The 60,285-nt window shown below is 39.3% G+C and overlaps 1 protein-coding gene across 1 annotated transcript; it reads right to left on the bottom strand.

Annotated features, from left to right (window-relative positions):
• Positions 1–37,788: 37,788 nt before the first annotated feature.
• On the bottom strand, positions 37,789–52,739 carry LBR (lamin B receptor). The gene is made up of 14 exons (XM_066178181.1): positions 52,609–52,739; positions 48,214–48,394; positions 46,516–46,710; positions 45,100–45,183; positions 44,513–44,690; positions 44,140–44,333; positions 43,332–43,386; positions 41,924–42,118; positions 41,205–41,308; positions 40,642–40,767; positions 40,376–40,544; positions 39,178–39,258; positions 38,949–39,071; positions 37,789–38,043 (listed from the first exon to the last, which is right to left on the bottom strand). The coding sequence occupies exons 2-14, from the start codon at positions 48,376–48,378 to the stop codon at positions 37,883–37,885; spliced, it is 1,830 nt and encodes a 609-aa protein (XP_066034278.1). The 5' UTR covers positions 48,379–48,394; positions 52,609–52,739; the 3' UTR covers positions 37,789–37,882.
• Positions 52,740–60,285: the final 7,546 nt, after the last annotated feature.

Genomic DNA, 60,285 nt, shown 5'->3' with positions numbered 1-60,285 from the left:
TGGGCAAACTTGCCAGGAAAACAATACACTCAGGAACTAGTGATGATTATAATGAATTGCCTAAAAAGCACAGCTACCAAGGAAAGATTTTCTAGCCGCTTTATTTTGAGCATGAACATACACACAACACTGCCCAGATACTTCATGATTAATTAATGTTTTGTGAGTCTGAAGCTCCTTAATTAGACCAACCATTTGATATTGCATTCAACGATTTAGGATGTAATTTATTTTAGAAATGCCCATAGTAATTATCAAGACTGGAAAAGAGGCAGCCCAGACAAGATTTAACTAAAAAATTGTCAGCAAAAGAAATTAGATGAACACTCAGTGTTCCTGGGAAATGAGAAAAGTGAGTCCCTGATCACTCTCTCACTGGGTGATTTTATGCAGAACTGGTCTGTCATGCTGTTTCAAGGATTACTTTGTGATATTAAAACCCCCCTTTCCTTGTCCTCTATATGGCTTCAAATGGTGAAATCCTTTAAGAATATACCTGTAATATTAGTGAGGACCTGTCAGATTTCTACATAAAAACAACTGTACTTTAGACAGTGACCTTTACATGCATCTTCTAGAGGAAGCAGCTATAAATAATTAACTATCTAATAAGAATTTACTCAATACATTAATTATAATTAACTTCCGGGTTTTTTTAAGCAGGTTGTCTTAGGTTATGTGATCCAAGGTTCCTCTCTATGGCACAACTAAGCACAGAAGCACCATGGCAGATGGGGGAAGCCCAAATAACTCAGGGGTTATTGCCTGGGAGTGTGTGACACATCACAGACACTAAACTCCATTTCTGACTTTTGTCCTGAGGGAGGGCAGTCTGTCCTGTGTTTTGTGTGTGTGCATTTCAGTGCCAGCAACTGAGGTGGGGACCATGGGTCACAGCAGGGGCCCATTGTCTTTGTGTCCAGATGGGATGGGGGTTCATCGCTCCTGTCTGGGTGCTTGTGCCACCTGTGATCACCAGCAGCTCTCAAGCAGGACCAGGGGCTTGGGAGCCAGGCACTGAGGTCGCTGTGAGTCTGGGTCGTGTGCTCGGGAGGTCAGCATCACAAGGTGGCTACTGCAGGGCCCAGGAGCTCCAAGCCAGCTCCTAGCGAGAGCCTGGGATGTGGGGCAGACTGACACCAGTTTGTAGGTCTGTTTTTCTGTGTGGGGGGAAATTGGGGCTGAAAGGATCCAAGGGTGATCTGCTGGGGCCATGATGTTCATGCATGTTTATATTTTCCACTAATGGACCTTCCTCCTGCTCATCCAGACAGGGGAACAGGCCGTTGGTGCTACCCCATGCATGCAGGAATGGTTCTGTCTGAGAGAACCTGTGTGGGGTTTATTTATCATCACCTTGCATGAGAAAAGTCACTGGTACCTCCTAGTTACTCTTAAGGTGAACTTTCCTGTCCATCATCTCCACTGAGTACTGTGGGGGAGAGGAACCACAGCTGAGGGAAATATGTGGATAATAAAAGCAAGATACCCTTGGAACCTTCTCTTTGGATCCTTCCCTTTTCCTATGGATGATCTATGCCAACAGCAGCAACCTTTTACTGGATTGCAAATACACAGTTTGCTCTATGGATATAAGAATTATTCATGATACTGCCTTCAGCTCGAGTCTTCCAGCCCAGAGAAAAGAGGACATTGATGGGCATGAATAATCAATCAGTGGTATATATCTTTGTCAGCTCAATATTTTTTCAGCAATCTGGAAATGAAAATGAGAAAAAAATTTCTATGAGCATGTTTGTGTTTATGCATTAATGGCTGACAGTTTTAATTATTATTTAATATTTCTATGCAAGGCACCAGGCATTTAGTCATCTGATTGCCCAGACTCTTCCTCAGCATTGCATCAGGTTTATGAATAACCTGTAATGACAGATGGCAAAGGGCATTTTCTGACAGCTATTGATTTCCTGGAGTTGCTGAGAGATAGAGGCAAATAGGTCCCTAACCATCCATGGAAGGATTACTATACTGGCTCCTCAAAAAAAAAAAAAAAAAAAAAAAAAAAAAAAAAAAATCCTGGGATAAAACTTATCAAATTTTCCTCTTCTCCTGAATATTTTTCCTAGTTTCACTCTTTCAGAACTCCTTGAAGCTCTGTAGAATGAAGGCTGTCTGCTTTTATTTGCTGTTTTAAACCTGTTTCAGTAATAAAGAAAGCCATCGTCAGCTCTGGACCAACAACATCTTCCCAATATGTTGGCGAAATTCTTTCCCATTAAGAATTTCAGCATATTACATGGAACACATTCATTTTCTGAAACAAAAGTCCCAAGAGATAGACCAGGGACCTGACTGCAGATTTGTTGCCGATATGTGCTCCTTTCTTCTGTCTCTTTCAAAAATTGCAACACAGAACATTTTAGTGGAGTCCAACACTAGTAACTTGTCTAGCAAAGTATGTGAAATCCATGCTTTTAAAGAAAATAAAACTCATCTTTCTTCTTTTATTAATGCTGTTTGAAGTATATCCTGAGACTTCCCTTTGTGTGTTCTAGATTAGCCCTGCAGATCAGTAGCGATTCAGTTTCAGGTCTGCAGAGCTGATGCAGATCAGCAGTTGTGGGTATCTCTTAAACAAAAATCAGAAGACAAAATGCATCCTGCACAAGGCAAGGCCATCAACGGCCATCAACAGCCATCAGAGTTTACTTTGAAAGAATTGGGATTCTCTGGCTTTTAGGGCAAAACTCAGCTCTCATAAAATGGAAGATTTTAATAAAAATTTTTAACATCACTAAGTGATGCTTATTTGAAAATCACAGTCTACAAGGCGCTTTTTTCCACCCTTTTTTTTCTTCTTAATTTTTTTTTTTCTTTTAGTAAGAAGTACCATATTATGTGCTAATTGTTGCTAATCTCTGCGTAATGTTTAGGCAGCCTTCCAGTTCTCAGCAGGAAATGGTCTGCCAGCCGAGCTGACCACAAGGTTGACAAGGCTGCCCAATTCTGAGGGCATTTTCTGTGCTGCTGATACCTGCAAACTGATAAAGAAATTAATTTATATGAATTTCACACTGACATACTGAAATTTGACTAAAGCTTTAATAAAGGAATGATAATGGCACTTAGTTAAAATGAAAAAGAGTGCAGAACAGTACTGCCAAACTTCCATAAGGACAAATATTTTGATCAGGGAACAGTCTGATCTGCTGTCTTGTGAGTTCCGATGCAGCATGTTTAGAGTTTTGTTCACAAGTCTCTGTATCACTGCCACCCTCTTTTTGCCCTAGCAGCAGACACAGGCTGTAATGCACTTCCTACAGGAGCAGGAAAGATCAATACACAATTCATGAAGTTTCTCTTCCAGGCCAGAATTTCATTGCACAAAAGGAAGGACAGAGGGAGCACTGGTTATGTAAAAAATACATAGCAAAAAAGTCACTCCCTTTCTTACCTTCTTTTTTCTCCTGGTACTTATTTGCCTTAACTTCTTCCTCCTGGTACATGCACATTTAGCAGCCTGTTATTTTGTAGGGTGATTTCAAGTCTTTGACCAAAAAAAAAAGCAGTTTTCCTGACATGCCAGCAGTCTGAGGCAGATGTCACAGCTCCCTCAGCATTCTCAATCTGGCTCTTTCAGAGACTTTCAGCCCCAAAGCTGTCCCTGAACTTCCGTGTTTTTGTTCAGGGACTAATCAGAAAGAACAGGAACAGCAGCCAGGAATCTGGGAATCTTCTTCCAGGAAGATTGGAGAAAGTGAGAGAGGAGCTGATAACAGAGCAGTGTCTACCTACTGCCTAGATAACAGTAAACAGTTATTATCTAGATATCAATAAAATTACTGATTATCTGGCAGAGACCACAGTCACTTCCTTGCACCTATCTGGGACAAATTTGTCCCACAGGAGTTCACAGATGCAAGAAACAACATGGCCCAGAATAGACAAGCAAGTCCTCATCTCCATCGTGAGACTGTCACATTGAGAAATTCAGATCTGGAATTCTTGGAGGAAGTATAAATTGGCCAAATGTTAACATGATCCTATAAATTCCATTTTTTTGCACTAGAATAAAGCTTGATATTTGCATGTTTACCCTTTCCTGGGTCAAGACTGAACAGCTTTTTTTGCTTCATTTTTTTAACTAATCTATTCTCAACCTCAGACATAGCACTGCACAACTGGTCTGCTGTCATCTTTCTTAGCCCAGTAGATCAGTAGAATCTTCCTCAGTAATAGCCCTCATTCATTAGGAATTATATTTTCTGTGTAATAACATGTAATCCAATATGAAAAGTTATCCCAAAATATAAGACAACTGCAGATCTGTCTGGAAAGAACTGTGATATTTAACAATTATCTTCTATTTGAGTCCATGAATGGAGACTTTATCTTCAAAGATGTAGGTTGGTTTTGGGAGTAGGAGCTAACTGTTCCATAAACCCTTTCTTCACAGTCTCACAGTTAGAGTTCTTAGAGAAACTTGTCAGAAAAATCTAAAAAAAGGAGTGGAGAACGAGACTGTAAAAGTGGATGGTACAGTTCTGTGCTAAAAAGAACTTTGCTTTCTGAAAAGAGGTGAGAGAGCAAAACACAAGTACAAAGTAAGTTGTACTGAAACTAATGAAAACTGTCAGTTCCTAAACTGTGCTTTAATATCCCTAATCACTCCCCAGAAACACTTCCATCTTCAATTTCCATGCTTGGATTCCTCCTCTCAGCTCCCTCTCAAGTCACCTGTTAATTAACCAAGACTATTGTATTGCAAGTATTGTGATGCAAGTCAGAGTGCAGGTCCTTGCTGGTCAAATTCTTTATGGTATATAGGATGCAGACCATTCTCATGGCTCAGAACAGATAAAAATTGAGATTCTATTACTCAAACCCTCATTTTTCACAAGCTGTGAAGTTCACACCTACAGCTTTCATAGAAGTTTAGGTGCAAGGGATCAATTAGTTCAAAATTCATTAAGTAGAAACTTCAAACATTTAAATAAAGAATTTAGATTAAAATACCCTGTGTGTGGTTTTAATTCAATCTAAAAAAATTCAGGACTTGAGGTGTCCTGTAAGAAAGCACCAACAATGGCAGGTTTGTAGTTGGATTTTAAGCAAAACCACTTTTCTTCTAAATTCCCATATTTTGTTCCTGAGTATCAAATACTTCCTGCAGGAAAAGGCCTCACAATGAAAGGCAGCCTTTGAAGTTTTCCTTACAAGGTTTCTAGGAAGAAGACTTTCACTCCCACAACTGTACAAGCATTAAATGTATAATCAAAATGTACTCATATAACACTTTCCCAGGCAGAAGCCAGCCTAAAAAAATTTTAAATGCCCTATATAAAAATACCGTAAAGCTAGGATTATTCTATGTACACGAAAGTCATCCAACTAAAGGGTGCCTGCCTACACTTAGGGCTAGCATGAAATTTTCAGTCTTACAAAACATCCCAATTTCCTCAAAGCCTCATTGGCAAAAAAGAAAGTTATGCAAAAAACTACTTTAAAGTTGAAGAGAGTCTCCAAAGGCTCCTATATTCTACTACAATATTTTGGAGCTTGGAGCACTCTTACACGGCCTCAAACCTCTCAGTGGTGCTGCATTTCCAACAGCTACAGCTGCCCAGGCCCAGAGATCTGCCCAGAATCTGCTGCACATGCAGCACTTTGTTTAACTTATGAGTGCATGAGCTAACCTGGCCTCCAGAACAAGCAGAATTCTGGCCACAATTTTTTAAGATCTGATTTTGGACTTCTGGGCACCTGGATTTAGAAAGGATTCAGGAACATACATGCTTTTGTGTTTAACTTTACTTGCACATTATATGGTTATAACAGTAAACTCTTAGTCAGACTTTTAGTATAATGGAACTACTACTAGGAGGATATCCTTCCTCCTAACACTAAAAAAACAATTACTGAATTAAATCTGCAGCAGTGTCTCCCCACTATGCCCTCAGTGTGAGCTGCATCCTTGAGATCAGCACGCCTCATTAGAAATCAGGTGGTGTTTGGATATTTGCTTCTGCAGCATTGCAAATTAAAAGTAGTTGACAAATTAAAAACAGTTAATTGTGCACTAAGTGGCAAATTAAGCATTTATCTGCTTTGAAAAAATTAATACTGGGAAACTGTAAAGGCAAGTGCACTTACTGCAATAAGCAATTTAGATAAAAGAGTACACATTTTTGTAAGAAGGTCAATAAGAAAAAACCAAGAATTTCTGAGTGTTTTAATCCTTATATTTTATATACACTATCTATGGAAAGTATGAAGGAGTCTGAAAAGACATTTTCAGGATTTTTTAAAATCTTAAATCCAGACAAAAATAGTCATCTAAAAAATGCAGTTCAGCAAGACCACTGTAATTTTTAACTACCAAAATATTAATACAGAGGAAAATGCACTGAAAACCAAGAAAGAACAGAGGTTTTCAATCCTGATTTGCAAGTATCACTGAGATATCAGATTTGCTTAGTTTCTCTGTTTAGATCCCCCTTTTCCATTTCCTTAACATGCTTCAAAATCACAGCATCATCAAAGCCCACCCAGCCACGATAACAGATAACTTGGTAAAACTGTCAAGTATTATAAACTCCGTTATGAACAATAAATATATATAAAATTAAATAAAAGCAGATCAAAATAGGTTACTGCAAATCAGCATCTACAAAAGTAGGGGTAGGATCTGGCTGAGTATATGCTATCTCACTGCAAATCCCAGCCTGTTCTGTACCCACCACTTGTAAATGCTGCTCTCTGCTGACATCTGGTTAAAAGTGTCAAGGAGGAGCTGCACCTTCCTACCTCTGATTTGGCCTTCGTGGTGGGCAAACGACAAACAATAGGAGGAAGTGGTTTGACAGGATTTCCAGCTCCATCATCTTCATTTAACAGGTTACAAGCTTCCAGCCCATGCCTCATAAAATTAAATACTCTCACTTCCCACTAAAAAGGGAGCTGGTGTCCCAAAACTTCTCTTTAGGGGAGGGGAAAAAAAAAAAAAGAAAAAAAAAAAAAAAGAAAAAAAAAGTTTATTTGCATTCCATTCTAAATCTTAGGTGCTACTGAAGGCAAAAACTTAAATTTGGAATGGATCACTGAAATTGTGTTGCATATTACATTTTCAGTAATGCTAAAAAAGTACACAGAATAAATGCTGCTTGAAGTGTTAGTTGCTATTGTATATTATGTAAAAAGCAAGCATGTGATATAAAGAAAATAGAGGCGAACAGCTTGGCTTGCTCCACATTCAAATTGCAAAAGGTTTATCATTGGCTAGAGTGTCTTTTGTCTGGGATTTGAAATTCAGTGTTCTAAGTCAACAAGCCAGGTTTTCTCATTCCTGTGAGAGTTAAGGAAACAAGAGCTGAATATAATTTTATGAGGCTGCAAACTTGGCTGATCCCTTGAGCTCAGTTTCCTTATCCTATTTCTCTAGGATCCACAATTAGGGCACTTGAAATTAGGAAATGGAAGGAGAGAGGACTTGTCTTCTCCCAGTGGCTGGGATATCTTCCAAACCCACAGACTCTTCTTTAGATCCAGGTGTATCCACAGTGGCAGCAGGTCCCTGTGCTCACTGGATTAAAGATGAAGTGCAAGGTATGCAAGCATGACCATACCTTAAATTTCACCCTGTGCTGAAGAGGTTTGCTAAATCCTGATGTAGCATTAATGTGGAAGTTTAGTTTTGCTGAATCCTGATCTGGCATTAATGTGGAAGTTTACCCTGTTTCTGAAGGGTTGGTAGCATTACTTTTTGTGACACCATGAGAACATCCTGTTTTGAGAAGTGGCACATTCTCTTCCTGTAGTATTCCTTCATAAACTAAGTTTCTAACACTCTGAAGCGGTTTCTGCAGGGAAGTGCTTTGAGAATTGGCTGTTGACACAGCTGAAAACAATGTTGACCCTTCAAACCTCTCCTTGATCCATTCACATCCTGAGAGACCAACAGTGCTTCTCTTTTCTCACTGCTTCTTGCCACTCAAACAGGAGCTAATATTGCCACAATCAACACCCTTTCAGACATCACCTGCATGTTCTTCTCTCTGTTTAGTACAGACCAGATGGTTCAAACCAACCCAACAACCAACTGTGCCCCAGAACTGATCAGGGCAGAGTTAGCTCATCTGTGGAAGTGTCAAGCTCCAAGTGAGAAGTTAATGAACTCTTTTCCCACACCAGCCAGATCCAAAAATACTTCAATCATGCCTCGAGGGGGCATATGCACTAATAATTCTATATAGGTAAAACATTTTCTTGATAGAGAAGCAGCTCTAGTGGCAGTAGGCATGCAGAAGTAATTAGTACCTCTAACAGTGATACCTCACATCTCTGCTAAGAATCAGCTATTACAGATCTGGACAGATTTCTTCAAGCTACACCCCAAGCTCATCCTGTTAAAGCCTGAGCTGTGACATCATTGGGAAATACAGAGGGTATGACTCTGACTCACTCATTTCATTAGCTTTTAGAGCATAGCAAGATGGGGGAGTTAAATAGGAAGGAAAAGAGAAGACTGAAGACACCATTAATTTTTCTTGACTAAAAACATCACTGAAAACTGTCTACTGTTTAGGCACAAGGATCAAAACTGACTAGTCAAAGTCTAAAAAAATAATCAATATTTTATTAAGGACTTAACTGACCAAATATTGTAAGGAATCATTATAAGAAATCCAGCCAATGGTCAATCAAAATGCTTCATTTTTGAAATTGCCAGCAAGAAAAATACAGAGAAACTAATATAATGCAGGTCTGCTTGAAAAATGCATGATTTGTTAGTCTCTACCTGTATTGTAAATACCTTGGTATGTGCAGGTCAAAATTTAAAAATAAGCATAATCAAAACATGCACATTTGGTGCTGTAATGAAGTAGGACACGACTTCAAAGGCATCAAATTATTATCTCCTAGATTCATGAGGCACCAAAATCTGACTGGAGGGTGGTCATTGCAGCACTGAAACCTTGCAGTTGAGAGGTAAATGTTAATTTTTGGTGAAAATTGTTCCATAGCAATGCTGAGTAAAGCCAAGAGTAAATGAGTTCATTAACTTATTTCAAAAATGTCTGTAGTGTGTCTCTCCCTTGTGGGAAGACACTTCAAGCCACAGGAACTTCAAGATGCCATTAATAAAGCAAAAACTTAGTTGAAATAATCAGATGTTACCACCCCCTCACCTAAGTGATAATCCACCAAAGTGGATTTTTTAAAGGTGAAACTATTTGGTACTTCAGTATCTTGAAGTCAATCTGTTGATAAGTTTTCTTGAGTCCCAAGTGTATTCAGTTTATAACCTTCAAGTTGTTTCTTATTAATCCTCATATTTTTTCATAATTAAAAGGACATAATGTACTTTAATAAATGTAGGGCTATTTTATCAGAACTGCCAGACTGTCAGAAATCTGAAAAGGAAAATAAAGCTTTGCTCAGGACTAACTTGTCCATGCTTCATTTGACCATACATGGCTTTCCCTGAAGATGCAAATGGTGACTAAGCCTTTATTTGTTAATCTGAAATTCTTACAATCAAATAAAATATGATTTCTTTAAACACATTAATATAAATAAATCTGGCTTGGTGAATCAGTTGCAAGTGCCATACTAAGAAAATGGAATCTCAAGAGACATAACAAATAATTAAATCCTCGCAGGAAACTCATCTGTTTTCCCACTTACCCACAGGAGATTTACATGCGGAGCTTGTATTGAAGCTACTTGTAATTAACATTAAGCACTTACAAGAACACAGATAACTGGAATGCTAGGGGGAAAAAAAAAAGGCATATTTTAGATCTGCAGATTTTTATGCTTATAAAAGTTTTGGGTTTATGAAACACGTACAAAGGATGACTCCTGAGAGCTGAGACTTTCAATATTATCCTATTATTCTAGGACAGGTTCAACTGAAGAATGTCCCACTTTAACCCAAGAACAAAATATTCTATGATAAGTGCTATTATGAATCCAGATGCAGTTTGAGAAGCAGTTCTGATAAAGTCTGTTGTCTTCAGTAGATAAATTAGTCTGGTTAGTACCTATAACCAGGAACACACCATGTGGCTTTGAGATGATCTTCCAATGTTTCACCTTCTTTTGTTACATGTGACTGTACTGACACAATGTTTTGTAGATTTATGCAGGGTAATTTCCTCTGTGTGGGAAATTTGTGCTGAGGTAAATCACGTTTCTGCAAAACTGATTGAAGGATCACATGCTCCTAAGCAAGTAAAGCCAACAAACTCCAAATGAACACATGCACAGTTTCCTAAGGTAATGTATTGCATTAGGGGACATGAAGTAATGTCTCTAAAAGAATTTTGACCCTGGAACATTGCAAATCTAATCTGAGGGCACTCTGGACTGGCTGGGGAATGTCAAGAGGAATGACAGTTTTCTGGTATGACTCATAAGTTTAAATATATTTAAATAAAAGTCTTGAAAACTTTAAACAGTGCATTCAGTGCATTTAACCAAAAAAACTAGAACACACTTAGCAGCAAAGCTGTTAGATCCACTTGAATCCTACAGATTTTCATTGATTTTTTTTGTATTGTGCTCACATGAGGGAATATCTGTAACTCATGAATGTCTCACTGTCAGCAATCCCAAGAATAACACAGTTAAGTATCTGTGGATTTTCATGAGTTATGAGCCAGCTATTAAGGAACTGGTGGAGCAAAATTTTCCTCACCATTAAAAAATGAAGTAATTTCTAAAATCCTATTTATTTTTGAAGCAAAACCAGTACCCCTCCAAAGAAAAACTGTGTTTTACCTAATTAAAGTGGTGATGAAGTACCAACGTATGTCCCTGTACAACAAAGGCTGTGCAAGCCGTAGGCCTGGCTTCTGAGGCCATTCTTAAACTCAAGCCCCAGTGCCTCTCTTCTCCAGTGGGGAAGAGATTTCTTGAAGAAGCCTTTGTGACCGGTTGTTGCAGAGGTTTTGGCAATAACAATGTCTACTGATTTTCAGGAAAAAGTGATAGACAACAGTATTTTCCTGCAGCCGCTGAGGTTCTCCCAGCCCAAGCACCCCTTGGGTTTGCTGAATGGCTGCTCCTCTGTACCTTCAAATCTTGCTGAATCTTCACGTGCCAAACCTGTGCCACCTGAGTGTCATGTTCTCTGGCTTTGCTTTTTTCCAAGTGGCTCTTTTCCTGTCAGAAGTGCAGCCTGGTATGGCGTGCTGGAGTGCTTTCACAATAATGACAGCGACACTGCTCAGGCTGCATTAACTTGACTGCTTCATGGATGTGGCACAGAGATTGTTCCCCAGCAGATCCTCTGTTACACAGCAAAATGAAGTCTTCTCTTCCCACGGAGAAGACTAAAGACTCATATGTCATGATCTGTTTGGAGGTCTCAAATCTGCAGGACAAGATACTCTGTAAATTAAACTTTTCTCATCAGCTTGCTGGGAAAGAAAAACACAAAAAAGAAAGACTCCATCCCCTTTGCACATGAATTCACCACTTAGTTCGACCCCTCTCTAAGTGACAAGTTCTTTAATTCATAGCTCTCAGCCCATGGTCTGTAACTCATGCGCCATTGAGCAAAAGTTACCTACCAAGTGTGAGAGTGCTCATCCTTCCTCTCTCCTCCATCAGACTGTGGGCATCCCTTGCATCCCACTGGGATGCACAAAAGTCTGGCTGCTGTTGGAGCTGTTTCAAAAGCTTTTTGAAATGTGGGCTGACACGTTTCTGCTGCTCTGAGTGGAAGTTAATCACTTCCACTGCCATGAGTTAGGGGGCTCTGATGAGACTGCCCAAAGTCAGTGTGCGAGGAGGACGGATAGATGTATTGCTGGCTGCAGGGGACAGTGGCTGTATAAGGACCTTCAGCCTTTCCTGGTGTGGTAAACTGTCAGAATTCTACAGTCAACTTTAAGTTGGTGAAGAATTGAGGAGAATGGTTGAGGGAAACTTGAACTGAGATCCTCCCTTATCTTGCAAGGGCTTGAGCAAAGGCTGAGGACTGCAGAATGTCTGGAATGTGAGGCACAGAAGAGCACCTGCACACCTGTACCAGCCCCTTCACTGTGTGTACCGAGCCTTGTTGTAAATCTGGTCCCATACCATTTTTAGGTACAGCCTTGCTATAAGTGCAAAGAGATGTGTTCCAAAACGTCTGCAATAAAATATCTACTATTTGTTTTGGCCAAACAGCAAATAGTTAATTCAAAATAATTAATTAGTCCTTAGTATCCAGTCTTCCCTCATTCTGCCATGAAAGATAAAGAAGATTTCTGCTAAAGTACATCTACCCATTGCCACTTTACTGTATTCTTGCCAGTCAGACTCCAGTCCATAATTTGGAAATCATGCTACTTTAGTTTGTCATTTTAATCTCCTTTCACACAGGTGTGAACATTCTCTTTGGATAATTGAACTCTATTTTCTTACCCCCTTGTTGATTTTGTTCCCAGATGCTGTTTGCCTACCTGCAACATCTGGCAGAGGTTCAAAACAAGGTTTTTTGGAATTTGCTGCCAGAAGGTGTTAAGGTGACCACCCTCTGGGTGTAGCAGCTGTAAGCTTGTTCAAAATTAAACAAAAACTCCATTGGTAGACAAAATAAAACAGTGATATTATTTTTTTTTTGCCACCACTGAGGGCATCAGTATTCATGCTTTTAGTCTTTGATAATGAAGGTTTGGAAATGGTTGACAAATTCTTTTTGAAAGTGATTGCTATTTTTTTTCTTGATTCTTTCACTAGTTTTCTGCAGGCCATAATTTAGGAGAAATGGAATTAAGACTGGTGCCAAAATGGCTATGTGAAAGACAACTGCCTTATAAGCTACTCAATTTTGATTTATTTTCCGATTTCATGTAAGGAAATGAAAAATAAATTGAAATTAACCAATTACAGTAATAATTTTTCAATACGTCTATGTGATAAAATGCCATCTTATTACTGTGTTGACTCTTGCACAGGCGTTCAAGAATTTAAAGAATTACAGAATCCAAATATTACTCAAAAGTTTTTTGTTCTTATGTCTAAATCACTAAAGGAATTAACCATCTTCATTTTTTCTTTCAATATTTTTTGTTTCTTCTTATTTATTTCACCTCAGGAAAAGTAAGACTATCTCTGAACTATCTTCCTACTGTTTTCCTATGCACTGAATTTTAGGAGGTAAATGAGTTCTTTCATTTTTTCTCCTTCTTGCTATAAAGACTGTGTGAAATAGCTAGTACTGCTCAAATTATATAGAATGCATTCCAGAAAATTATGTAGTGATAAACAGAAGGAAATATTTAGTGTTGATTTTATCACAGTCTTTTGGCTGTTTTGGGAACCTCAGTAACAACTTGGTAGCTGAAGTTTAACCTTTTGCTTAGATAAATATACAACATTATTCTCCTACACATTCATTTCAGGGTTTTTTTCATCATTTTTAAGAGGGAGATGCTTCTTTCTGGTTGAATCTGGTTTGAATTTCACACATATTTGAAACTGTACTTTATGTTTGCCAGTTCCACACTCCACTTCTTAAAAATTAACCAAAGAGATCACGATCTTGTTTCATTACATTGCTCCACAAAGTTCTGGGAACATTTGTTGTTACTGAATATGTGTATATATGTGTCAGTTAGAGAATTAATGATTGCTGTGATGGGAATGTTTAGAAGACAGATAAGCCAATTTTAAAAGTTAAAAGAAATTTTATTTGACTCTCATTCTTTAACTACACACTTTATGCTAATGCTTAGTTCATATTCACCTCAGTCAAGTCACTGCCCTCTGGATGTGACTGTCCAAGAAACACCTCGTTCACCCAACAGCCCACCCATCAAATCCATCTCTCTGCAGTTTAAGGAAAAGGATGTTGTGGGGAGCTGAGTCAAAGGCCTTACAGGAGTCCAAAGAGATGGATTCTCAGTCTCTTTCTTGTCCACTGATGTGGCCAGCACAGGGATGTTTGTGGTTACATTTTTCATGCATCTGTCCAGTGGAGGGAATGGTTTAGAAGGCAGGAACTGGCCAAATAGACCTGCACCTGTCTCCCAACAGCCCAAGTGCTGTTACTGAGCTGTTGTGACAGCAGGTGTGACAGCCTGCAACATCCACATGCCTAAATAATGGTTTCTGCTACTCCTGGGATGAAAAAATACTTTCTAGTCTGGAAAATCAAAGTTAGAGGAAGCAAGATGAACAAAACCAAGTCAGTTTGAATGTAGCTTTTTCCTGGAAAAAGAATTAAAGATTGCTTGATCTTCTACTGTACACTTTACACATTTTTATCTTATTTTCCTTTATAAATCAACAAAGACCATCATACAAATGCCAGAGTACCTGTTGTTAACAGCATGGAAGACTTACTCTGATAAATTTTTACAGTCCTGTCATCTTGTTGTGTAGGAGCCTAGAATTTTAATATGGGGAAACCTGAGCTTTATTTTGATATTTGCCTAATGTCAAACACATAGATTTTGTTTTATGGCTAGAGATTTTTGCTGTAAACAAAACAAAAATTGTAATTAATACAGTGTTCCATTGTAAAATGAGTGCGGTTGCACTAAATCCAGAATGAATATGGGCTGAATGAGAAGATGGAATAAAGTATGTTGAGATAAGTTAACAAGATCCCATCGCACTTCAGCTGTTCATTCTCCTTAGGACCATCCTTTAGTAGCATGAAAATAATATTTGTATCATGTAGGTTTGATGATGAAAAAGACACTTAACTTTTCACAAGAGGTTGCTTCCCCCTTCACTGGAAATGTCTGCTATAGCTGGGATCATTCTGATAGATGTTTATTTAGTCCTTGTGTTAGGAAGAGATTTCTTTCTGTGGATTTGGGTTGTGCTGAAAGGAAATGGGTTAGATCTTTCACTTGTATCTAGGGAAAATCTAGGACTGGGAAAGGCTGCTGGACGTTCTCTTCCACTTGAACAGAGAAGAGGAAAAGGCATAAACCGTCACACTCTGTCTGCCTGATTTTAAAGTTACTGAAATAGGAAAAGTATTTGAGTAAACAGAGTTTTTAATTGCATAAAGTCTGAAACCTGACATTTATCGAATGTATCAATAAAAGTAATAGACGATGCATCAGCTTTTGAAAAAAATATTTTTTTGTATTTGCTTGGCATTAGCCAGAGCCATTTTTATTAATTCATGCATAAATGCTTAGCAGGTACAAAGTGTTTTCCCTAATAACAGATTTTTTGTAGGTGGCAAGTCCAAAAAAATTTAGTTGGGGCACTTTAAATGATCTGACTGCAGAATATTTTTAGTATGCTCAATCTAAATCAGACTTGCCTTTTGGAATGTTTTAATGTCCTGAAATCAGACGACCTTAGATGTTAACCCTTGGATAACTTATGCATAAAGGAAAGCAATTTTAAAGGGTTTTTGTTGTACTTGTTCAAATTCTTCATATTTCTTAAATGTCATGTTGAGGTGAGCTCTTTGAAGTTAACTCATGCAATAAATAACGTTTGGTTGTGCTAATCCTCATTTTAAAGTCATTAACAAGAATACTTTAAACTCAGGTAGTGAAAGGCAAATACATTTGAAATGGATGTTGTCTGTTTACTGTCTTCTCTCTTCTACACCAAGGTGCACACACAAATCATAACCCCAAAAAGAGTGTTTTGATTTGGAGACCATGTAATGACTTTGTTATTAAAAAACAAAAAGTTGTGGTCTTAACCCATTTATATTTTTATGGTGTGAATTCCGCCACAGAACCTGAGCTGAAGATTTTGTTACCAGAACATCTCCTGAGGGAAAAACCTTCCTCTGGATATCCCAGTGCTGCTACCAAAGGCATTAAACCCAGCACTGCTCCTCATCATCTTAGTCCCTCCTGCTACTAAGTGTGAAATATTTTAATAGTGTTATTTTAAAGCAATTATCTGTAAAACACAGGAATTTCTGGTATTGTTTCAGTTGTCCTAAATTCTCAGCTTTTGGATTACTCATGGTTCCAATTATTTATGCCATCGAGCAAGTGGTTATATTAATACAGACAAAATTGTCTGAGATTTACATAAATTATTTTCAAAGAGTAGAGAGAGTCTAAAGGAATCTTATGTAAATTAAAAAGAAAACAAATATTGCAGGAAAGACCAAACACTTAGCAGCTAACTGGTCTTGCTAGGGTAGAATATAAGACTGTGCCTCTTGGAAAAACTTCTGTATTTAATTGCTTAAGGATTTTCATAAGCATTAAAAAACTGTCCTTCACTTTAAAAAAATATTACTAAAACCTTTAGACAACCAAGTGGATCAGGGATGTCAAAGCAAAGCAGCACTGATGTTCCAGCTGTCTCCTTTGCTGCCTTTTCTATTCAAGGTCTGTAAATCTTCAATGGCCTGACTGATGTGAAGGGCAGCTCACCAAGGACCCATTAGCAGCTAAAAGCCACTAGGACATCCTTTGGTATCTCAGAGCTCTCTTCCCTCTGACTGCTCTTCTTGGAAAACGTGGGGAGAGTGTTTTCAGCCATGATAATTCCACTGCTTGACTTACCAGAGTGCTGTTATTTATAGAGCCTGCTCCAGTTCATAATCGGCCGTATCCAGATCATAATTGGTCACTGTGCCCCTGTGGTGCCACGATCAGCCACATTCTGCTCCATGTCAGGACTTACTTGTGAGCATCAGCATTTGTTCTCGTTTACGGAATCAGTGCTAAACTCTGTTTTGCTGACCATGTGTTTTCCTCCCTCGTCAGCCATGAGGGATTGATCTAGAAGAAACATAATTCAGATGAATAAACACAAGGAAACTCGGGTATTTCTATTAAACAGCATTTCATAGTAGTCTGCCTACTTGCAAAGATATTATCAGAACATCTGATGAAAAAAAAACTTTAACCAGCAGATATTATTCTCACTTCTGATCTGGTTGATCAGGTCGTCTGTTAATGGGAACTTAACTAGAAAAACTCACATTACTATGACAAGACCCCTTTTTCAGAAATAGAAGACAGCTGCTTCCAGATGTCAGACAGAGCTTGACAAATGGAACAATGTCCTACAAGTAAAAATAAAAATTGAAAGAGTCAAAGGAGTTCTTTAGGAAAAAAAACCCCACCTGCTACTAAAAAAACTATTAAGTAGAAATAGAAATATTAAATTGTTTTCTTCCAAACAAGACATGATTTTATCAATTGACATTCTCCTAAGTTTTCCTTTAAAAATTTCTGTAATATTGAAATAATATTGAAGGGGAAATTAAGATTTTTTATTACAGAGAAAGTCAACTTCTGTCAAAAATAGTACTGGAGGAAGCCCTGCACGTGGAAACTAAGATCTTCTGGCATTTCTGTTGTTCAGATCTTTCTGACATCATTTTTCTGAAAAGCCAGCAAAGATGAAATAGCCAAAGTACCTCCATTTTGAAATTCATAGGAACGTTGTGTACTTTTAAATAGAGTTTAAGACCTCTGAATATTTCTACTAAGGCTAAATTAAAAATAACACCATCTGCAGCCTTACTAGAGGCAATTCTTTTACCACTCGAACAAGAATCGTATCAGGAAAGAAAGATAAGGTTTTTTTACAAGTTATCTCCTTCTCTGTTTACTGCTCCATTATACCAACATTCTTGTAACTTCAGTGCAGTTAATTTGGTCATTGAGGTAGATGAGTGGCATGGATTTTCCTGTGTCACTTCTTTTTTGGGTATAGCATTTCAGGAACAGTCATTCAGCTGCTCTGCCTCCTCCACTTCCATCGTCATTCTTTGTTCTCGTTTAGAACATTCTCAGTCTCGAGTATAACAGTTCCACTTATTTTGAATTTTGAAATTGTGATTTGCTCCTAGGGGTGGTTTTTTAAGATGTGTGAATTAGGTATGTGCTACCCCTGCTTACTATGACTTTCTAGACAGGGTTTTTTTTAAAAAAACTCATTCCACCTACAGTGAAATATTTAAAATATTTTGAATCCCTTGTGTAAACACAGTGATCTCGTGATATAGCTTCAGCAACAGACTTCTGTGCAGCCCATGCCAACCACCCTTATTTCCTGGTGAAGGAACTGATCAGGGGAGGAAGAAAACCTGATTTTCACATGGTCTGCTGAAGGTTCAGAAACATTCACAGCACAGCCAGTACCCTGAAGGTTGCTCCAGACCAAAATGTTCATTTTATATGGAGAAGATGTGCAAAAAGAGAATAGGAGGTTCTGTAAGGGAAAAGATACTTACTGCAGAATAACTGCAATCCCTTGACAAAATTCCCCAAGAGGCCAGGCTGGAGTTTTTGCTGTGTGAACCTTCTCCATCTGATTTGAGGAGCTCTACAGGAACCCATGTCACGGTTCTTTACTCTGGAAGCTGTAATGAAAAAGGGTGAAAACTGTGTCTGAACCCATGACCAGATTGGGAGCTAGTTGTAAGAACAGACCTATTCTACCAAAACATTGCATGTGTCACAAGATTAAGAAATGCATCTCAAGTGTTGATGGTGCCTGAACTGCAGATGTTGATTTCAGAAAGTTTATATTTAAGCCCCAGAAGTCTGTGTGCTCCTGCAAAAAGTGAAGCAATATCAGTCCTGAAAAGTTAACATTATAATAACAAAATATCAAGGGAAACCCCAAGAGGGAAGCAATACTGAAAATGTTGATACCATAAATCAAGAATTTTCAGGCAGACTTTGAAATAGTTTAAAATGATTGCACAGAATAACAAGCAGGGGAAAGTGCAAGAAAACACATCTGTGTGCTCTTTAAAGCATTTTGCCTCTCTGACAACTCTGCTTCTCAGAGCTGAAGTAGTTTAGAGTGTGGTAAAGTAATTACTGGAAATCGAGTTGCTTATTGTATCTCATCTTACATATGTCTGTGCACCCTTCAAGAACACTGCAATTGGATGTAGAATACATTAACGTGGTCCTTACCCAAAAAAAAGTCCTAAAAATATTTAGTAGACAATTGGCTGCAGTTAACAGACATTTTTAATGTACAGAATAAAACTTACAGCTTTTTCTACTTGCAATGTTAAAACTGCAGATGGCAACTCCTCTGTCTCTTCATAGTTGAACAGCACGAGCAGAATCCTTCAGCAGACAGTTTATATTATTATCCCAGCAAAACTGAATAATTGCAACCATCAAAATCAACACTACAAAAGGAAGCGACTTCAGAAGATTTCCAGAATGTCCTAGGTAAGTGTATAAATGCTCTGCTATAAGTTGTAGGAATGGCTACTGAAGAGCATATCCACATGATCAAAGTTGAAAGCTTTAACTATCAGAAGGCCACCTTCTGTGTTTTGACAGTCTTCCATTTGTCCGTGAATAATAAAGTTGAAGAAATGATTTCACATCTCTTTCAGCTGAGTGGATTTATATCTGGTAAGATATAAGCACTGATGGAGATAAATGAGAATATGTCATGTGATTGTATTTCGTATTTAAAATTCAGCGATACTTTGAAATCAAACGCTGTTTCTTGACAGCGATGTCATTAGACATTTTCAATGTGTGCTTGGCACTCTGAACTGTGTGCTGTGAAAGGTTCTGTCTCGAAGAGGTTTGCATTATAGCCTGTATCAAATTCACAATGTGAACATGCAAAGTGTCTAATCTGTCAAGACTTTTTATTGGGATTGTCTGTGATGGGCACACTGGTGCTTCGCTTTCTTTTCTCTTTAACACATGAGAAATAAGACAGGGTCATTCCAGATCCTTTCAGTTACAGAGTCCTGACCTATCATTTCATGTCTAAGTTTTTCAGCACATGTGACTAAAAACCTTCTTTAAGTACTGCATCATTTCTGAGCCATCCAGCGCAGATACAGAACTCCCCAGAGTGATCCCACCATTATTTCTGTGAAGGATTCCAGAACCAGCTGCCTAGCAAAACCATCTAAAGGCTTCATTTTGGAATCATCCTCCATGCAAAAGTACATCTTCAAGGCAATTATGGCCATTAAATTTTTTTGAAGCTGGTGCATCTGCATTTCCTGCTCTTCTCCACCTCATGTAATCTCAGAATAACTGATATATTTGTGGTTCTGCATGTGTTAAAACTAAAATGACACAGTAACTGCCTTATTTCTTACCCTGTGCATTCCTCAAGAGAAGATGGCCTATGGATCCCCGTTCTAAGATGCTTCAAGGAGAAATCCCAGGGAGAGTGAGCAAATGCAAGAGAGATAAACACTGCATTCCATTTCCCACTTTCATTATCACCACAAATTCCCACAGCGTTCCATAAATTTATCTTTCAGAGTGCCTCACTTTCCCTGTCATTGCCCGGGATTTCTGCTTGCTTGCTTGTTTTCCCTCCAAGTTTGGGTTTTGCATTGCATCTTTTTTGCTCGTTTCATAGCAAACGTACATAAAGATTTAAACGCTGTGGAAACTTTATTTCTGCCCTGGGTGATGCTCTGAGGGATGAGAGTTGTATGGACAATGCTCTCAGGCACATGGTGGGATTCTTGTGGAGTCCTGTGCAGGGCCAGCAGCTGGACTCTATGATCTTTGTGGGTCACTTCTAACTCAGCATATTCTGTGAAATTGGATGTTATTCTTCTTGATGCAAACTTCAAATTTACAAAAAAAAAATAAAATCAAGGGTTTATTGTAACTTTCCAATGTAATAGCTTACTACATCATAGAAGGAATGAATTCTTCAAGAATAAGAGTGCACCTTTTCAAATTTGACCTATACCATTAAATTTTTGCCTCTTTCTAAAGACTTTTTAATGAAATCTGAGTACAACATAACATGTTGCTTTGCAGTTGTAGGTGGGCTTTGAAATATCACTGTATAATTAACTGTACCATTGCTTTAATCTTAGAAATTGGTACATGCAAGACTGCAAGTAGAGCAATTACTGTTGTCTGTAGTTGCCCAGCCCAAGTAGAGAAGCTAATGGAGTTTTGCAATCCAGTTTTGGAACCTGTGTCCATATGAAATCAATAACTCATTATATTCTTAGCTGTGCTTCTTTGAGAGAACATACTGGGGTTAGCAAATAACTATGCACATTTTCAGATTGCAGTATCTTCTCAGTAGAATCCAATGGATGTTAACATCAAAATTAGGCTTTTCTTTGTTTTAATTAGTTTACATAGACTCAGCTTACTGCCAACCTCAATATTGTTGTATTTAAATTTCTGCCATTAAGGTGTATTAACATATGTTAACAAAGGAAAAGCTGTGCATTAGAGGCATGAGATGAGATAAGAAAAGACATGATCAAAATCTTTTTTCTGTGTGTTGTTTTTGGTTTTGGTGGGGTTTTTAAAAATCTTTTTCCTTAAAAGAAGAGAAAAGTTTAAGTAGTTTTTTTGGGGGGTTGGGATTCCTGGGGTTTTTTTCCAGAAAGATGGGTATCAGAATTTTTTTTCCTGACAAGGTCGGTTTAGAGAAGACTCCAGACGACAGTGTAGGTCTGAAAATTAAGGCATTTATATGTTATTTGAGACCTGTGTTTTGAAATAATTCTTTTGCTTGATCTGTTGCATTTTAAAACGAAGCCATTTCTGTTTCTAATTAGCAATATTTTTCACTAAATCTACCTGATTTTTTGGATGCAGATATGATGTTGTCATATCCATGATCTAAGTTAGTAAAAAGAAAAGCATCTGGTTTTGAGGATTTTTTAAATTTTTTTTCTGTTGGTTGGCTGAGGTTTGGTTTTTTTTCTGAAACAGCATTGGAAGGGAGTTCTATGTGCTCTTACCTGACTAATTTCAGAATTGTTTCAAGACACTGATTTCAATAAAATAGAAGAAAAAGCTCATATTGGATGTTCTTTCAATACCACCTTAATTAATATTGGCAATCGGTTTTCAGACTTCACTTGGTATAATATTGCTTTGGCCTTACAGGTGGAGGGAAGACTACAAATTGATTGATTTTAAGAAAATGTTTTGGTACTTTTACATAAAAGAGTTGTTTTTGTTTTTGTTTTTTTTTAAATCGGATGCTGAGCTTGCTTTGCACACAAAGTTTTGGGATATTTGCTGCTTATAGTTTAATAGGGTCACTTAAGAAACAAAACCAAATTCCAGGTTTATGCAGAATTATGAAACAGAGTTTTTAAAGTAAATAAAGTAACATGTATTTGTTTGAATTTTACATTAAGAAACAATGCTAGAAATACCACATCATTATTTCTTTTTAGTTAGGTTGTCCATGCATGCATTGCCATATAAATGTACATCAATTCCAGCCCCATTGATGGCTGTGATTAGGAAAGGATTTGCACAAGAGTGAATGGAAGAAAGATGAGCAGTGTGTGACATCCTGAGGACATCCTAGAAGTGACCTTGTGGGGAGAATCTGCAAGCACTTGCCAAAAGTTAATCAGAAGGGGTATCTGTGTTTGTCTGTGTATATATAAATGTATAAATCACAATTTGTTCCAACGTACAGATTCTGCTTGAGATACTCCTGTAATGGAATGAGCCCAATTTCCCAAGTGAGCTGTTCAGTGTTCAAGTCCTGCATAACATTATGTTGACTTGTTAACTGCATTAGCTGTAGAAATTTCACAGATTGATCAATTCAAATCTGTTTTCAACTATCACATGGGACAATTTTGGAGGTTGCTCTTCCAAATAAAAAGTTAATCTAATAAATTAGCCTATTGTGCCACCAAAGATCTATTGCATTTCTTTTATTTATTAGAGTGGAATCAATATTTCATCATCAGAAAGCTGCAGGTATTTGCAATGTTGTACATTTTTAGGCATAGATGCAGACAGTGCTAGTACCTAAGCATCTGAACTTCTTCTTTCTTACACAAAATGGAGGTAGAAACATTTCTTCATTTTATGAGGAATGCTAAGACTGCCTGTGAGGTTTTATTTGTTTTCTTGCTGGATGTCAGCGTTGAGACTTGAGAGTTTATTTTCATTATGGTCCCTTGATGCCTTGAGAAGGCTGGCCTGGAACAGAGACTAGACAGAGCTAAGAGAATAAAGTAGGTATTTATTAAAAGGCCTTAAAGGATCCACCTTGGGCAGGACAAGAGCCTGGCCAGGGCTACACCCAAGGTGGACCTGAAATGGTCACGAGGTTTCAGACTTCTATAAGTTTTGGTCCATTTGCATATTGGGGTTATTTGTCCAGTTATAGCTTCAGGTTATGAAGTTCCATTCTCCTTGTTCTCTCCCCTCAGCCTTCCACTGTTTATGCTTTTTAGGGCCTGAAACTTGTACCCATTGTCCTTGCTCCCCAGCTGCAAAAGGATTTGTTTTGCCTACCTACCCTGTGAAGAGAGCTCACTAACACTTAGTATGAGGCTCAGAGCTATACCCCTAGGCTGTACAGACTCTGAAAAACATGAAAGCTAGAACATAAGGCATCACCCTAATAATTTAATTATCAGCCTCCCCAAAGTTTGCTGTATCTTTTGGGACCCCAGAATTCCAGGATCTGTAGTCATGATCTAGATAATCTTGTTCTGCCCCAGCAGATCACTTTTGCCAAGGCTTGTAGAAACAAAATTCAAAGAAAAGGTTTCTGACTGCACTATTTCAACCACAGGGGAATTTCTCAGCCTTGTATGAGTTCAGGAGCTTAAATCCTTTGCTTGCCCAGGCCATCCAGTCTGCTGTAAAGGACTGGAATGAGAATAAGAAGCTCCTTTAGTATTTTCACTTGAAAACTTCAGCACACGGCAGCACTTTCCAGCTTACTACTGTGTCCAAGGAAACCTCTAGAAAGGGCGCAGAATTTTGAGCTGGTAGCTCATGCCATAGAAAGAAAACCTTGAAATGCCTGACCATGAGAAGTGGGAACATCTGCCATGACTTTTCCTGATGATAATCTTTTGCTATGATGCTCATCATGGGAACTCAAACACAGACGTGAGAACTGTGTTTCAGAATTACCAATTCTTGCACTTAATTTTTGAAAATCAAATTGTTAAAGTGATGCATATGGAGGGGAAAAAAATCAGGCTACTATTAAAGAACGCAAAGAAGCTTTTATTTGCATCTTGCCCATTTGCAGAATGATTCTTTGGCCATGCAGTTTTGTGTGTATGATGACTTGACAGAAACTCGCTACAGCTCACTCAAGGCGTGTGTGAAGAGGAAACATTGTCTAACTATAATAAACAACTCAAATGCAAAGATTAATAGAATTCACTTTGTTATGGTTTGGTTTGTTTGGGGTTTTTTTCTATACATTCTATTCACAGGCCAGAATTAACAGTCCTAATTACACGATATAACCTTTTCTACCTCCAGCTGCTGGGGGGTTTTTGCCATTTGACAGCTCTAGCCCACAAGAGGATGGGAAATACTTCTGGCAAGAATGCTGAAATTAGGCATTCCGAAAAATTAGACTTTGCAACTGGCTCTTCTAAATAATATTTGCATATTCTGAATTGTACATAGAATGCTCAATAACAACATGGCTAAGCGGGACATAACAAAACGTCTCTGTCTTCAGGTTACAGGGTCCATTGTGGCTGCAGGTGGCCCAGTGGTGTTTGAGAATGGCAGAAAAGGGAGTTTTCTCAGGTCTGTGCAGTGTGGGGCAGCTCTGGCAGCACCTGAGAACACCTTTGACAGAAGGCTTGGCCCAAATCTGGACTACCCAGCAGCAAAAAGGACAACAGAGCTCCTGATGCCAAGTCATCCATGCCTTGGTCCCTCTTGTGCTCACAATCATCTGGCAGGAGGCTGCCTGCTGGTGTTCTCTGGCTTAGGAAATAGCATTCCTCTTCCAGAAGAGGATGATTTTAGCACTTCTGGGAAGCATAAAGCTGACTGTCTCATAAACTGCATCCCAAATTTGACAGGTTATCTATTGAGCTCTATGCCAAATGATTGGATGGCAGATATTGGATCTACGTGAAAATAACTGATATTTTCCTGTTTCTTGTGCTTTCCCCTCATTGTGATTAATAATTGCAGTGAGGGAAATGTCACAGTCACACGAGAAGAACTCAGGCAACCAAGCACAGTGGGTTTAGTCCTTTGATTTCTTAAGCTCAGATTCACATGTTATCAAAAGCTTTTTGCCAGATCTGAATTTAATGTCATGACATTTTAAGGTTTTATCATTGATCTCCAGAGACAGCTCTCCTGGCTTTCTGCTCAGCCTCCCTTTCAGGCAGTGATAAATGCTGATTATGGTCTCTTGTGTCTTGGGGGTTCATTCCTTCCTAATTATATCCAGAGAAACCATCTGGATTTCACCTCCCTTCAAGTAATCAATATGTCAGCCAGGGTCAATGCTGTGTTGGGCAAAAGGGTGTCAAGGTTTGTGTTTGTATAAAGAGTTCCAAGACCTCCCTCTAATTTATTGTGCCTTTATGATATTTGGTATCACCTATATATAGAATGAATATATGAAATATGAGAAATAGTATTATGAAGAGTGATACTTAGAGTAGAGAAAATTATTACTAATAGATGGAGTTCTTCAAGATACACTTACACTGCATCCCTGCTTAGAATACTTTCGTGAAAATAAGATATTTTTAAAATTATATGTCAACGTGCTTCTGCCTGAAGAACAGATCATACAATCTTCTAAGGCCCCTTTCACCTACTACAGTTTTTGAGAATGGTTACGCCCTTCCTGTCTGTGATTATGGTATTAAAATTACTCATTTCCAAGTCTTGGACAGACTTGATTTAATGGTTCAATAGCTCCCTTTTTCTTTTCTTTTTTTCAGATGTATTCAAACACTGTGTCTAAAATTGAGAACATTTATTATAAAGTGTGTTATAAAACTTACTTTTAGTAAAACCAGAAAGTTAGAAGGAAACAAGTATTATTTCAGCAAATATGTTAATGGACTTTGTCTGACTCCAACAGCAAACTTTTATAGACAATAATGAAGAAAAGCTGAAAAGGTCTGTTTGTGACTGAAATATCACATATACTAAATTTAAAGCTTGAATTCTCTTGTCAAGCAGGAAACCCAGCAGAAGGATTTAATTTACTTTTAAAAAGCTTTTTCTGACAAGTGCACTTTAAAATTAAAATCCTGAAACTGTTAAAATGCAGGGGTTTTGCTTTTGACAGAGACAAATATGACATCTTCATTTTATGATGTGTCTCATCTCTCTTAGGACATGACATTCAATTAAAAGCAGCATTAGAAAAAAATGGTTTTCAGTAAAAGAAGGCATTCTTTGCGAAACTGTGGTTTTCTGTATATTCTTTGGGCTATCAAATAGGTGATTGGTAGAAGTCATTTTTAGTAAAAAAGAATGATTTATAATTTACTTGTAATACCAATAAGACTGTTAAGTTATAGACAGATGCTGCTGCTTGTGAGCTATGTGTGTCTATAACGTGTATTTGTGATATACATGTGTGAATTTTTACAATAGGTTAATATTTTAAAGGTAAAGGGCAGACAAAACACTGAAACTCTAAGAGTTATCAAATGCTAGTGTCAAGTAAATTTCTGACTTAATGGGATTTTCAGGTTTTTGTGATTTCCCATTTCACTCTGACAAACATGCAGGGTTTTTTTAAAATTTAATAGTCTCTTCTTCCACCATAATTTTACACTTGCAGATTTCTGGGATTACATTGCAGGGTTGAGCAAAACTGTAGCCAAATTCATGAAGAAAAAAAGACAAAACTGTCATCCCAGAAATAGCGCTGGACAACATGGTCACCCAAGGACATATTTCAGTGTTGCAGCTCTTGTCCTGCTTTTTCTTTACTGTGTAATGATGCAGCAATTTTTATGTTTATCCCCTATAAAAATCAACCAATATGCCCTGAGGGACAATTAAATGACTAAATCTAGTCTTGCTCCTATTTTTTCTTCCATTTACTGGTTGAAACTACAGAGTAAATGTTAATGCAGTGACTTTGAGTAACTGGTGTCTGTTTACTTGTATTTGTTCAAGGTCTTTTTGGAATCTTTAACAATAAGCATTTACTTAAAAGCATAGCCTTATGTATATTTTTACACAGACTGTAAATATATTCAAAGATACAATGAAAAATACTCAGTCTTTTCCACTAATAGTACCAAATAGTGAAGGATGGGAGCCCTTTAGTGTTAAAAGCCTGTTAAAAGCTCCACAGAATTTTTACACAGACTTAACATTTTGCTTCAAAGAAGTTTGGAAAGTGACAAAACTTTTTGTATAACCACAAAAAATTTGCAGACATTTTTTCTCTGTCTCAGAAGGAGATTGTGAAGGCTCTGATGGAGGTGTTGGACAGACTAAGCAAGCAGTATACATTTCAATGGCATCTGGTAATTTCAGTTGAGTCAATCTAGTTTCCATTCACGATTCACCTTCTAGGTAGCCTTGCTATTTAAAGATTGCAAAGTGTGCTGGGAGATAACAAAGGTGAAGCCCAGATGTAGCTGAAAGATTTTCTTTAAGGCCCTAAGCCACATATGGAGGCTCAAGAGCATCTCTGGAGTTCCTGGATCTCTGCTTATATTTTCCAGAAGCTTCAGAATTGGATTCTGCATCCAGAAAACCAATCCTGTTTGACCTGAAGACTAATCATAACGCATGGGTTTGATGCATTTTGAATTTCAGTAGCATGACTGCAAAATTATTTACCCTCCTAACACTGATTTAATGCTTCATACTCCATTTGGCTCCTAATATTCCAAAAACACCACCCAATTACTATATATTTTTATAAAACTATGTAAAATGTATTGAAAAGTCGTAATGTATGTTAGTTTATTGTGATGAAATATTTGAATATTATTAACATCTTTTTTCCTGTTTTATTAATTCAGAGGGGAAAAATCTGGAAAAGTGTCCTGATGAGTTGCAGTATCTATCAGGAAAGCTTCCTATCTATTTGCATTTACTTTGGCACCTACGGGTGTTTTGGGATCAGAGGACAAGTATGAAGATGATTTTCTGCTTTGCATAAACACTCTGCAAGAAATGATGGCCAAAAAAACCCACCAAGAATAACTTTTAGTTTCAATAATCTTGTGCATTACATATTTGAAGAACTATGCCCTTCATATTTTAATATATGAAACATACTACATGTCACTCATCAGTATTATTGTGTTTCTGCTATGCTATTCCTTTTTTCTAAGATGAAAAAACTGCAATTAATATGCACAATTGGTTCTTAAAGGCTTCTATCTGAACATGATTTTGTACATTTAACAAGAAAATCCAATATGTAATTCTCTATTTTCAAATCCAGTGGCAGATCATCTTCCACAAACCACATCTGTCATTATAAGGATGAGACACTGTCATATTCAAATTAATAGCATGATTAAGAAAAGGTAGAGAATTGGGTTATATCAGCGATGGTTTCTACTTTGATGAGTATTTTTTTATGCTTGATGAACATCCTTTACAAAGCAGTAGATTATTAAATTCTAAGAACTTTTCTCCAAGTTGCACTTAACAACTCATGTAGTTCAGTATGTCCAAATGAAAAATAGTGGGGCTAGAATCTTTGAAAAACACTTGGATTCTAAATCAGATTTTCAATGAGAATTACAGCTTTTGCTTTCACATTTGCTTCTGGACTTGTATGTAAAATCATGAGTTATAAATCACTTCACTTCTTTGGGTCTTAAATCCAAAAAATGATCAGTGTATCAGTGTCTAAGTACTGCAATGGCACTAGTGGTCAAAGTTAGCTGAAAGGCTAAAGCAGAAATCACCGGTATTCTGCTCATTCCTCATCACAAGCAGCTGTTGCAGCAGTCGTCTTGTTAGAGGGTAGAAAAGAGCCAAGACACAGACTCCTTGCTTATCACAGTATGGAAAGGGGCCTAGTTTATTTCTCTTTACAGCTCAGCCATCCTGACTCCAATTACTCACTGTCTCTGGCTGCAGCAAGCTCCTACTGTAGGATTCCCTTGCAGCCTCTTACTGCTGGTTATTTCCTGCTAAACTATGACTGCAGGTATCAGTTTGCAGGCTCTGACCTGGCTAGACTCTGGCTCCAACAACGGGCTCTAACTGCAGACCCAGACTGACCTCACACCACTGATTCTCTCTCCCCAGGATCCTTCTTCTTCATGATCCTCTCCTTCCTTCTTCCTCAAGGTTCCTTCTCCTTCATGAATTCCGCCTCACCAGCTAACCCACTCCCTTTTATCACACTTACCTTTACTGGATATAGCTATGGCTCATCAGGGGCAAGGCTGTATTTGGGTAACTAACATAACTTTTACAGGGACCAGGTCACCCATATTCCCTTCTCCTACAAGCAGGTTTTCATATTTATTCATGTGAGCCTTCAGAGCCTCCTGGACACGTGTGTGTTGGAGAAATCCAGGGTTAGCTGGGAACTTTACTCAGGTCCCTCTCCTGTGTCTCTCTGAGACATGAGAGAGAGCAAAGGCATGAAGGCTCTTTCTGTGAGCTGACCATAAGACATACAAACCAACAGTGTTCTGACCTTGAATTCCAAAGGCCTCTGAAAGACTCTGCCAGATCTTCTGCCTCTGTCCAACATCATAGGAAAAATAGCAGAAACAATGGCTTTTTGGGGTTTGTGAGTTCCGTTTCTCTGATTTTCGGCAGAGCTTAAATAAATATGACAATAAATAAATATGATGGGTTGACATGGACCAATTCTTACCTACATACATAAAACCACAATTGTTTAAAGTGAGACTTGGAATAACTAGAATTTCACTCTGCAGCCACTTGATTGTACAGTATCTTCTATTTTATCACAGAATAGTGTATCAACCAGAAATCTTAAGAAATATTGTTTTATTTTCTGCTATGATAAATTAATGTAGATGACAATGCAAATGGTAGTGCAAGTGGTTATATAAATCTCATTTTTCCTACTTAGCTGAAATTTTGATAAGGAATACAATGAAAATGTTTTCTGTTAAAAGCAGTGATAAAAGTTCTTGTCATTTGGGAAACAATAAAAGAATTGAAGCAGAAATGAGAAAACAAACTTTGATATCTAGAATTTTTTGCCAGTTAGGTCAGTGATGGTGGTGTGATGTTACAGATATAATAAAATAATAAAGAAAGTTAGAGTGGTGATTTATCAGCTCTATTTTAACTTCTAGCTTAGCATGTGGCACAGAAGTCAGCATGTGGCTGCCTAAATGAATGTTTTGACAGGTGAAGTTGTTACATAATATCATTAGTTGGCTTTAACTTTGGACCTCATGACCAATCTTCATTGGTCTTTTTGAGAGCAATTATACTTCCTAGAGAAGTAGGAATCAAATCTCTGATAACTGATTTTCTTTACACTGGGTTTTTGAGGTTGTTTTGTTTTGTTTTGGGGGTTTTTTTGTGGGTTTTTTTGTTTTGTTTTGTTTTGTTTTTGTTTGTTTGTTTGTTTGTTTTTGGTTTTTTGGGGTTTTTTTTTGTTTTGGTTTGGTTTTTTTTTCCCCAGGCTGAAATAACCCTCAGGACTCTTCCAAGCACCTTGCATGTGTCTGTATTCCAAGTGAGTCACAAAATTAATTTGTCTATGATTTCTTCCAAACCCTTGTGAATCCACTGCAGAAGCTTGCTGTCATATACGGAGTATCAGCCTTGCTTTATCTTTCTATAACAACAGGACAAAATCCTTTAAAGGCATTCCTTATCTTTTACTGTCAGATGCTGTGATGTTCTAAGATTTACATATTTCATTAAAGAGAATTTCTCCCTGGTATAAGTGCAATTTCTCCCTTGTGCAAACACGTTACAAGATCATTAAAAGGAGCCCTATGCACCAGTCAAGGCTCATTCATAAGAGCACAGGCAAAAATGGGGCTGATACTTTTTTTAGTGGAGTGTTCCTGCAGATGGAAACTGCAAAGAAGCCATTTGAGACTCCAGTTATTTGCTAACTTGCAATGTGCTCCCACTGAGCTTTAACAAGTCAAACCTGAATTCACAGTAATCAGGGCTAGTTTTACCAGTGCCTTGGTCCTGTCAGGGTGCTGGCTTGTCCTCAGTGTTAAACCACTCTGGCTCCCTTTTTTGATTCAAAATGCCATAGAACACCTGGAAAGAAGCCCAGAAGTGTAGTTTTAGAAGTGCAGTTAAATGACCACACTGGGGTTTTTTGGGATGCTCGGGAAGGTCCTTTCACTTACTGAGTTCTCTTTGGGTGACTTAAAATTGGGGCAATTATTCATTAGCAGTGCTAAGGTTCATCTCCAGTCACAGAACCTACCTGAAGATGGAAAGAGACATTCCTCACCTGACCAGAGTGAGATCCCCTGGGAGTGTCCTCAGCCAAGGCAAACTGGTTTAGGATCTCATCTCAGGAAATTCAAATTCACTTCTTCTGGCCTCCATGGGGAAGCCCTTCATTCTTACTTCACTTGCCAGTGTCCTTTCTTGATGCTGCCTCTTTCAAAGCAGCGACAAAAATCCATTCTTCTGTTGCTGATCTGTTCATTTAGGATAAGATTATTCTCAGGATACATTTCTCCCTGTGCTGGATTCTGAATTTTAGCTTAGTCAGGAATGAATTTGCTGTCGGTTTTTCCTGGATAACTCGAGCATAATTTAATTGCCTCAACTTCATACACACATTATTATTCTGTTTAGGAAGTAAAAATCTTTCAGCAGGAACCATTGCTGCTCTCTTTCCACAGAAGAGATTATTTGGATGTCTGTGTCTATATGAACAACACATCCTCATCATCCAGGTACTGACAGCAATTGTTCTCATCCCTATGTCCATTTTCTGTAAAATATGAACATTCTTGTCATTCTGTATTTATTCTGGATTACAAAATCTTGTAGACTTTGATGTTGCAATTAAATATGTATTGTCCCAGCGTGATGAGGCCTGTAACTACTACAGTTATCCAAACCCAGTGACAAACATGAATCCTGTCAGACTGAAGAGAAACCAATTTATTTTTCATGACCATAAATCACCTTCCTGACCTATGCAGATACTTCTCGGATGTAGGAGGAACATCCTGCAGGACACTCCCTGGCACAGCAGCTGAGAAGAAGCCAATTGCACAAATCAGGTGTGAAGCACAGAGACCTTCATGAGAAGAGGCAGGCTGAGAGAACCAGGCAAATGTAAGAGTTCAGCATCTGTTTCACAGGTTCTCTGCCTGTTGCTATTTTAATCCATTACTACTTAGAAGCTGGTTTTGTGGATGGGATTTTTTTTAATGCTGTTTTCTTATTTTCTCACTTATTTCACTTAGAAGAAGCTGTGAAAATCGTGTATTTCTGTAACAGCACACACAGGCACAACACACAACTTATTTGATGGAAGAAATTTCAGGCAAGCATATTCATGGAGGAGCTTATGAATCAACCCCTCATCAAATATTCTGTAGTTTCTCAAAATAGAAATGTATCATGGAGAGACCTGATGCAGTTTTAAACACAGTATAAAAAATGCCACACTGCTGTATTTCAGTAAGTCATGTTATCTGTAGCATAATTATAATTTCAATATTAATGAGGAGTCTTCATAATGTCACGAGGAAATACTTATTTTTGTTTCATCTGGTTCCATTTGTTAAATGGCCTAAAGCAACTCCAGGTGCATTCAATAAAATTATTATAATGGAATAGATTGGATTTTCATATTACTTCTTTTTTTTCCCCAATTACATCTCTGAATACAGATGTGTGTTATCAGAAATACTAATGAATGCAACAGAATATGTACTTTGCACATATATCAGCTATTGGAGCCATGTAGATAAACGAGGACTCTGCACTACAGTTGTATATAGGTGACGATTTCAGACAGAGGATGCTTGGTTAGCAGATTTTTACAGCTCAGACAATGGCTCATTATAGGCAAAAATTGCTGTAAATTGTCTGGACCATGAAATATCAATTGGAAAAGAACTGCAGCCAAAAAGTGTAATGACTTCATAAGGCACAGCTAATGTGGCTCAAATGATATAACCAGGCCTTTTCTTCCAAAGTTAATGAGGTTTGCAGTAAACTACATCTTAGATTGCTGAGGAAAATTAAGAGGATGCTGAGAAATCTTTGTTTTCTAGTGCTCTGTAAAATACCAACTTCATCAAAGGAACCGAGCACATAAAAACATGAGGTTAAGCAGGGAGGTAAGGAGTGAGATTGGAAATGTGTGAGTTTGCTATTAAAATAAAAATGAAAATTGTAATTTTTGTCTTGATATTTAAGACAAATACCTGTATTTCTTTAGGTCAGTGTGGGAACATACCTTTATAACATCGTTTTTTACCTGATTATAGGAATGTCTTCACCTCATTATAACAATGTTTTTACCTGAGGCTCAGAGATGTAAGATCAGCATTTTTGTCCAAAGCTCAGGAGACACTGAAGTTGTTCTTTTTACCTCCTCAACTTGAAGCCAGCAAACCCACAACAGAATCCTTGCAAGTTAAAGGAATGCCCTGTGGGAACTGTACAACAAAATTTTTCTTGTTTCAGTTTGATTTTGTTTAATTTAGGAAGGGGGTGCGGGGAGGGGGATGTGTCACAACCGAACAATTGGGCTGTGATCATTTGTTATGAATTCTCACCAGGCTGAACAAAACCACCAGGCCACGGGTCAGGAACTCTTGTTCTTTACTGTGCAGTCATTCAACTGCAGCAGCCAGCCCACCACTGAAACTCAAGAGGTGTTGCAAAGGTGCCCCTAAATTTGTACCACAGACTTCCACATGTGTTGGCTAACAAGCCTATTATTTTGTATTGTACACTTCCATCAGCTCTCAGCTCCTCACAGGAAAATTCTCAAAGGTTTATTTTGGTGGGAATTGAGAATTCTCAGCCTGGCTAGGTTCCATTCCCTGCAGGCTATGATAAGCAGATACAAACACATGCAGAAATGGCTGTACGATTCCAGTGTTCTCCTTTTGTCTGCAGGACCAGTTTGCTTTCAGAGTCTTGACAAGATTATAAAATTACATGTAGAAGAGAGTATGAAATAGTTCTGCTTTGGTTTTTTACATCATCATTTGAGCAGCTTTGCATGAGCATCGTCTGCCTTGCCAGCAGAAAGGCTTTTCCATTAATAGTTACTATATGAGGGGGTTTTCTAAGCTGTGCTGCCAAAAGCAAGTGGTCTGAATTTGAACGTGGGTTTGAGTTCAACATTTTTGCTTTCCTCTGGTCATTAATTTTTGCTTATATCCCTCAGGATCTACCATTTATTACAGCTCTTTTCACAGGAATTCACTTCATCTGATTTTAAGCTTTAGGTGGATCCTCTGTCCGGTCAGTTCATTAACGTTAAAGTTTCTGCAGTTTGAAATACAGGAGCAAGAAGGGCCCCAGTCAGGCTGACTAAACCTAGTGATACCCAGCTCCAACAAGGAATAAAGGCAGCATAAGGAAGCTCAGAAGCTCCTGGGAAGCTTGTCTTAGAGGAAGGGCAAAAAAGCTTGTGCTGCGTATAGGGTCCAAGTCACTTCCATTTGCATTTCAAGGGTCCCCCAGGGGGGCACTGTCCCCCATTTTATGCATGCGCATCTCTCTCTTCTTCAGCCAAGGGTCAGGAGGGAACTGAGGAGCACAAGGACACGGGGAACTGCTGCCCTCTTCCAACCCTTCATGCAGAGGGCAGGGAAACCGGGGGTTACAGCGGGAACGTGTTTTTCCCCCAGCAAGGCGGGTGCTGTTCCTTGGGAACACAGAAGCTGAGAGCGTGCAGCAACAAGTGAACAACCTGCTCCACCCAGCGTCTGCAGCTTGAGATGCAGCACCAGGGGAGACAGGAAAAGGCTTTGCTGGAAACCCTGGCCCTGGCATTCCCTATCCCTACTCAGAGGGCAGCGGAACCAACTACCTCCAGGTGCAGAAGGAAGGTTACTGGAAACATTTGGCTGCAGCACCGGATCATGTTCTGAGGAGGAAGATGGATGGGATGTTGACATGATGGGAATAAGACAACCACACACACTCTCACACACACAACAACAACAACAAAAGCACCAGTCCAGTTTGGCCAACTTCCAATTTTTCCTTCAAAAAAAGAAAAATTTCCACACTCTCGCTGGGACATAAACAGACTCAGTAACGCTGTTACTGCTGACATTCCAATATACAAAAAGGTAGAGGTGATGTTTGAAAAAGACTTGTTAAAACGTTTGCTGGTTAAGATTTCTTTTTTAAATATTAAAAAGAGTAACAGTTCTATCAAAATATTTCCTTCTAATCTAAGGGAACTTCCCCAGCAGAAAACAGTTCTGTACAGACAGTGCAATATGTTCTCCATCCACACACAGGAAAGGTTTTCCACCCACTCCCCCAAACAGCTTTCGCTCTCCAAGAGCAAGAACTGTGCTTCTGGTAAGGTTTTCATGAGCTCTGGTAAATGTCATTTAAGCAAACATTTTTATTACCTATGGGCAAATATCCTTCTGTAAGCAAAACTATCATTCCTGTTCCTGTGTCATATTTCCACTACAGTCTTGTAGGTCAAACTTACATTTCCTGTGCAATAACACTTCATGTGGGTACAGCCTAATTTGGTTTGGTTTTGACTTCTAATAGAGGCTGTGGGGGAAAATACAATATCCTATAGGCAAATTGAGTGTTAATTCTGTATTTTTACAGCTGTGGTTTTTTTGGTTGTTTTTTTTTTTTTTTTGGAGTATCAGAAGGGAAGAAGGAAAAAAAAAAAAAAAAGAGAAGCACCACACATGAGCTCGTAACATTTGCCCCACAAACACAGGTAGAACAGGAACTTCAGCAAACTCACACCTGTACTAAGTAAGGAAAATCAATGTCATTGTTATCAGACATCCCCATGAACTGGAAAAAAAATGCACTACTTAGTTTTAAGCAAAACCTTTATTTTAGCTCATAGGCTTGTTTGTATTAAAACCAGTTACTTCAAAATCAAATTCACATAAAATTCAGCATGTAAATGAACTGAAGTTGTCATTGGTCAGGATCAGATTCTGAAAGACAAGGGCTCCGAATGACATTTGAACAACCTTGGGTGGCAACAGATAAAACTGGGAATAGCAGCAGGAGCAGCTCCTGCTTTCCAGGCTGAGGAATCAAAGTGCCCCCTCCTTCAGCAGATTGTAAAAGACCAGCTGCACACCAGGGCTGTTTAATGATTTCTCCATTTCCCATAAATTCAGCCAGCAAGGATTGAAAACAGCAATATCCCAGTTTAATCTGCTGCTTCACAGGAGTGAATTCTCTCGAGTCTTGTTAGAGGCACTGCTATTTTCTGCCAGCAATCAAAGCACTTGTCTTAAAACAATTTCCTTACAACACCAATAATCAAGCTACATTATATACACTTCAATTGTACAATTATCTTTAAAAAATGCCCGTGTACAAAATAGGTTATTTTATTAAAAAAAAATTACATGCTAGATTTCAATTACATCAACATTTTAAAATAACTGAAAAAATTGATAAATAACATTCCAATTTATTAGGAACACTGCTGCAAGCAAGTCCAGAAGTATCTGCACTTTATTTCATATTCTAATAAGTTTTTTAGGGTAACTTGTGCTATAAACCTCATGTACAGTGGGTGAAAAGCTCTTACTTGTGACAACAGAATAAAGGCTAATTAATTAAGCAAGAGTATTTCAGTAAAATTATTCTACTTATGAAGTAAATACCACAAGGGCATTTCATTTACAGCCAGTTAGACAAAGAACACAGCTAGTGACCAGAACACATACATTAGTTCAAAAGTCAAATATATACAAAAATATATTAGAAAGTGGTTGAGTTTAACCACAGGCTCATGTAAAAAATGTTGTTTTAAATAGCAATAGCAAAAAATAGCTATTTCTCTATCTGCAACAGTACAAAAGGCAACACCTACATATGAGGTAGCAATGCCAAATTAAAAACAAAAAGAAACCAAAAAAACAACTTTGGATTGAGGAGCATTTCCTATATTTTCATAGCATATCTGTCAATACAAATATTTAAATGAACACTTCAATTGTTTCAAGAATTAACTACATTAATTTACAAAACCCCTTATTCAATTAACATTTTTTTAAAAAATTACTGGAAATTGGTTTAGTTACTGATTTCTCCTGTTTCTAAAAAAGCTGTTGCATTTTTCAAACTCAAACACTGTACAGCAAAAACGTGGAGGCTTTATTATACACACTTGGTAAACACTATGGTACATTAAGACTTAATTTACAAAGATCAGAAGAAGCCAACTGTGGTCGTTTTATCCTTTTGTGCCTAGCAGGCAGACACTGCACATTTTTTACCCCAGGTTCAATGCTAGAGGCAAGCTGAAAGTTCACTACTCCCTTCCACAGCCACAGCAAGGGTTTGAAGTGTTTCATCTCCCTCCAGGACTGTGAGCCACGAGCGTGGCTTCCATCTCTAGGGCCAGGGGTGCTGCCAGGCAGTGGCTCAGAGCTACCCCTGGGCTGTGCTGGAACTGCCTCAACAATGTGGGGTGGCTTTCTCCCAATTCCATCTCTTTGTCCTGCAGGTGCAGGGCAGGAGGGGCCAGCTGAGCCTCTCTGACCAAAAAAATGCCATCAAAAAAAAGCCAGGAGGGGAACAACCATCCAGCTGAGCTGTGCTGGCTCTGGCCGTGGGGCTGCAGGCCCCTCACGTGGGTCAAATCCTCTGCTTCCAGCTCCACTGACCAAAAAGACCCTGCTGCTCCTCCAATTCAGGCAACTAAATTGGACATCTGAAGTTAGATCGTTACGAGTAACACCAAAAAATGATCTGGATGGAATTTCAGCATTTATTGTATTAAGAAAATAATATACTTTACATCACAGTGCTTAATTAAATGCAATAAAAAAATGTAAACTCAGAATTCTAGATAAAATTTAGCTTGAAAAATTAGGGCTCAAAGAGTTTTGAAAATTCACAATTTTTTAAAAATTGAAGTCACAGACAGTCCACATAACTCACATCTTGACGTTTACTTGTAAATAACACCTTTGATGCACTCCAAGGTTTGGCTGGGTTTTGTTTGCTTTGTTTTGTTTTCTTTAAAAGCCTAAATAACAAATGACCAAGTGCAAAGGTAAGAGGTATTGTTTTCTCTGCAAGGAAACTAATGTAGCAGTGACCTGCCCACGAGGCCCCGGAGTGCTCTAGTAGATGTAAGGGAAGATGCGGTACGGGACACGCTGGCAGTACCTCTCCCAGGCCAGGCCATACTTCTGCTTACAGTGGTGCTCATCACGAGCCTCCCGGTGGACAAGCAGGCAGATGAAATAGATCACGTAGAAATAGGGTAAAATGTGATTAAAACCTGCAAAGGGAGAAAGTTACTTAGATACTGGGCAAAAATCCAGAGATGGTAGCTACTAACATGCTCAAAGCTGATGACACACGCTTGTTCAAGGCTGAAGCACTTTATACTCCTCAAACATCAAATATTCAACAGGACAGTGCAAATATTGTGAGATATGTTCACAAGCAGAAACCACATTTCCAGTCAAATCTCCACACCACCGCACTGCCCCACACAAAGTTTTCTCTATTCTGGCTGCAGACATGAGTCCAGATTTGCTCAGAGCACATGACTTGACTTGTGGATGAAAAGAACTGGAAATGACCCAGAAATGTGAGACTGCAGCCCCAAAAGCCAACTGTATTCTGGGCTGCATCAGGAGGAGCGTGGCAGCAGGCTCTGATTCTAACCCACTACTCTGCTCTCCTGAGACCCCACCTGAGTGTTGATGCCAGTTCTGGGGTCCCCAGTACAAGGACACTGTGTATTATTACCGAACACTTCAAAAGATAATTTCACTGCGTTTGATGAGCTTTCTTTTAAATGTATTTCACTTCAAGTCATCCCTGTATATGGTAACCCTTGCCTCCAAGCAAACTCCCACTTTTGGGGAACTTCAGCTGAAAACACACTCACTAACCTAAAAAAATTTAAAGAACAGCTAATTAGCAAGTAAGTCCCATGGTTACTGAATGATAAAGTGTCAGAAAGATGAGTAAAATTTTCAGTATGTGTCAGATCTGCAGCAAGTTAGAAAGGGTAAAATGGAAGAGAAAATGTGTTGCATTAGACTTATGACACAGAAATCTGCCATTCAATAGGGTTTACTATCTCAAATTATTACCACTTGGCATTTCAAACCCAGTCAGATGCAAAACATAAAAGCATTTTTGCTGAAATCCACTTTGGTCTCAGAAACTCACCACAGGGTAGGGACCATGCCAGAGCCATGATGATGTCACCGAGGTAATTAGGGTGACGAACAAAACCCCACCAACCCGTGACAAGAAGCCCTTTTCCAGTTGCAGTGGGTATAAATTTCAGATCTGTGAACAGAGCATTGTGGTCAATGCAGTGACTGGAATATGTATCTAAATACTACAAAGAGCCATTGAATAAAACCACAGCCAATGGAATTAAAAATGTACTCACTGGCCAGTTTGGGATCTGCTGGATTCCGTCGGAAATTGTTTTTCTGAGAATTTGCACTACGGAATATGTAATATCCAACACCTGAAAAGAAACATGATGTATTTAGCATTTTCAGTATTTTCCAGTTTTCTCAGCCTCAACAAAAGAACTGACATGCCCTTTGCCACACTTATTCCATCAAAGTCTTTTCCCCAGAGATTCAACTGGTATTTTCTGGTTCTGAGAGTTTTAATAAAACAGAAATGCCATTGGAAACCTGTATTCCACATGCTCCTTCTTGTTACTGACTAACTTTGAAGAGATTCTAAAGAATCTTTATTTTCATATCCACTTTTATATCTGTATCTGAGTTTTTTAATGTAACACTGAATCTGAAATTCACATAAGGTGGTGTGCTGCACTTTGTATGACTACAGCTCTATTTAGCAGCCTAGCACTTTGTTACAGCACCTACTCCATAAACTGACCACCCATTTACAAGATCATGATAATAAGAGAACCAGGCAATGAGTTATCTGGGTTTGAAATTCATATCCCCCATAATTTTCACACAGCAGCCTAAACTTGATTTTTCCAAAGCTGCATTGAAAAAAGATGGTCACAACATACTTGGAATAAAGATATTATATAAAAAAAATAGAAACCCAAGAAAAAACATTAGGTGAAGATGTAAAAATTATTTTCTGTTTTTCAGTATTGCAGCTATTCAGTTGGACATCTCATTTTTTCCAACTCTTTGCCATGTCTATAAAATATGAGTGGGGTTTTTTTGGGTTTCCTATTCAGGTAACAGGGACAACAAGGCTATGTTAGTGCAAATTTAAGGTTGCCAAAAGATGTGAGATCTGTTCTCAAAGCACTCAGCTTCGATGAAAAAAGATGTGTTTGCAACTATGGTCATTAGGGACGGAGATGCAAACAGTTACTTTTTCCCTAGGTTCAGTAGAGCGCAGCCAACAAGGTGCTGACTTTTTTTAATGAGTCGGTCAGACTGACTTTAAAAGGCATCTATTAAATTCAAAATATGTCAAGTCACTTCTTCAACTGTCTAGACAGCATCCACCTAGGGCTGCTTCTCAACAGAACAATTAGGTGTTCAGAGTCTCACCTATCCTTCACTTGCTAAAGCTTCACCTCCCATCTCAAAAATCAGACCTACATTGTAACCAACACAACAATAACATTTACTGTAACTTACAGTTCAGAACAGTAATTGCAGCAGCAATCGGCCAAGTAATTGTGGTGGGATGACCCACTAAGTAGAAGGCCTGCAGGCTGTAGACAAATGGAACCCACACCAAATCTCCAAATGCCAGCATGAATCCAAATCCATCATGGGTAATGTCCATTGTGGTCAAAACGGCTTCCTAGAAACATGGAGGAAGGAATTTTAGCATTTCCAAACCTTTCTTCTCTTAACATTGTAATTAGAAATGGAAACAGTTGAAGGGGATTGGCACTTACCTCATTCCAAAGAGCATCCGCCACATAGAGAAGCTGGAAGCTGTTCACAAGGATCATGGACAGGGACGGCACACTGAGATTGTGGATCTTCATCTCAGCCAAGAGCATTGCCAAATTTATAACAACCTAAGTTAGAAAAGATTTCATTTAAAAATTCACTGGTAAAAGGAAGTGGAGTTTTCTATCACACTACAGGACATTTTAACATAGGTATTTTTGACCAATGTTAGTTTAAAAAACAAACTATTTCACAAGTCAGTTTGCAATTAACCACATTTCGGAAGCTGTACAACCTCTACATATGAACACTTGAAAAAGGGTTTTTATTTGCCACAAAACAAAGAAGCTAGAAATTTCTGCCAAGTGAATAAAAATGGTCATTAGAAAACTAGCTATATGGAACTGTTTTACAGTACTCATTTGTAAGTATATATAGAGTATTTATAAATATATATGTGTATATATCTATCCTTAATATCAATTATGTGTGTGAGTGTGTGTATGTAAAGAAGTCCCTCTGTGTAATATTTAAGCAAATAAAATAACTCAGATTACTGACTCACCCAGCCAATTAATCCTGGACGCAACTCACAGAAGTATTTGAGGTCAAAACTGCCAATGCGAGGGTTTAATTCATGTCCAATAAAAAAATCATAGATAAAATACCCTGCAGGTAAGACACAACCTCTGTTAGCAATACTCTTCCTTTAATCTGCCACTACACTTCTCCCCATAAATAAAATCCCACTTTCCACGCATGTTCTCTCATTACAAATTTTTAAAAGATTGGTAAAAAAAAGTTTTCTTGAAGAGTATGCGCAAAATACAAAACAAAACTACACAGTTTGTATTTTTAGATGCCCTAATATTTTATTTATTAGGAGGACTAACTGCTTTAGAAATTCTCCCTGACACTTGTTCCTTCTTTATTTTCAGCCTTATCCTGAAGCTCACATCAGTACCTACGAACACAATCATATGGCATTAATAATTTTACATTTTCTCCATTTAATTGCTTTTGTCTGGGAAAAAGAATTCGCTTTAGCTGTGACAATTACCCATCCATCAAAAAAGGTGGACAAGGAGGAAAATACCATGCCCTGACTTCATGATATCTGGGACTGAGTTTGCCAAAAAAAAAAAAAAAAAAGAAAAAAAAAAAAAAAAGCACTTCACAGAACAAAGTAAAACTCACAGTCTTATAATAACCAGCCCTAAATCTAGCCTTTAATTTGTAAAATGAAGCTACTGCAAAGAAATGATCCAGAATGTTCTAACTCACCAGAATTTCCACCTGGTGCCAGTTCTTCCTCAGGTGCTTTCAGGGATCGAACATACAGGTAAACGCTCAGTGCCAAAGCAAAAGCTGCAGCTGACACTGCAAACTGCATGAAGTGATCGTACAAATAATGAAGCTCAAATTCAAAGTATAATAAAACTCCAACAGCTGCAGCAGTCAAAATAAAAGCATAAAACCCTAAAAGATGTAGAAGAAAGACATATTAGTAAAAAAAAAAAAAAACCCAAACCAACCAATTTATTGTTCTTGTAGGACCCACCTAATCCAACCTTTCTGCATTTTTACTTCTTCCAATATTTGTCCATATTCCAGTAAAATCTTGGACATCCCATGATTCAAAGTTCTGGGGCATAGCAGTATAACTAAGAGACTCTAAGTCCTGAAACTGTGCTCATCAAAAGGACAGGAGGTGGGAACACACTAAATACTTCTCAATTTTTTATGCCATAGGATTCAGTTTCAGATTTTAGTGGAAAAATGGACACTGACACTGCTAAAGGATAATGAGAGCAGATCACAAAATCTTATCTGTGGGACAGCTGAGACAGCCATGTTCTCATCTATGAATTATCTTCATATATACCTTGATACAGCTAGCAGTAATTAAAGTATTAAAATGACTTATCAAGTCAAAACTTGAACACAAAAACTTCTGCATACTTTAAGAGTATAAAATCATGCAGAATGGATTGATGCCCAAACAGGAGCAGGGAGTTCTCAGCTCTCTTAGCTAAGGATTTTCTATGGATTCCTTCACAGGGGTAGAGGCTAGAAGAAACCTCCAGAGTTCATCTGCTCTAGTTCAGATGCGACCTCCTGTACTTCACTTTGTGCCCAGTGCCTCCTGTCCTTACCTTTCCTCAAGAAGGCTTTTAACCTTGCTTTGAAAATTAGCTTTTGAAGCACCAAGCTGATGGCTTTTTTTAAATAATCCACATTATGTAGCTTATTTCCTCCCTTTATTAGAATGCAGAAAGAATTGTAGCACTATGGCAAGACTAAAGACAAAAGTCCAAAACCAAGACAGGTATGAGACAGCCTCAACGAGACTCACTTTTGCAGGATGTGATTCCCCTTGTTTCTGTTACTTATGGCCCTATTCCAACTTTAAAATGGTGCATCTCACCAGACTATGACAAAACTCAGCTTTTTAGTGTAGTATTTGGATTCCACTACCACCCCTGTAGAGTGCAGTATCTTGGGGCACTTAGTTCCTGATGATTACTAACCACCTTTTTCCAAGAAAACAGTCATCCTATTTTATCCAAGATTTACAACAGATGCACTCTCTGGTCAAACTGTATCTTTCAACATTTATATTTTATGGTGCTGAGCACTGCAAATCACACAATGGAATCTGTTTTAAAATAACCAGCTGCAACATGCTTACCATTTATCCGGTACTGCAGTCTCTTTCCGTTGGAAAGGGGCAGGCCCTCTACAACCTAGGAAGAATAAAATCTTAATGTTCAACAAAGTATTTTCTGTGGGCCCTTCAGGGCTGGAAAACCAAGCTCAACTCTGCCAGAAACACATTCAATCAAAGCAACCAGCTGGACACACTCAAACCTGAAGTTCATGCATTGTTCTAAAAAACATTCTCTGGACAGCAAATGAAAAAGATTATCAGCTTCAAATAAAAACATTTTCAAAATAAACCTCTTCCAAACCAGCTTGAAGAAAGGACAACTGCTCCAGTCATTGTGAATAAAACATGATTGATCTACTTCTGAGTGTTCTTTCAGAATCTGCCAGTAATCCTCAAGTCACAAGAGAGGGAAGGAGAGCCTTTGCCTGATATGCATATGGCTAGAATGATTTATAGCTTCCTGTAGATGAAGATTACATTCCAAAATGCTGGATACATCCATAAGAAACCAAATTTCAAAATAGTGAATTTAAAAGTCAGACACCTAGAATTCTTCTAGAATTCTATCAAGCAAAGTTCATCCACACTTTTATCTGAATGCCTACAAAATGCTTTCCGCCTTCTCTACTGAAGGGCTCTGAAATGCAAAAATTCTTAAACCAGCTGCGCTGCTTTAAGCTTACAGAAATCTGTAGCAGCCATATTCCAGTTTGCCATGAAAAACTCATTAAATTGCTTTTAAACTCACTGGATTTAGAACATACCCCACCTTCCAGCCTAACACACAGTTTAGCTGCCCATAAAGACCCAATTGCTCCCAAGAGCCTACCTTTCCAATTGGCAGCAAGTAAAACAGAGCTTGAAGGAGAAACCACAGAACAAAGATACCAAACACCTTCCCCTCCCAAAGACTCTCAAGTGCTGGCAGAGGAGGGAAGTTCAGAAGACTCGGATCATCTTGTTTGCACATCAACAGCAAGTAGAGTACAGTAGCAGGCAGGAGAAATATCATCATGAAGGTCCCTGTAAACAGACACCATGGCATGTTAGAAGGCATGGACAGAAAATAAAAAAAGTTCTTTCAATTTTACTCTGAATTCTGCAGCCAAGGTCTAAAAAGCAGCTTTGACATGACAGTATGGTCAATAAAAACCCACAAAAGAGTACTAATTTTCTACTATTACGACAATTTGCACACGTACCAATTCTTCCCCCAAACTCCAGCTCCTTTGTTTTTGTTGGTACTTTCTCAATTGGTTTTACAGCCACGAAAGTCTTTTTCTCTGAATAGATCTCTTCTTTTTTCTTGTCATCTTTCCTCGAACGCAAGCTGTACTGCTCAAGCACACGCTTGACTTCCAGGTCTGGTTTTAACTTTTGCTGTGAATACATAAAAATAATTTACTAAAAAGTTTCCCAGTGATTTTCCTTTATTTTAGTAGAATATTTTATATTTCAGAGGGCATTACTCACTATAAACCACCAATACACAACTATGCATGAAGAGACTGCTAAAACCAGGCACAGTAACCTATTCGGCCATGACTGCAGATCAGCAGCAGTTCCAGTACAAATCATCCATTGCCACCCTCCTCCCTTCCCTTCTGCATATGCCTGGGCACTGGATAACAATCAGGACTAAGGCAAAAAAAAAAACACTCTCTCTGTAGCAAAGTTTTATGTTGCCTTCTATTTCTAATTGATTACTGTATTGCCCTTTTCTTGGAATTTCTGAGAAAGCCAAGCTAGGAACGTGACAAAAAACTAAGAGCAAATTCCACGTTCCTACCTCCAAGATGATGCAGGATGTGTCATTTTTTTCTGTACTTTCAGGTTCACCATTGTACCTTTTGGTATTATTCTCACTTGGTTTCTAGTTAAAAGAAGAAACACAGTTTAAGCTTTCAGTGTCCTACATATGGCACTGTTCTGCAGAACTGAAAGTTTGGTTTTCCATAAAATATCTCTGAAGAAATAAATTCTCGCATAAAAATTCTCGTGAGTCTAGCTTATACAGCTCTGGGAAGACAGGACTCATACATTTTATTTTAACTATCGTTTCGTTGAAGAGAAGCCAGTCTTTCCAGTCATACAAGAGCCAACAGATCAATCCTACTCATCAGGCAGAAGCCAGGACAAAACCACCAAAGATTTTTTTTAACTCTTTCATCCCAAAAGGTTCAAAGTACAAAAAGTAAACAGTAGCTGCTGTCTAAAAAACTACTTAAACCAGCTTGTGACCCACAGGCACTGGATCTCACAGCTCAAAGCAGCTCACTGCAAAACAAACCCCACAACTGTTTCAGAGCCCAAGAGGAGCAATTTACTAAACCTATCTAGCTAGTTTATATTAATCTGGTTTAGTTTAGCTGAAACCTAACTAAACCTGTTCATTTTCAATAGGTCAGCAGAATGCATTTCCAGTTCAAGGGACTGTGTCTCAGACAAGTGAGAAGCCACCTCAAGGGCACAAGAGGCGGAAGAAATGGTTTTTCTCTTCAGAGAAACATCACTACTATTCCTCTTCACTTAAGATCACCAGACCCATTTTTAGCACTCAATCTTCACAAAAATGCTAAGAACAAACCGAAAAAATTTTGGCTAAATACCAGATGTTGGTAAACTTAGAAATCCTTACAGGTTAGTTTTTATAATGAAATCAGTTTTGCATATTATCCATCAGCAAGGCCACATTTAAATATTCCACACTGCGTATTTACCACTACTATTGTAACAAACTGTATATGGTAACAAAATTCATTTTATTTCAAGTCCTAATACCTACCTGCTATGTACCAACTAACACATCTAAAAGTCAGCTAACCTTCTGTGCCCCATTTCACCAGTGGAAGCACATGGCTAACAATGACTTCAATATTAAAGAATTTGTGTGTGTTTGGATTCTGAGAGGTTTGCAGTATCACCAAATACAAGTGGAACTTTATAACCTTGGTTTACCTCTCAAGAATTTCCTCAAACTTTGCAAACTAGATACCCTATTTCTAAAGAAAAAAAAAAAAAAGGCAGTTCTGAGCTATACTTTTGCAGGTAATTATGCTGTCCAGAGAGCATGAACTGCAGCTGGCTTTTACAATGATAAACCCAGTCTGCATAAAACCAATCTTTCACAAATAGCAAAAGTTCCTTTTAATAAAATTCCAGCAAACCCCCCCCCCCACAAAAACCCAACAAATAAAAGTAATACCGGCAGAGCTAGGCTGGTCTCCTGAATGGTTTTCTTTTTGTCATCCTTGTGTTCCCTGCTCTGGGAAGCAGAACGACGCCTGCCCCTCGCTGGCCGGCCAGGAGACCGAGAGCGAGAGCGAGACCTGCTGCTGCTTCTTCTGGAGGGAGAACTGGAAGAAGACTGGCTCTTCCTGTGCTTGAATGATGACTGTGACTAGAAGAAAGATGGAAAGAAAGCAAAATCTTATCTATGTCCCAGAGAACAATTTTAGAAACATGGGGGGTTTGTGATGAGGACTCAGGCATGCAGTTCCATAGATCTGTCTTGTGTTTCCTATACAGATGCTCTACAAAGGCTGTTAAGAAAGAGCAACTGCAGAATACTCATTTTGCTGGCAATTCCCAAACAAGCCTGTTCCAAGTCCAACTGCTGCTGGCAATTCCTGTTGAAGCTACAAAAATCAGGCTATGGATGTAAGCTACCAAAGTGAGCACCAAGCTGTTAAGCACACCACCCGCTCATTCCTGTGCCTAGGGAAAGAATTGAGAGCTGTCTCTAAAGCCCTCAGAGGCTGCTCTCATTTCCACTACTCAGCTTATTAATGCATTTGACATAGCAATGCTCATCATCTGTGTGAGGCAACACAGAGCAAATCAACATTAAAACACCCCAAAGCAGCCTAATCATTTCATTATATCTGGTAACTGATTTCATAAACAGTTTACTCCAAAAGCACTGTTTGATTTCTCTGTAAAGTCTACAATGCTGATTTCCCCATGTAAAATTTCCACAATGCAACTTTTATAATGCAGAGATGTTTCATGACAGAAAAAGGCATTTTCCCAGCTTGAGTCATTTATCTGCACACAGAAGTATCAAGTCAGAAAGTCTTGAAACATTGAAAACAGTTGCCCACCTCAAGGCGGAAACATTTTGGTCCCAAAAGAGAAGGCCAGTTACTGGGCATGGACACTGCCACCAAGAAGCGACACTACAGCTCACATAAAGACACACAAGCTGGCTTTGAACCTATGTAGGTTTCAGAACGGGACATAGAAATGAACTACAGTGAATATTCAAACAGGCTTTTTTCCTCCTGCATTACCGATTTTCAACTGAAACTTCTATGAAGTTTTAAAAGCCTTTATTAGTAAAAAAAAAAAAAAAATGAAATAAAGATATGTAAAGAGGAAGGAATGTGCTTATATGACATGAACTTTTCTCAGGGGTTTGTAGTTGTCACAAATACAGCAAAATACCTCACGAAGCCTTTGAGGACCTAAACCAGTAAAAGCTATTTGCAGATGTTTTAAGTATGTGCTTGAGGGGCATGCACTGTTTATATTTAGTGACATTTAACTGCATTTTTACATTTGTTATCAAATTTTCTTGTTTAAGAGATGTAAAACCATCAAATTACTATCAGCTGACTGATCACTACCTTTGTAAGGTATCCAAACCAATTTTTCATGAAAAATCATGCTATAGAATTCCTGAAGGATCAGACTTGGCTTTCCTCAAAAATATTACATTTTTTGACAGAAATAGAACAACCATGACACTTTAAAGACGGTGTCATTCTGAACTTCTACTTGAAGTGTCACATAGAAACTTTTTTTTAGCACCAACTCCTTGAAGACAGAGTTAACAAAAACTTTAAAAATAACTACTCAGTCATAAGTTGAAGTACTGATAATTAAAAACACGTGTACTCACCCTTATATCACTTTCTTTCAGTGCAAGTTCAGTTCCATCTTTGTACTTGACAGTATAAAGATGAGCAACATCATCATAACTGGTCACCTGTACCTCATAGTACAGGACACTTCCCGGCCAACGGCCCATCACCACCTCACCATCAGCGAACTTCCGGCTTGGCATTTTCCAAACACAATCCCTGGAAAACAAATCAGTCACTCCACAGGACAGATACACAGTAGGCTTTGTTTTCCCCACTCTCTGTGTCAGGTAACTGAAAAGGGGACACTTACAGCAAGTCTCCACTTTAAACAGGGAAAAGGCTGTGTGGTAAGAAACCAGCAGGGATCTCTTTTCCAAACCAACACTAGACAGAAGAAATAGTCTTAAAATAGAGACAAGATTGAAGCTGTATGTTCTGGAAAAGCATTCAGATGTATTAGATCAGTACTGAACTATGATATACAATCTCCAGCATCAGGCAAAGCACATCTTTGACCAAAATTACATCATGAAGCTCATCTTATCTAGAGGGAAATACAAATTACATGGTATTGAAGGTTCTTTTCTAACCCTCATTTCCTGTGGTTCTACAGAAACAACAGAAGTGATGATTTCTAAACGTTAAACATCCCCAATCTCTTCAACACCTACAGCCACATTACACACTTTCTTCAATTTATTGTGCCAAACACTCAAAAGTTAGGAAACTTCAGAATTTAAGCTCCTGTCTGTGTTGAGTAATTTTCCTTTCCACCTCTTTAGCACAAGGGCATAATGCCTTTTCCAGGGCTCCATGGGAAAACAAAGCACAGCATCAAAGCAATCACACAGCAACCTGAAAAACTAAATCCTAACCCCCTGTCTGCACCATCAGGCTTTTACTTGATACTAACAAAACATGGTGTGACTGCTTCCCTTGGTTCACCCCACTAGGTGCTAGGAAAAACCACAACTACAACTTAGAGAAAGTTGTTTTTAAGTGTGAAGTTCTGTAGAACTGTTTGTAAAGTGCTTTGTGTTATATCACTGCCTCCTGAAAAGAGATATCCGAAGCAGAATATACTTTTAATTTCAATGTATCAAGTGAGACTACCTGAAAAGCCTAAAGTAAAACATACACTAACATTTGTACTGGCACCACGTGTACAACCAACTCAGGAACTCAGAGGGAATGACAGGGACAAGACACAAACCACAAAATGCTGGTGTCAAAAGATTTCATTTTAACTTGTTTGCTCTACAAATAAGATGTGAGGCAAAACAAGCTAAGGTAAATATGAGTCTTTACCTAGATAATCATTACTTATTAACTAACCTGCAGTGAAAAGTTAAGATTCTTGGGGGAAAAAATACTGTTAATATTCAATCACAGACCTTCACCACACGTTGGGGGATGGGGCTCAGTGAGGTTTTACAGTCAACATTCATTCTGGCATTTTCTGACATTGCTGTTAAATGTTACACCTGTGTAGCTCTCCTAGTCAAAAACAAAAAAAAACTCAGCAGAATTCCCTCATATGGATTTCATTACTAATACTCCAAACTGCTTCAGAACAGAAACATCTGGCCATCTCCTTTGCTGTGTAGTATTTGAAGGAGGAGGAATAAAAAAGTTTTATAACTTGGTTTCACTGACACTTGCCAGTCAGAAAAATTATGAGTTCTAGTCTGTGCTTGTTAGGCATATGCTGCTCCAGCTCTTCTGCCTTCTAACTACTGCTTCTTGTTTCTAACTTATTCTTTCTGAATTCCCACTCTTCCAACTCTCTTTTATCCCAGACAGCTTAACCCCTTCAAAGTCATAGCCCTGTTTCTTATGACTTCCATATTTTCATTTCAAATTCTCCACTCTCTCCTTACCCCTGTCCTGGAGTCTTTGTGGGTTTTCTGCCTTCCATGCCCTTGTACACCAAACCCGTTCCAGTTCCTCTTTGCCACCTCTGCTAAACCTCCTCTCAATCCCATTTCTGTCTCCTTGCCCAGTGTTCCCATGCAAAAAGCCGTTCTTTAGGAAATCCGTGTCTGCTACTGCTCTTCCCCAGCCTCCTGCAGCCACGGCTTCTTCCTGCTCTGCTCTTCCATAAACGGTGTGGACACGGGAGCTGCCCTGGCACAGCTGTCACACCCCGAGCCATGACTGCATTTCCCCTCGGCCGCAGCCCCGCAGGCATGCACAGCCAGAAACCCGGAGCCTGGGCAGCACAGAGCTGGCGGACCCTCAGACAAAGTTGTAAAAACAGAGTCTTTGGAGGGTGAACCCTTTTTAAAAAAGGATTTTTGCATGAAGTTGTTACTAAGGACACGTACACTGGCTTTTCCAATTTATACCAACTACTTCAGAATTCAGATACAATTTCATAGGGATAATAAAATGCAATTCTCTGCCATGTTTCAAAACCCAGCAGTTCTGTATACAAACACAAAGCCCAAAGAAAATGTAACTTGATGATTTAATTCTTGTAAAAGGCAGAAAGAGCTTCCCTTCCTCCAACCTTGCTCTCAAAAGGAACTGAAGTCAGTTTTAAAAAATTTAAAAATATGGTTGAAAGACCTGTTGCTAAATCAATGTCATGTAATTCAGTCTAAGGCAGACATCACCAATATGAGATTCCAAAATAATAAATAAGCAAGTGGAAGTATCTTCTGACTCAAAAGCAATGAATAATCTTATTAATGGGAAATTTTATGCATTTTTCAATTCTTTTCCTTAAATATTACAGCTTAATAAGCTCAAATATTAAAAATTAAAATAAATAAATGCAACTTCTTATCCTATCAAAAATAATCACCTTGCTCTGCACCCCAGTGCCTCCTATGAGGGAGGTTTGTAATCCTCCTTCCTTATATCCCACTTCAAAAAGCTGCACCTTTTAAAGGCAGCCTTCATCTGTTCAGATAACAAACACAATTACTGGCATCAGAAAAGAAAGGAAGTCTTTCAGAAAAAAAAAAAATCGGTTTAGAGTTTACATTTTTAATTTACTGCTCTTTCAAGCTCTACACACCCCTGATAATTTTCATGATATCAACTGGCATCAGCTTAATATTCCCAGTAGTTCTGCACAAACTTGTGAATTCTCAGGGCTTCAAACCATGAATCCAAAAGAATGTTATCTCACACGATGAGCCCTGGACTGTTCACACACCTGTCTGCAAGCTTAGTCACTTACTCAGGAGATGAAATCTGTATTTTCTGAACCAATACTATTCTCCTTTGGGAATCTACAGCCTAAGAGAAAGGATCAAAAGGACTTTGTATCCCACACCAAGCCAAGCCAATTAATGCAAATCTCCCCGGAGCTTTAAAAGTTGGTAAAGAATAAAAGTTTCTGCTGACTCAAAAAAGAATGAAATAATTTAAAAGAAACTTGGCTGAGAAACATATTGCCCCATGCATGCACTTCTGGTCTTCTTAATGACTCTCTCAGTAGATAGGTGGGAAGATATTTCAGTGTGGAGAAAGTGACGACTGTTACCTTGTAGCCACAGGGAGATCACACCCCATCGGCAGAAACTGGGTACACAGTTTTAAGAATAACTAAACACTAAACAAGTTTTCCCTCTTGGAAGAGCAAAGCTCACACACACTCAGTGATTCCATTTACTAATTCTGACACCTTACCACTGCCAGATAACGTTCTGGATGTCAGAGGAGGGAGCCAGCTGAATGCAAGAAGAAATGCTGGACAATAAAGCAAATGCTAACAGCCAAGACTAACAATATACGGAAAATTACTACTGAATTCACCAGACAACTGTGCAGGACCTTCTCAGAAACACCATAACTCTCTCCACATTTCTAGCTCTTCACCGTCAGAACGGTGGAGGCACCTATCCCTGTCCAAGCCGGCATATTTCACCACTACAAACAAGCACAAATAACCCTCGAGGCAAAAACAACAACCCATCAACCCTCGGGCTGGGAATCGAGGATCTTCGCTGCAAAGAAGCTTTCTGCCGGAAACCCCGCGAACCGAGGGGAGGCGGCAGGAACCAGAAGCCCGCGGGCGGGGCCCGGGAGCGGCGGGGCGCTGTTGACAGGAAGGGCCCCACGTGCCGGCGAGGCCCGGCCCCCGGCCCCGCCCCGCCCGCGCTCACGGCCCGGGCCTGGCGCGGCGCCTCCGCCGCGGGGGAAGGGAGGGGCCGCGCCGCCCCTCGGCGGCCTACTCCCGCTCGGAGCCCGGCGCGGCGGAGCCCAACAAAGCGAGGGCGCTCGGCCCGGCCACCTCCGGGGCCCCGTGCGAGAGGCCCGAGCCGCCCGTCCGCCGGCCGGGAGCGAGGCCCGAGCGCGGCCGCGGCGATCGGCCGGAGCGCTTCCCGCCGGGAAAGCCACCAAGGAGAAGCTGGGGGGAGGGGGAGAGGGTGGGAGGTGGGAGTATCCGGGCCCGCGCGCGCCGCCATTCCCGTTACCTGGTGCCCGCCCGCGCCGGGCCGGGCCGGAGGCGGTTCCGCGGAGCGGCGGGAGCGGGGCCCGAGCGCGCGCCGCTCTCCGCTGAGGGGAACAACCGCCCCGCCGAGCGACGGTAACGGCCGCGCGCACGGTCCCGCCCCCGCGCCCGCCCGCCAACCGCGCCCATTGGCCGGGACGCGCCGTTTGAATCGCGGGCTGGCCGCGCGCCATTGGCTGCGCCAGCGATGGCGCGGTCCGCCCTCCCCGCCCCGGGGCGCGCGCCCGGCCCCGCCCCGCCCCGGCGTGAGGGGAGCGGGGGGGGAGAAGGGGCGCGCTCGGCCACCCCCACCGCCCCTCATGGGGGGTGATGGCGGGAGGGGAGGGAGAACGGGGCGGGAAGGTCGCTGTCGTGGCGATGGGGGCAGGCTCAGACCGCTTGCACCACCCAGGCACCGCCGCCCGTGTAAACAAAACCGAGGATTTTGTTTACGGACCACTCGCGGAGCCGGAGGCGGCGAGACCGCGAGTACTCGTACGCTGTCAGAACAACAACCTGTGTTCCTTCCAGCCCTGCACCTCCAGCACTCAACAATGACAAAGTGCAGAAAAAAATGCAGGAAACGACATCCCCTCTCGCTCAAAAAGTAAAATTGAAAAGGGCGGAAAAGCGGAGATGGGGAGGCTGCGAGTGCTCCTGCACCCACCGAACAACAGGCTGTGTTCTTCCCGCACTAAACAAAGCCAAAATGTGGTAATAGGGCGGTGAAAACGCACTGAAAACACCCGACTCTCTCCAAAAGAAAAATAAAAAGGGGCAAAAAAAGCAGAGGAGGCTTTTGAAGCGGTGAGACGACAGGTGCTCCTACACTGACAGAACAACAGGCTGCGCTCCCTCCAGCCCTGCACCTCGAGCACTCGAGAAAGGCAAAATGTGGTACAAATGCGGTAATAAAAGTGCAGTAAAAGCACACTCGCTCTCTCCAAAAGGAAAATAAATAAGGGGCTAAAAAACAGCAGCTTGTGGTGTGGTTACCTCTGTGCTTTTGGGGCAGCTTTTCCAGAAAGGCCATTTGAGTTCCTGGCCAGATTTTGAAATCAGGAAGTCTAAGCAATACTTGAGCAGGCAGAAACAAACGGTGTTGTAAAAAAGTTAACAAATCGTCCTTAACATTGAGGTTTAGTATTCAAATAAGTTGTTTCTAGTGTTGGGATCTTGAAAGTGGTGAAGTGCTTTAAGAGTGAAATACAGACATGTTTGTGTCCGCACAATCTTTAAGGACCTCCCAAATTTTCTAAATTTGGCTAACAATTAGATGCTCTGTCCTAATAAAGCTTCCTAAATGAAGGGAAATTCTCAAAAGACAAGACCACTATTGTCCCGTACAGAAAACTGCCAGTGCTATGCAGACACAGCAAAAATCTCAGATAAAAAAAGAATCCTAAAAAAAAAAAGAAACAATAGCAACATCACCATAAAATAAAAAAAAAAATTAAAAAAAAAACCAACCCAGCCAAAATGAACTGACATAAACAGCCCCCATGGTAGTCATGGGTTTGACTTGTCTGAGGTTATATTTGGGAGGTTGTTTCTGCTGTTGTTAGTTTGTCTGTTTATTTATATTGGGGGTTAAGTTTCTAGCTATAATTTTTGAATTAAGAGTATGGCAAGCTTTTTTTTTTCTCTAAGTGATTGCAGGAAATGGGACTTCTTGGATGAATTTTAAAAAAATCTATATTTTATTATTTATTCTGCTTATTCTTGATTTTTTTTTTAATTTTTGCAAGCAATTCTTTTTAAATTGCATTTTGTATCTCCCGTATTTTTACCACAGAGGTCCAGTTTAGTTGGACCATTCATTGTATTTTGCACTACATGATGCAGTAAAAGATGTCTAAAGGAGCTTAAAAGCTACTCAGTCAAACCAGAGACAAATGTAAGCATAATTTTTATAAATGCAGTCAGAATAAATTTGGGGTTTAGTTATGTTAAGGCAATCAGCTTCATCTGAGAGACATTTGATAATTTACTACACAAAAGAGTGCAAGTGAAGCTTGATTTCTGGCTTCAGATAATGAATACTTTTGTTTCAGCTAAGATTTCTGCTTTATTTACTAATGCAAAGTTTACAACTATAATGTTAAGAACTGTTTTCAGCAGTTCAGTCTAAATTACAGTAGGTATTGCTTGGAATGAGCCTGTTTCATTTTGTTGGCAGCAGAGGCCTACAATTAATATGTTTAAATATGGAGAGTTTCAGTTGAAGTCTCATTTAGAGAATAAACTTGCCTTCAGACAAATGGTTTGGGTTTGGGATTGTTTACTGTACTTGGATTAGAAACCTCTTGGGCCACTAAGAACTGTTTATTGCAATTCTGCCAGTGATAATTGGTATACATTTGAGAGAAACAAATTAACTTCAGAAACATTTATGGGACCATCACAGGACAACTATAAAACGGGACAAATGTGAAATCCAGTCAGCATCACCACCACCAAATGATCTCCTACAAGTTAGGTCTGAAGTTTGCCAAGATCTAATAAAGCATCTCAATCCCACAATGTAAAACTAAGAAAATAATTCTCTAGGTTTTCATTTTAATGAGAATCCCATAATCATCAGGGTTGGAAGAGATCCTCAATATCCCCTAGTCCAGCCGTCACCCCAGCACCACCATAATCACCCGTAAACCCTAAAAAGTTGCAAAAACCTAAAGCTGCCAACATGAGAAGGTTGAGAAACATTCTGATAAATGGCTTTAGCAGAGGCCACGGGAGTGGGTGGGGTAATAAAATTCTGTTTCCTCTCCTGATTAGGCCTTTGCTTCAGTGGAAGAAAACACCCATAAGACTCATAGTAATGTGGTGGCTTTTTTAGTCTGCTAAACAATCCATGTATTCATATATATTCATATATATATGTATGTGTGTGTGTGTGTATGTTCTATATGTATATGCCATATATACAAATTCATGTATGTGTGTGTGTATATATATATGTGTGTGTGTGTGTGTGTATATATATATGCTTTCTCTTTCTCCTTCTCTCTAGTATCATATTTGATCAAAGCATCCCAGCCTGTCCAGTGAAAATATATCTACTTTTTGCAAAAGGGGAGGAAAAATGTCAGGCTGTGTTCCTGACATGAAGCCTAGCACTTACATGCTGCAGCCAAGCTGGTGGTGAAGAACACATGCACTGTGTCACGTCACAAAGCATAACTGGAAGGAAAGGCAGACTGAATTCTGCATGTGAACAAAACTCTTCTCCTCTCTGATTTTCAAACACTGAAAAGCTGATGATCTACTTCTTGAAGGTGTTTGTGAGTGTGCTCAGGAATTTTGGGGATTATTCCATTAGTATATGGAATTTCCTTCCTATTTTTTTCAGTTGTAGAATGCTTCTTATTAAAGGAGCAGGAGATTTGGGATTAACCTCTGAATGTTACCTAACTAAATCAATAAAGGTTTTGTTTGCACAGACCTCAATAAGGCAGGGATTCCACCCTTGAGCACGGAAAAAGTTTCTCATTATATATTAATTTATGATGGAGCAAATTGGAACTTAAAGCCGCCTATAAAGGAGCAGCCTGCTAACAAACAGTGCTGCTCTGGACCAATTAAGTTGAACACTTGCATTCTGGGAGGTTTTGCAAAATGTTTATCTTTAGAAACAGCTTTAAAAAAATACTCAAGGCTATCAACCATGCTGGGCTCAGCAATAACAAGAGGGACACAGATACATGCAAACTGACTCCAGTTCTCTAAGCAGGAGAAGGAGAAAAAAGCACATTGAAACTTTGATCTCCACAACAGTGCAATGAGTTTCCTTTCTGTATTGTATATGCATTTATAAATAAGACTCATTATTGACTGAGGGAAGTTGATGCAATTCTCCAAGAAAGGGGTCTTGAGATAAGTTTTGGCTACTGTATCTTCTGCTGGGCTGCTTACCTTGCCATTTTTGCAGCAGGGCTGTTAAATTACTCCCGCAGAAAGCCCTTGGGACAATGAAGTTTCTGAAGCCTTATGGAAAACACAGACTACAGGATTTCCAAGTATTGGTAAAACAGACCCATTTCTATGTGGCAAAGTTATGTGCTTGAAGAAGTTGTAAATATTTAAGCAGAAAGTGGGTTTAATTCTCGAGAAAGATAGAAAAATTAAATTTTAATCGGATTATTCTGAATACAAAGCAAAGCCACGATCATCGCCTGGGTACTCGCTGACTCACAAGCAGTTTCCCAGAAGTCTTCTGGCTTTTAAACCTGTATGCTTAGTCTTCAGAAAGAGGTTACAGAGCAGAGTGACTTCTGCAGGGATCTCCACAGGATGGGAAGGACAGAAGCTATCTTTTCCTGGTTCCTGTGTGACCACCTGTCCTGCATGAGGAGAGAAACTTGGCCTCAATCCCCACTTCTGGCACATGAACAATGTTACATCCCTAAACATGAAGGCACTCTGGTACCTGAGGAAAAAGAAACAAACACGTGGCAAATGCAAAACAGACAGAGCCCAAAGGCTTTGAAGCGTCAATGCAAACAAGTGTATGTGTATATATGTGCATGTGTATGTGTACATAATACACATAAATATATATGTATATAGATAAAGAATGAAAAAACCATTAACTTTCCCACCTTATTTTTGCAACCAATGCATGATTTTTATGCCCATGGCTGGCACTGTGCACAACTCCCTGCAGTAAGGTGAAGGTGACATTTCAAGTTTATTTATTTGTATAACAGGCTGAAGATGCTGCTGGTCTGGAGTGAACAGGCATCGGAGCCATGGGACACAGCCAGGCAGGGATCAGCAGTGAGGCTGCTGACTGGGCCAGTGGCAAACAAGGCCCTGCATCAAGGCACAATACTGCACCCACCTCCAGTTTTCTAAATTGTGTTAAAAATTCACTGCACTTTGGGGGAATATTTATGGAAAATAACTAGGGTAAATTTGGACACATATTTGTGACAAATATTTATAACACTGGGCTATGTAGGATAGGTGATAATTCTTACCAGAGTACAGACACCAAAGATATGATTTTATTTAACATGGCATTTATATTCTGTCTCTTGTATTTGGTGCTACTGCTATCATCCCACCTCTCATCTTATTCCAGAAGAAAAAAAAATTAATTACTCCAAACATGCAGGCCTAAACCAGAAGTGATAAATGAAGTAATCAGCTCGATACATCTAGTGAACAATGAGCTCACATATTTTGACTTCAGGAGCTGATATCACTGCATATCTACTCTCAATAAAATTGACTTCTTCTCTGCTTAAACCTGTTCAACTAGTCCTGTTTATAATTTTTTAAAACACAGTAATTAAAATATTAATTAACTCTTTGAACTTAAACATCTATCTTCTTCTAATGACATGTTAATATATATACACATGTACTTAATGTATCCACTGCAGTTTATGAAGATGGAGGGTTTAAACTGATTCAGATGTGGTGTTTAGAAGACGTGGTTTTTAGAAGAGATTTCTAAAAACCAAAATAGCATGTGTGCATCAAGTTCAGCATTTCCAGAAGTATTAGTGGTAAGTGTAAGAGAAGGGCTTCAATATATATGCCATCCTAGGCATTGTTCACTGCTTAACATTTAAAATCCTTATGTCAAATATATCCACATAGATTTTGTCTTGTTAGAAGCAATTTCAGTAAATGAATCAAGATGCTTCACAGCAGAATTTGCATGGACAAGCCTATTCCTCCCTCATCTCCACAAATCTCTCTTGCCTTCCTTCCCTACATTTTACAGTCTACCTTTGTATATTCTGGCTGTGGTTTTATATGTGGACCATTTACAGCACAACAACAAATTTGTGTCCAGATCCTTGGTTAAGCACTGAGCATCCAACAGCTGGAACAGAATTGCTGAAAGACACTGTCAACGTGAAAATTTTGAGTGAGCCAGTACCTGGAGACAGATAAGCAGCAAAGATAGATATTTCAGAGTCTTCTCTTTGTCTCTCTCCCCTTTTTCTCTCCAGTGTTCCCATTTACCACGCAGGATGAGCTCAGCCCAAAACATGAATTATAGCAAGCAGAGCCTAATGGCAGACTTATCATTTAAACAAAGGAAAAAGGATAGTTAGGATGATTCCTAACCTAAACTATACTGAACACCAAATTCATAATGAATTCTGGCACTAGGCAAACTGCCAGTTTTCAGACAAATCTATGCTTAATTTTAACTGCAGAACCATCCCTAATATTATTGCAATAGTTGTTTCCACCATGGATACCTCTGTAGCTTTTGAGTGCCACAAACCAGGCATTTCCAAGGGTCAGTGCTCTGGGAAAAAAAAAAAAAGTGACTTGGATATTAAAAAAAAAAAAGAAAAAAAAGAGATTTCTGTTAGGACCAATTCCCACACAATGTTTGTTTGTTCAGCACACAAAAGGAAACTGCACTTTGTTCTTCAAGAAAGCTGGTGGTGCTGCAGACATCGTAACACTGACTGAGAGTCCCAGTACGGCAATTCAGATGGTTCACAGGATATTTTTCCTAACTTGTGCAGAGCTGGCCAGTCCACCACTCCCAAAGAGCTTTGATGAGGTTTTTGAGGCCAAAATGAGACTGCAGTGCACACACTGCATCTGCCATTTTCATGAGCAGTATGTGGCAGGATAGTGGTTTAAGATTCAGTGTTGTTAAATACAGCATTAAATACGAAAAGCAAAATCTTGGGTATGTGATACTGAACTGCATGAAATTGTTTCCCCCTGCTGGGTAGGATGGTCATGCTGGTGCAGCAAGCCCTTATTTTGCTAGTGAAAAATGCACCTCAGTGATAACCTGACCTGAGCACACTCCCCTGTGCAAAAACAAAGACACTTCCTGCTCCTAAGTACTTTGCATTTGTGCCAACAGGCAACATGACTCACTCCCTTTACTTTGAAATGGTGCTTTCCCTTCAAAATGGCTCTGGCTGACCTGGTCTGGATGGATCCCTCCTGCTACAGCAGCCAGGCCCATCGTGGTGCCATCATGTTCCACCTGCTGGAACACCCACAGGTCTTAACTGTGCATAACTTTGTGCTGCACTGGAGTTATTTACCCTTTTTCTCACTTGTTTCATGAAGAAAAAGCCATTGTTGTGTGGCTCAGAGGTTCTTCCTGTAAAGCACTGGTGTTACTTGTCTTACACAGCCCTGGTGAGGGCACATGGCAGGAGGGCCTTGTGGTGCAAACGTGATTGGGCAAGTGGGACTGAAAACCACACGGCAATCAAAAAGATACCCAGCTTGCTTGGTTACTTCTCTGTTCCCTTCCTCTCTGCTATATATAATAACATTTCTCAGAGCACATTTCCCCCAGTTATAACCTCTGCCGACATTGCACCAGCCTTTGGTGAAGCTGTGGTGGCTGCAAAGCCATTTCCTGGACTGGCTCAGTTCAGGTTCTGTGGAGGTGCAGCAGCCACCCCATCTTCACCTGCCACTTCAGCACTGAGACATCACATGAGCTTTCACCTGAAGGAGGGAGAAAAAGATAAAATCCAGGCAGAATTGCAGAGCAGCTCCTGATAGCCAAAAAAGCCAGGGCTGCTTTTACAGGCTGCAGCAGTCAAGGTCAAACAGAAATCGGGAGATCATCACAGCATCCTCAAGCCTTGCTTCAAAGCTGGTGTTTTATAGCACTTTAAAGTTTGAAGGAGAGTTGTTTAGGGTTTTTTTT

This window comes from Chamaea fasciata, unplaced genomic scaffold (genome assembly GCF_029207755.1).
Source record: "Chamaea fasciata isolate MVZ Bird 193981 ecotype frontalis unplaced genomic scaffold, bChaFas1.0.hap1 SCAF_3, whole genome shotgun sequence".
NCBI lineage: Eukaryota > Metazoa > Chordata > Aves > Passeriformes > Sylviidae > Chamaea > Chamaea fasciata.
The sequence above is the reverse complement of the archived record's forward strand: the minus strand, read 5'-3'. Positions and strand labels throughout refer to the sequence as shown.

What these genes read in the sequence shown, in the direction of transcription:
- LBR (XM_066178181.1), bottom strand. Translation starts at nt 48,378, where the DNA reads ATGCCAAGCCGGAAGTTCGCTGATGGTGAGGTGGTGATGGGCCGTTGG. An exon ending in GGAGTTTGGGGGAAGAATTG is followed by an intron (nt 44,334 to 44,512) that starts GTACGTGTGCAA and finishes GTCTGTTTACAG; the next exon opens with GGACCTTCATGATGATATTT. An exon ending in ACTGCAGTACCGGATAAATG is followed by an intron (nt 42,119 to 43,331) that starts GTAAGCATGTTG and finishes TACATCTTTTAG; the next exon opens with GGTTTTATGCTTTTATTTTG.